The 64526-nt window shown below is 34.6% G+C and overlaps 7 protein-coding genes and 1 pseudogene across 23 annotated transcripts; 4 read left to right on the top strand and 4 right to left on the bottom strand.

Moving 5' to 3' along the window:
* Window positions 1–5245: 5245 nt before the first annotated feature.
* Window positions 5246–21947, top strand: UBC23 (ubiquitin-conjugating enzyme 23). Of its 8 annotated transcripts, none has more exons than XM_088206616.1 (9): window positions 5247–5539; window positions 6392–8434; window positions 8994–9134; window positions 9454–9939; window positions 10444–10513; window positions 10616–10755; window positions 10904–11215; window positions 20572–20867; window positions 21571–21947. In XM_088206616.1, the coding sequence occupies exons 2-8, from the start codon at window positions 6392–6394 to the stop codon at window positions 20818–20820; spliced, it is 3441 nt and encodes a 1146-aa protein (XP_088062742.1). In that variant the 5' UTR covers window positions 5247–5539; the 3' UTR covers window positions 20821–20867; window positions 21571–21947. The 8 variants fall into 8 exon arrangements, with proteins under 8 accessions (XP_088062745.1, XP_088062742.1, XP_088062740.1 ...); XM_088206614.1 differs by having other exon boundaries at window positions 21449–21947; XM_088206613.1 differs by having other exon boundaries at window positions 21441–21947.
* Window positions 21948–22795: 848 nt separating this feature from the next.
* On the bottom strand, window positions 22796–23603 carry LOC110818936 (transmembrane protein, putative (DUF1279)). The gene has a single exon (XM_022047975.2). It carries the CDS (start codon window positions 23468–23470, stop codon window positions 23009–23011), a length of 462 nt encoding a protein of 153 aa, XP_021903667.1. The 5' UTR covers window positions 23471–23603; the 3' UTR covers window positions 22796–23008.
* A 473-nt stretch (window positions 23604–24076) lies between these two features.
* On the top strand, window positions 24077–26706 carry LOC110819073 (stellacyanin pseudogene; annotated as a pseudogene). Its single transcript, XR_015812889.1, has 3 exons — window positions 24077–24089; window positions 24335–24445; window positions 24525–26706. The product of XR_015812889.1 is annotated as a stellacyanin pseudogene (transcript).
* Window positions 24963–28299, bottom strand: LOC110818935 (transcription factor ABORTED MICROSPORES). Of its 3 annotated transcripts, none has more exons than XM_022047974.2 (9): window positions 28172–28299; window positions 27663–27768; window positions 27354–27554; window positions 27170–27257; window positions 26986–27054; window positions 26022–26786; window positions 25587–25943; window positions 25295–25471; window positions 24963–25219 (listed from the first exon to the last, which is right to left on the bottom strand). In XM_022047974.2, the coding sequence occupies exons 2-9, from the start codon at window positions 27761–27763 to the stop codon at window positions 25034–25036; spliced, it is 1944 nt and encodes a 647-aa protein (XP_021903666.1). In that variant the 5' UTR covers window positions 27764–27768; window positions 28172–28299; the 3' UTR covers window positions 24963–25033. The 3 variants fall into 3 exon arrangements, with proteins under 3 accessions (XP_021903666.1, XP_088062746.1, XP_088062747.1); XM_088206620.1 differs by having other exon boundaries at window positions 27179–27257; XM_088206621.1 differs by having other exon boundaries at window positions 27354–27437.
* A 7496-nt stretch (window positions 28300–35795) lies between these two features.
* LOC148253274 (transcription factor ABORTED MICROSPORES-like) lies at window positions 35796–39280 on the bottom strand. 5 transcript variants are annotated; one of them, XM_088222477.1, is made up of 9 exons: window positions 39101–39279; window positions 38604–38762; window positions 38294–38491; window positions 38122–38206; window positions 37955–38023; window positions 37068–37841; window positions 36604–36945; window positions 36323–36508; window positions 35796–36216 (listed from the first exon to the last, which is right to left on the bottom strand). In XM_088222477.1, exons 2-9 carry the CDS (start codon window positions 38681–38683, stop codon window positions 36025–36027), a joined length of 1926 nt encoding a protein of 641 aa, XP_088078603.1. In that variant the 5' UTR covers window positions 38684–38762; window positions 39101–39279; the 3' UTR covers window positions 35796–36024. The 5 variants fall into 5 exon arrangements, with proteins under 5 accessions (XP_088078603.1, XP_088078604.1, XP_088078602.1 ...); XM_088222478.1 differs by having other exon boundaries at window positions 35796–36139; window positions 38604–39280; XM_088222476.1 differs by having other exon boundaries at window positions 38604–39279.
* Window positions 39281–39553: 273 nt separating this feature from the next.
* Window positions 39554–44674, top strand: LOC110818923 (GCIP-interacting family protein). Of its 3 annotated transcripts, XM_088222482.1 has the most exons (8): window positions 39561–39769; window positions 40565–40611; window positions 41616–41775; window positions 42141–42340; window positions 42481–42721; window positions 43330–43466; window positions 43554–43782; window positions 44331–44674. In XM_088222482.1, the coding sequence occupies exons 3-7, from the start codon at window positions 41652–41654 to the stop codon at window positions 43779–43781; spliced, it is 930 nt and encodes a 309-aa protein (XP_088078608.1). In that variant the 5' UTR covers window positions 39561–39769; window positions 40565–40611; window positions 41616–41651; the 3' UTR covers window position 43782; window positions 44331–44674. The 3 variants fall into 3 exon arrangements, with proteins under 3 accessions (XP_088078609.1, XP_088078608.1, XP_088078607.1); XM_088222483.1 differs by lacking the exon at window positions 40565–40611 and having other exon boundaries at window positions 39554–39769; window positions 42144–42340; XM_088222481.1 differs by lacking the exon at window positions 40565–40611 and having other exon boundaries at window positions 39564–39769.
* A 489-nt stretch (window positions 44675–45163) lies between these two features.
* PIP2;8 (plasma membrane intrinsic protein 2;8) lies at window positions 45164–46717 on the bottom strand. Its single transcript, XM_022047960.2, has 4 exons — window positions 46274–46717; window positions 45872–46167; window positions 45574–45714; window positions 45164–45466 (listed from the first exon to the last, which is right to left on the bottom strand). The coding sequence occupies exons 1-4, from the start codon at window positions 46554–46556 to the stop codon at window positions 45347–45349; spliced, it is 840 nt and encodes a 279-aa protein (XP_021903652.1). The 5' UTR covers window positions 46557–46717; the 3' UTR covers window positions 45164–45346.
* Window positions 46718–58395: 11678 nt separating this feature from the next.
* On the top strand, window positions 58396–60083 carry LOC110819017 (uncharacterized). The gene is made up of 3 exons (XM_022048096.2): window positions 58396–58803; window positions 58899–59099; window positions 59450–60083. Exons 1-3 carry the CDS (start codon window positions 58597–58599, stop codon window positions 59492–59494), a joined length of 453 nt encoding a protein of 150 aa, XP_021903788.2. The 5' UTR covers window positions 58396–58596; the 3' UTR covers window positions 59495–60083.
* Window positions 60084–64526: the final 4443 nt, after the last annotated feature.

Raw genomic sequence — 64526 nt, 5'->3', positions numbered from 1 at the left:
CAAATGAAAATTCTATGGGATGAGTTATTAAATTTGAGACTAGTACTTTCATATGACTATAGACTATTGTGTGCATGTAGTGCAATGAGTTTAACCAGAAAATATCAAGAGGATGATCGAATAATTAGATTCTTGAAAAGATTAAATGAATCTTTCAATGTGGTGAAGTCACAAATTTTACTCATAGAGCCATTACCTCCATTAAATAAGGTGTTTGCACTCGTGCTATAACACGAAAGAAGTTTTAATATAAAGATTTTTATGCATAATTTTGATTCAAATATATTATATGTTAATAAAACTTTCAATCATCAACAAAAAGACCAACCTTTTAGAACAAGTGTTGGCAATAATTTTAGAGGGAACATAAACTTTATTAGTGGAAATGGTGGAGTCACTATTAAGAGACCAACCTGATTATAATGTGGATTCACTGGCCATACAATAGATAAGTGTTACAAAAAATATGGTTGTCCACTTGGTTACAATCCTTGGTCTAAGAATATATCTAACATCTATCAAACAAGTACTCAGGTGGCTGAATCAGACAATGAGGTGATTGATACCTATGTGAGATTCAACACATAGTGCAATAATCCAGAAGTATTACCTATTCCTTTCATCAAAGATTATTATCATAAACTTTTAGCCATAGTTCAACTATCAATAACTATGAGTATTACAACAATTTTTCATATATCAACACACTTTTTGCTACTTTCCAACCTACAACTGAACCATGTAACATTTTTCCTTCTTTTATTCATTTTATAGTTGATGATTGGATTATTGATTTAGAGTTATTGATCATATAATGGGGTTTAATTGAACTGTTTGCTTTACATAAACTTGTTGCTAACATGTGCATTAAGCTACCAAATTATAAAATAATCAAAGTTACACACATTATAATGTGTATATTTCACCTAACCTTGTCATTCATAATGCCTTGTTTGTTCCATAATTTTCTCTTAACCTTATATCCATTAGCTAATTATTACGATACTCACAATATTATTTGATATTCAAAATAATTATTATATCATTTAGGATATTCAGAGCTAGAAGATGATTAATTTAGCTAAAGCAAGACATGAATTGTATCATATTAAAATGCTAAAGATCAAGAAATTATATATTGTAAACTTTACTGCAAAATTACATTCTTTTGACTATTCTATTGATAAACCACATTCTCTTAATTGTTCATCTATTATAATAATCACAACTTGTGGCACTTTTGTCTTGTTCATTATTCTTCACAAAGACTATAAGTATTTCATTAAATAGACAATTCTATAATCTTTATTCATCTTTTGATTATGATATATGTCATTTTGCTAAACAAAGAAAACCTTCATTTTGTATAAACAATTCCACAAGTTCTCATTCCTTTGATTTAATACAGCTTTTTATTTAGGGTTTAGTTTCTATTGCCTCCTTGTATGGTCATCATTATTTCTTTACTATTGTTGATGAAAAAAATAGATATACATGATTACATTTAATGAAGGCTAAAGGAGTAGCAAGAAATATTATAATTAACTTTTTTGCATATGCTAAAACATAATTTAATGCTAAAATTTTAATGTGTTAGATCATATAATGGCAAAGAATTTAGTATGTCTTAATTTTATGATAACAAATGAGTTATACATCAACTATTTGTCCCTATACACCACAACAGAATGGTTTGGTTGAAAGAAAAGACCAACATATTATGAATGTGACAAGATCATTATGCTTTCAAGTTAATCTACCCATGAGATTCTGGGTAGATTATGTATTGCATGCAGTAGATTTTATCAATCGTATACTTTCTCCGGTCATCAACACTTGAGCTCTTATTTCATGTTGTTCCAACATTTTTAGCATCTTAAGGTGTTTGGTTGCTAATGTCATGTGTCAATTGTAAAGTCCAATTGTTCAAAATTTTCTCATCGCACCATTAAATATATCTTTCTTTATTACATTTCTCATATTAAAGATTATCGAGTTTATGATCTTGAGTCTCACAAGATATTTGTTTCCAGAGACACTAAGTTTGTTGAACACATATTTCCATTTTATTCCACTTTGTACAAAAGTTCATATAATCATGTTCTACCTCAAAAGTTGATGATTTTATGGCAGAGTTAAACAATGACACATATAGGTCCTTGCCACATCAAGATGATTTAGGTCATGACAACCTATGTGAATAAATTAATTTTGGTAATACTTTTTTTTTCTCTCTGAAACTAGTCATAGTAATACTTTTGAGCATAATGATACTCTAATTAACACTTATGATCCAGCAAAGTCTATGCCCATTGAATCTCAAGCTATTTTGATTCCTAAAAAATCAATTATGTATGTAAAGCAATTAGCTCATCTACAAGAATATCATGTACGGTTTTAAGTCTAGAATCAATACCAGACATCATATCCCTATTGTTATCTCATATCCTATCCTATGACCATATGACCAATAAACATAAGTCATTCATACTTACTATAACCTAAAACTAAGATAAGAACCAAAAACCTATAACCAAAAAATTACCTTACCTTCTTGGAAAGAGGCAATGCTTGCTGAAATTAGTGCATTGGAAGATAATCAAACTTGAGAATTGGTCTCCTTAGCTTTTAATAAAAAGCCAGTTAGATAGAAATAAGTTTATAAAATAAAAAAGAGAATTGATGGATTCATTGAAAGATATAAACCATAGTTAGTAGCAAAGGGTTACACTTATATGTCTGGTATATATTATTTGGATACATTTTTTTTCGTTGCGAAGGTAACCACTATTTGCACTCTCTTAGTTATTGCTACAGCTAAAAGTTGGTTTCTTTACTAATTAGACATTAATAATGCTTTCTTACATGGTGATTTATACAAAGAAGTCTATATGACTCTTCCACCTAGCTTTAAAGTCATTCAAAATAACTAGGTATGTAGACTCAGAAAGAATTTATGTGGGCTAAAACAAGCGGGTAGGCAGTGAAATTTTAATATGATTGATGCCTTAAAGAAAAAAGGATTAGTGTAAGCATATCTAGATTCTTTCTTGTTTATTAAGCATGTTGATTTTTCATTAATTACTTTTATTATCTATGTGGATGATTGGATTATCGCAAGTGATAGTATACGGATGATTTGCATGGAGAATTCAAAATAAAAGACTTTGGAGAATTAAATTTTTTCTTAGTTCTTAAAATTAAAAGATCTAAGGAATGTATTAATATTTATCAATGCAAATACACCTTGGATTTTCTTCAAGACACTTGGTTTTTGAGTGTAAACCCCAACAACGCCCATAGTTTCTTTTATCAAGTTGACTGAAGAGGATGATTCTCCCAATGTTGATTCTACTGCATATAGACAACTCGTTGTTAAGCTATTATATCTTACTACCATGAGACCTGACATTTATTTTGTTAGTCAATAGCTGTCCCAATTTTTTAAATGCTCATCAATAACATCTATAAGCTGCTCATAAGTTCTTAAGATATTTGAAGACACACTTGGTCAATGTTTGTTTGACCTTACTCAGAATTCTTTACATTTGAAGCCTTTTTGTGACTCGAACTAAGCTACCTATATTAATTCCTTGAAGTCTATAGCCAATTTTTGTGTTTTTTTTGGGGATGCACTTGTATCATGAAAAACTAAAAAGTAACAAGCCATAACTAGATCCTCATATGAGGTTGAGTATAGAGTTCTTACAACAGTCACTTTTGATTATAATGCTTGCAATTTTTACTTGTCGATTTGTATATTGATTATCATAAATATATTATTTTTTGTACTAACCTTTCGACAATAAAAATTGTTGAGAATTTGGTCTTCTATGAATAGACAAAACATATTAAAATTAATTGCTACCTCATCCGGCACAAAGTTTATGATGGACTCGTTTGATAACTTCCAATTTCTTTTTCTCATCAGTTAACAAATAATTTTACTACGTTTATTCTTGTCTCCAAATTTAAGACTATTATAACCAATATGGTATATAATGTTTGTATACTTCAACTTAAAGGAAGACTATAATTTATTGTGAATAGATAGGTACTTATAATTTAGTTATAAGTTGCTAGATAGTTTCATAATTAGTTTTTTTTTCCCCTATGTATGAATACCCATTACTACCTCATTAATGAACAACATATGTAATCCAAAATTTTTCCAAAACTTCAACTCTCTTTTCTCTCTCTCCTTCTCGAACATTTTTCTTGCTTTACTTTGAATCTCTCTTAGTTTTCTCTTAATCTTTCATCATAAATGCTTGTAAATCTTTGTTAAATTTTCTTGTTTAATAATAATGATATTTTTCGATTATATATAAGAAAAAAAATATAAAAATATAATTCATATTATATTTTATACCGAATTTCATTTAAAATTTTTTAAATGTATCAATATGCACCTTAAACTTATTACAATATATCTACTTATTTTACTAATAATTTTTATTAAAATTAATAATTTTCTTCACAAATTAAATAAAATAAGATAAAAATATAAAAACATAATGCTCTAATTTCTCTTCTTTTACTTGCACCATTTTCTCTCTCTTTTTGATTCAATAATATTTTGTTTTTTTTTAATTTAAAAAAAATCTTTATTTATTTAGTAAAAATAAAGTTGTTTTAATTTTGAAAAATATTCTTAATTGAGGCAGTAATTAGATATATTTTGATAATTTAAGATGCACATGACTAATTTTTACTAATAAAAATGTAAATTGCAATTTGATAGAAAGTGTACAATTTAATTAGCTATTTACCCATAATATAATAGAATAAGAAAAATACACAAAACATATTTTGTGATTGAAAAGTCAACTTTTCTTTTAGTTGGAAAACTTCTCTCCATATCCATGTTGAAGAAAGAAAGCATCCATTTCTTTGCTTCCACTAGAGATAAACCTTTGATGAAATTAGATAGTCAATAATTCTTTAATTCTATAAAATGTTTTTTATTTATAATTAATGTATATACGTCTTATAATAAATTAATTATATATGTTTTCACAAAATAAATTATAATAATAGTTATATCATAAAAGTTTTAGTGAAAATAATATCTATAATTAATTTTGTTTTATTTGGACCAAAAAAAAAAAAAAGGGGAGGTGTCAAAGGAAGTATGTAAATCCAACGGTTGTGATGAATGTCTCAACTGTGGATCCCCAGTTTGTTGGTGTGTGACGGTCGTATAGTTAGAACCCAAACAACTACTAATTTGAGCTAATAATAATTATACAGAGAAGGAAGGAGCCGAAGCCAAGCAACAATGAAATGAGTTAGTGACGAAAATACCCTTATGCCGCTTCGAAGAATAGAATCCAGCTGCTTCCTTTCTTTTCTTTTCTTTTGATTATATTCTTCTTATTTTCATGATCAACATAAACACCCAGGAGCCGTTCCTTTCAAAACATTGAATCTCTCTTTCTCTTCCTCTCTGTCTATCTTCTTTTCTCAAGAATCGTCGATTTCAAGAGGTAACTCAATCGCAGATCCTCCTCAAACCGGCGATTAAATCCATCTCGAGGTTCTTTTTTCTTCAAAGAAACGTGTTTTTCGTGTATTGTTTTAATTTGTATTGCCTTACTATTCATCACCTCTTCAAGTTTGAAACACCGTGGTGTTATGCATTTAGCTGGAGAATGGATGGAATTAGTTTACTTTGTCTCTTTTTTTAATTATCGTTATTTCTTAATGTTCTTTTTGAATTTGTATTTTGTTTTTTAATGCAAAAGAAGTTTGGTTTCTTTGCTTAATGGATTGTGATTTTGTCCTCAATGATTCATTATATACTGGCTGAATAGAAATTTTGGTTTTAGATAATTGAGTACTGCTTTTGCAAATTGGTTTTGGCTACAATTTTGAGTCCGTCTATTGGCAGATGGAAAACGAGCTTCTGGGATAATTAATAACAATCAATCCTTAGTACTGATGCTTCTTTTTTTTTTTTTCCCCTTTACACTGATAGTCATTATATAGTTCTACCGAAGGTATATGAACGTGTTCCAGTAATTCAAAGATAATTCTCTTTTCCGCCCATTAGCAACATAGATAGACTGAGGAAAAGAAAAGTGCAATGACATAATCGGCTCAAGAAATATAGTAGTAAACCTTACAATGTATGGCAACAGGTTTAATTAGTTCTTTTTTTTTTTTTTTTTTCTAGAAAGAATAAATTGTGAGACATTGGAATTGATTCCTCTTAGTTTCAAGCTTCCCAAGCGATCAAGCAAAGAAAACTTTTGATAATAGGAAGATAAGAAACAAAAAAGAATGGGCTGCTGCGTGTAAAACTTGTCCTAGAGTGATGTTAATGACAGCATGCATAGGAATGTGGTGGATTCTGCTTGTATCTAATCATGATGTTTCATATTTTTAGATGGAAAACGAACAACATGACCTTGTCTCCATTGTTAATGGGCCTTCCACAACCTCATCCGGTAATGATGTCTCAAGACTAGGATTTATTTCGGATCCTAACGTAAATAGTGAAAGCGATGGAGTTGATGGGTCGAATGAAACTTTCAGGAAAGTGCATAATGTACCATATATATACAGACATGATGTTGTGAGAAGTAACATCAATGGTGTGATAGGGATTGTGGGTGAAGTGGCTGGTGACTCGGATTCAGACAGAAGCATCAGTGATGATGAAGATGACGATGAAGATGATGAGGATGACGATGGTGAGAATGGAGAAGGTGGTGGTGATGGGAATAGTAATGCTAATGGGAGTTGCGAAAGGAACCATAGTGCTGGTAACTATAAGTGTGGTGCTCTTGAGGCTGACCAGGTTAGAGTACTTTGGATGGATGACACTGAGCCAGTTCAACACATTAAGGATGTAACTGTCATTGACCGAGGGTTCTTACATGGGGATTTTGTTGCTTCTGCTTCAGACCCGACAGGGCAAGTGGGTGTTGTGGTGGATGTTAATATCTCTGTTGATTTATTGGCTCCTGATGGTTCCATCATAAAAGACATCTCATCCAGAGACTTGAAACGTGTGAGGGATTTCACTGTTGGAGATTATGTGGTACATGGTCCCTGGCTTGGTAGAATTGATGATATATTAGACAATGTAACTGTGTTGTTTGATGATGGTTCTGTGTGTAAGGTTGTCCGTGCTGAGCCCATGCGTCTCAGACCATGTCCCAAGAATACACTTGAAGATGATGGGCATTTTCCTTACTACCCTGGCCAGCGTGTAAAGGCGAGCTCTTCTTCTGTTTTCAAGAATTCTCGATGGTTATCTGGCTTGTGGAAAGCTAATCGGTTGGAAGGTACTGTTACTAAGGTTACAGCTGGATCTGCATTTGTTTACTGGATTGCATCTGCTGGCTATGGCCCAGATTCTTCTACTTCCCCAACTGAAGAGCAGAATCCCAAAAACCTAAAACTCTTGTCTTGTTTTGCTCATGCGAGTTGGCAAGTGGGTGACTGGTGCCTTCTTCCATCAACGGTTCAGTCTTCCTCCATATCCTTAGATAAGGGTATATCTAAATTGAGGCTTCGTGATTCCATTAAAAATGAGGCTGATAATAGTCAACTTGAAAGTGGGTGTGATTCAGAAGACACGCAAGATGAACCAAATGAAAATGGTGAATCTACAGACTTTGATCCAGACCCTGCACTCAACAGAGATAGTGAAGGTGTTCGAAGTAAAGCATCACATCAGTCTAGCTTTTGCAGTAGTTCATTGTCAGTTTCAAAGGAGCCTGTCCTTGAACCTTGGCCTCTTCATCGGAAGAAGATTCGTAAAGTTGTGCTTAGGAAGGATAAAAAGGCACGAAAGAAAGAGGAAAATTTCGAAAGAGCTCTTTTAATCGTCAATAGCCGGACAAAGGTCAATATAGCCTGGCAAGATGGAACAATGGAACATGGGCGGGATGCTACGACCCTGATTCCAATTGATAGTCCTGGTGACCACGAATTTGTCACAGAACAATATGTGGTTGAGAAGGCCTCTGATGATGTTGATGATACTAATGAAGCTAGGCGTGTTGGGGTTGTGAAATGTGTGAATGCAAAGGACCGTACTGCTTGTGTGAGGTGGTTAAAACCAGTTGTCAGGGCTGAAGATCCTCGAGAGTTTGACAAGGAGGAAGTTGTTAGTGTCTATGAGTTGGAGGCTCATCCAGATTATGATTATTGTTATGGGGATGTAGTAGTACGACTGTCTCCAGTTTCTGTTTCAAAGCAGACATTTTCTACCAGGGACTCTGTTGAGGAGCCAAAGCAGAATACTGATTTCAATGATGCTAAACGAGACGTGAAGAAGCATTCTGGATCCAAGAAAGTTGAAGGCCATTCAGCTCAAGAAGCTTCTGCAGAGTTTTCAGATCTCTCTTGGGTTGGGAATATTACTGGCCTTAAGGATGGAGATATTGAAGTAACCTGGGCAGATGGAATGGTCTCAACGGTATATTTAATCACTGATTCTTCATTTTAGTTTATTTTTTTTTGTCAATTGCTTCCAATTATCTAACTGCAAGAAAGTAGTAACTTGGCTTTTTAGGATACCATGTATTTATTTCTATTTTACTGTTTGTCCTAGTTTTTAATCCTTTGAATTAATAAAATATGTTGAGTAGAAAGTTTAGTGGCCATTTTATTTTCTGATGGACTTACATAGGGGCAAATGAATTTATTTTGGCTTCTATTCCTGACCGGTCTTGTTCCATTTGTTACATAGCTAGAATCTGTAAGACCTGATAGATAAGTGTAAAAATCTTTTTTAGGAGAAACCTGATGGTCACTCCCCCCCTGCCAGATAGATTGAGGTAAACTGGACAACAAGAGTGAGGAAGTTTGCATGTCGTATGAGGTTGACATTACTAAGCTTCATAACAATATATCATGGTTATAAATGTACTTCACCGCATTTTATAGACATGATCTTTTCCCGATTAAAAAAGTTCTTTCAAGTAATAAAGATGAAATAGTTACTGATCATAATATGATTGTTTTCCTTCTTTTAGGTTGGACCTCAAGCAATTTATGTTGTTGGACGAGATGATGATGATGAATCAATTGCTGCAGGAAGTGAAGGCAGTGATGGGGCTGCTAGTTGGGAAACGGTTAATGATGATGAAATGGATGCTCTTGAGAATGCTCAAGAGGTTTGTTTCTGTTTCATGCAAGAGCCATATATTTTTAATTCACATCCACTTGCATTCATATTCTAATTTTTCAGAGAAGCTTTGATACTCCAATTTGTTAAGTTGTGACCACTTTCATTCGTATTCTAAGTTTCGAGAGAAGCTGAATTAGTACTCCAATTTGTTAAGTTAGGAGATTTTGTTTTCCCCTCAAAGTGTAAAACCATCGAACATTAAGTTCCTCATTGTGATTAGTAAAACTGACTAATATATTCCTGATGTTCTTTGTTTATATATAATTTGGTACATTGACTGGATAGTGTGACTCCCTAATGTTTAGGATCTTGGGCTGCAAGATTCCACTGACATGAACTCTGACACAGAGGAGAGTCCTGAGAATAACTTTGGAAGGAATGCTGCACTGGCTCTCCCTTTAGCTGCACTTGGGTTTGTTACCAGACTGGCTTCTGGAATATTTTCACGAGGACAAAAAAATGCTGATTCAGATTCTAGAGGTGACAATGAACTTCAATCCCAGGGATCAGGGAATGTGTCTGAGGGAAGGGATTCTGTTGACGAGTCTAGTTCTCAGAAATCTAATTCCATTGAAAATTGTGGTGTGGAAAGCCCTCATGCGAAAGAAGAAGAACTGGTTAATGCAGAAGTCTCTATAACTTCAGATACAGAAGAAGCAGAAACGTTTCACTCCTTGAGAAGTGAAGAATCAGAATATCCTGCAGGTTGTGCTGGTGACACTAGCATTTTCAAACGGTTTGATATATCAAAAGATCCTCAGGACCACTATTTTCTTGGTGCAAATGGAAAGGTACGTTTTGGTTTATGTAATTAACATGGTAGTAGGTCACCCTGAAATTCTTTTTCTGGAAAACAATTAGTTCCAGGGGTTGTTTCAACTTGAGCTGAGACTGTTGTTCGAAATTTTACATGATTGGAAATAGAACTATTGTGGTATTGAAGTATGACTCGTCGCTCATGTATCTTGGTATCTTTGTCATGCAATGCACATACGTACCCTGATAGCTTGGGGAATAAGATATATTCAACAGCTTCTTCTGACTTTCTTATGTAATAAAAATTACATATTTTGTTTTTGAATTTATGGTATTTTCTTTTTTTTCATTGATATTTGTATGGAGGTTTCAACAAGCAATCGTCTAAAAAATTGTAACCTAAAAATTTTCATCATATTCTGGTCATGCTAATTGCCTGAGGCATTATTGTGACATTGCTATCCTAATTTTATTCGCTAAATAAAATAAAACACAAGGATCAGACGTGAACTTCGGAGCCTTTTTACATGAACTTGCAGAATAGCAATGGAAGAAAGTGGTTAAAGAAAGTTCACCAAGACTGGAACATTCTTCAAAACAATCTGCCTGGTAAGCATGTGTTGGTTTATAGTGCATATAACATTTTCTTACCTTGAGAAGAATGTCATATGTACAAACATTTGGGTTAACTAGTTTCAATATTCTTGTCAGATGGGATTTATGTGAGAGTTTATGAAGATCGAATGGATCTCCTCAGGGCAGTAATAGTTGGAGCGTATGGTTCACCTTACCAAGATGGCCTCTTCTTCTTTGATTTCCACCTTCCTCCGGAGTATCCTGATGTTCCACCGGTATGGAATACTTGCTATGTATTTTAGTGATGCTTTTTCAGAGGCTAAGTTTTTTCTTTCCTTTAACAATTTCATATAAATTGTCTTGACTCTGATGTGAAAATGAAATATCTTGTTTATTTGTGCCTAACTGGTCTGTGACATGCAGTCAGCATACTATCATTCCGGTGGTTGGAGGATCAATCCTAATCTGTACGAGGAAGGCAAGGTGTGTCTTAGCCTTCTAAATACATGGACTGGTAGAGGAAATGAAGTTTGGGATCCAGTGTCTTCTAGCATCCTTCAAGTCCTAGTTTCACTTCAGGGACTGGTGCTAAATTCAAAGCCATATTTTAATGAAGCTGGGTACGATAAGCAGATTGGAACAGCTGAAGGAGAGAAAAACTCACTGGCATACAATGAAAATACTTTCTTGCTTAACTGCAAGACGATGATGTATCTAATGCGGAGGCCTCCAAAGGTAGTATTCCCTTTCCAATTTTCTGCTTTTTTTCCAGTTCCCATTTCCCCCAGTTACATGTTAGCTTTTGGTGATTTCTACCTTATCTCCTGTGATTCCACAAGGCGAGGGGGAAGGGTTATAATGTTTACAAATAGTTGCTTGAACCTGGTAGATTTCATGTGTAGAAGCCCTTACAGATGCTATTTTGATATCCGTTTAGGCAAAATGTATGTAGTTTGTTTGTTTTTTTTTTCTTCATATGAAGCTGGTCATTTTTTTCTGAAAGATAAAACAAAGACAAAATGACTTAGAGGAGCTTTCATATCAAAAGGGTATACGAATAAGGTACAAAATTATTATTTGCCACTTATGTGAAAGTAATAATTTACATAAATTATTCTAATTTTATTACATAAAAAATAAACTATTCATAATATAAAACAAATAAAGGGCTAAAACGACTTAAAATTTTTGGGAATCAGCTACTTGCTGGTCGCATGATTGGCTGGCAGGCTGGCAGTCACCAGTTGCAACTGGATTCTGGTTGCCACTGCCCACTGGTAGTCTCATTGCAATTGGCCCCATCATCATTGGTAGGCAGTTGCAATCAGCTCTGGAAAGCAACTGGTTTATCGATTGTGCCTGACTTCCAAAAGCAATTGATTGACTGGTTGTGATCAAACAAAGTTACCAAGTTGCAACTGCAACCAGTCATGAGCCAGTTTGGTAGCAGTTGATCTCATGGCTAATCTGTTTATGACTATATCCAACTGAAAGTCATGAACATTCTGGTCCTACCAGTCATGGTTTTTCTCTTGTAGTGATGGGTGGCAATTGTGGTTACGGCTAGTTGAAGACTTGGGATTTTTGAGAACTTAGAGGAATGCTTTCATTGTTCGCAGCATGTACTGAAGTTATTCGTCTTCGATCAGGATAAAAGAAGGAAATTTCACTTGCCTCTATGTCCAACTTGTAAAATATATATATATTTTTTTTAAATAAAAAGTGTGAAATTATATTAACATGGTACAATCGGAGGTACTGTCCCTTTACAAAAACTTTACAATGTAGTTAGCGAATCAATAACATACCCAAAATTCACATCATTAATCATGTCATGCCCTAACAATAAAAATCCAAAATAATGCAATCACCCCTGTCAAACTATACAAATCATTCGTTTTACCCTCAAAAACTCTGGAATTTCTCTCTTTCCATAGAATCCAAAACAAGGATAAAAGAATTAGATTTTTCAACTTTCTTTCTAAGTGAATCTCTTCCCAAGCCCACAATTCCTCCCTAATAGATCCAGCCATCACCCAGCTAACTCCAATCATACTATAAATAGCAACCCAAAAGCCATAGGACACCGCAACAGAACATGCACACAGCTTTCCTCATTAGCCATACACAACTAGCACCGGTTGGGAATGACCAACCCCCCTAGCTTTTAGTTTATTAATTGTCAAGATGCATTCTCTACTTGCTTCCCATGCAAAAAAAAAAGCAACTCTTGGGGGTACTTTTGCCTTCCAAATCTGCCTTGCGGGAAAATTAAAACTCATCACATTTTTATTCTGTTAAGTGCTTGTAATAAGATTTGACAGAAAAAACACCACTTCTATCCAGCTTCCACTGCACCTTGTCCTCCCCAGTGGACACCTGTTGAGCAGTCAATAAAAGTAGCAGATTTTCGAACTCTCTGAATTCCCATTTCTGCAAATTTCTTGAAATATTGATCACCCATTCAACACAACCATTATTAATCTTGTAAGCATCTTGAACCAGCATATTTTGTGCCTGAGCAATGGAAAAAATTATGGGAAACCTCCTCATTAAACACATTATCTATCCAAATATCCTTTCAAAATCTGATTTTGTTACCCCTACCAACCTTCCACTGCAGATTTTTCAAAAAAATAGGCCACTGCATCAAGATTTTCCTCCATAAACTCGTTCCATGAGTTCTTCTAAGCCTTGTGACCCCACTGTTGTCCCACATGAAGTCACCCCAACAGATCCATTCAAGCTGCCTCCATAATCTGTTCTCCTCGTATAAATAACGCCACAAACATTTCCCTTACAATGCCACATTTAAATCAACAATAGATCTAATTCCCAACCCTCCATACCTAATCGGTTTTTTGATTTCCTCCCATTTAACCAGATGAAATTTATGATTCTCCTTGTCATCATCCCAAAGAAATCTACATTGTAGATTTTCCAGATTTTTTGCAATATGCACTGGGATCAAAATTGTAGACAAAATAATAGATTGGTAAGTTAGCCATGGTGTTTTTTATTAACGTAAGTCTCCCCCTTTTTGATAGAAATTGTCTCTTCCAACCAGTCAACCTATTCTCACACATTTCCAATACAGGGTCCCAAGAAGCACTGCTTTTATACTTAGCTCCCAATGGTAAGCCAAGATATTTGATCAGTAATGTGACTTCTCTGCACTCCAAAACAGCCGCTATAATCTCCCATTCCCTTCACCACCCATTTTAGTCAATTCAGATTTTTGGAGATTGATCTTTAAACCCGACACCCCTTGAAAGTATAGTAAAACACACCACTAATGGAGGAGGTTTCTCTCATCAGGATGACAAAAGATTAAAGTGTCATCCACCAATAAGAGATGGGATACATCAAGTGTACTGCTACCACGACCAACGCAAACATCTTTAAAAACAACAAAGGATGTCGTTGTATTGCATGTACGCATCCAAAATCTCTATTTTGGCACAAAACCAAAATTTTCAAGCATGTAATCAACAAAACTCCAACTAACATGGTCATATGCCTTCTCCATATCGAGCTTACAAATGATTCCTTCTTTCCTAATAGTTACAAGATCATCAACAATCTCATTAGCTGTGATTACAGCATCAAGGATTTGTCTGCCTCCACAAAAGTGTTTTGACTATCACTAATAATATCTCCAAGCACCTTAGAAAGTCTTCCAGACAAAACTTTGGCAATGATTTTGTATGCACAGGCAACCAAATTAATGGGTCTGAAATCACCAAATTCCTTAAGCTTTTCTTTTTGGGAACAAGAGCAATAAAGATAGAATTAAGAGCCCTAACGAATTTTTCAGTTTTGTGCAGCTCCCTAAATATCTCCATAACATCATCCTTGATCATATACCACAATTTCTGCATAAATTTTATATTGAAACCATTCGGACCTGGAGCTTTATCCCCATTACACAAGTCCAAGCTCTCCTTAATCTCCACCTCAGAGAATTCCATTTCCAGCATTGTTTTATTAGTCTCAGATAGTCTTTTGAAGTTAATACCATCCATGTTAGGCCTTCTCCAGTGTTCTTCTTGGTACAACTAGGCAAAATAATCTTTGGTAGCCTTTCTAATCTCTGAATTTCTAGTACTTTTGCTGCCATCAGCCCAGATTTCAGGTATATAATTGCTTCTTCTGCTATTGCTAATCATGATTGAAAGTACTTCGTGTTACAGTCTCCTTCTTTAACCCACCTCTCTCTAGACTTTTGTTTCTAAGAAATCTCCTCAGCCTTGCATAAGTTTGTTAAGTCTATTTTCAGATTATTTCTCTTCCCGGTCATAATCTCTTCCAGCACACCATCCCCATCCAACAGATCAATCTCACTAATTTCCTGCATGATACTAGTGAAAGCCTCCCCCTCCAATTTTTCTTCCTTGGTCCACACCTTGATCACATTCTTTACCTCTTTCAATTTTCTAACCAGTCTGAAACTTGCATTGCCTTGAATTACAGTATTCTTCCAGACCTCTTCAATCAACGAAACAAATCTCTTTTCCGATAACTATCTATTGTCAAGACGGAAAGGAATTGGCCCCCATTGGATCCCATCCGCATGAAGGCAGATAGGATAGTGATTAGACGTGGGCCTTTGAAGTTTCTTCTGAATAACTTCTGGTAATTGTGCCATAAAAACGGGGGTAACCAGGAATCCATCAATTCTAGAACACTCAGGTTGGATCTTCATATTTTTCCATGTCTATTTCCCTCCAGAGAAAGGGAGATCAACTAATTTCAGCTTATCCACTGGCTCCCTAAACTGGACAGCATCAGTCATCCTCATATTGCTGCTATTTTTTCATCTCCGCATAAATTCATGTTGAAATCCCCCCCAATGATCCAGAAATCACCCCATTTCCTCCTATTTGCTTCAAGTTCCCTCCTTAGCTTCTTTCTCTCCTTGTTGTTGCCCCGACAATACACACCACTGAAAGCCTACTCACAATTAGATTTACTACTCTTAAATAAATATGATATAGTAGTTTCTCTTTTGATCACCTCTAAACATTTCACATTTTCTTCATTCCACATGAGGATAATACCACCAGCTGTGCCAACCGGCAGGATACAATGCCAACCAACCTCTTTCACCCTCCACATACTGTGAATTGTCTTATCCAAACACTGTTCCAGTTTTGACTCCTGCAGACAAACAATATCCGGTTTCCATTTTGCCAAACATCCTCTAATAATGAGTCTCTTACTTCGGTTATTAACGCCCCTCACATTTCAAGAAATTATTTTACCAATCATAAAATTAGTAGATTGTTTTCCCTCCCAGACTCCTCTCCCTCATCCTCTTCCCTTCATAGTTTACTGTTGATTCAAGTCTTTTTAATTCTCTCGGAGTACCCTCAGCAGCCTTTTTCTTCCCCTTAGACAGTGTGATGCTCATTTTCTTTTTTTCATTTCTCCTCTTTTCTATTTCAGAAAAAAATAAAAAGGTTTGAGCTTCCATACTTCCATAGAGATCCCCATAGCTTTGCTAAACTTCTGAATATTTTGAGAAGCCTACTGCAAACACCCTGTCGAGAGTCTGTTCTCAATTTCAATTCCATCTAATCTCAAAGCAAGAATTTCTTCTACCTCTGGATCCGCCATTGGGACAATCTCCATGATTTGCTCTTCATCTTTGTACATAACCATCGCTTGACATTGACCTTTGATCTGCTCTTCCCTTTCAGGCTCCTCAGCATGGGATAGCACATCATCAAACTTCTCATCTTCATCTTCACTTGAATTCACGTTGCATTGCCTTGACGTTTGCACCTTTTCATCCTCGCTTCTGCTTTCTTCTTCGCTTCTGCTTTCTTTGTCAAATATGCTTTGTTTTATCCTCTGTAAACCATGTTTCTTTCCATGTGTTTAGTCGTTTGCTACCTGGGAGTATGGTTGACATGCTTGCTTGTTTGGGTTGTGGCATTTATTACAGAAGATGGCGAGCCTTGTATCAACTGTAAGTAAACTGAATTAGGTAAAAGCAGTCGATTGATTAATGTTTTCTGCTGTCTGTGAGGTGTTTGTTAAGTTGAATGCGCATCTGTACATCTCTAGTGCTAAGTGATGTGGGAAAAATTGAGATTTCTTTGCCTATTTAGGAAATTTGATAAACCTACAGATATTACACCTACAGTTTCTTGAATAACGGTGTTCTTAAGCATCAATTATGAGTTGATTGCATCGCACAAGACCAGAATATTGAAAAAATTCTCCCAGGATTGCTACTGAATTGATGGGTGCCTCTGAATTGAGATTACAAAGTTGTTTCTAATGCATTAAGTAATGCTAATCTAACGATGATTAAAATTCAGATAAAGAAACTTTAAAAGATTAAAGCATTAATAAGATCTCAATGTGACAGAAGTCGTAATCTTACCCATAGTATTAAGCAAATTAGTAGATTAGCGAAAAAAAAGCGGACAACAATTGCTAAATATATTTGAAAAACTCAAATTAAACTTTTTTTCTGTCATACTCTCCCTATTCAAAGTGTCAAAGTATCCAAAAAACATGATCTTGGGGCATCTGAACAAAATTGGCAAATGTAATTGCTTACATTACCCTTAGTCTGGTTAGAATGAGGCCCTCAGCACTGTGTTTCTAAAGGCAATTGCTCCCTCAAAGATGAAGGTTTCTTCCACTTTATTCTCAATAGACTCAAAACAAATAATTCTGCTTGAAGCGCACAGACCTAGTTGTGCTCTCTCCCTTGACTTATGTGTTGTCTCATTGTCACCTCTCTTTGCATCATAATGTCGTCTGGGGACTTTGGTCCAGGTTATTAGATATATTTGGTGTCATCTGGGTTTCTTCTTGTCTCTCGATTGTCTTGTTATTTTTTTCTCTTACCATAATCGGGGTGAAGAAGGAGGTTAGGGTGTTTTTTTCTTTTGAGGAGTTCTTTTTTTTGTAGGTTTATGGGTTTTCTGGTTGGTGAAAAATATGAGACTTTTAAAGATCTTTTTTTTACCTCCTTTTTTCTCAAGGTAGAAAGATCTTTTTGGCTTCTCTCTGGGCTAAGGCACGTGAATATTTTGTGGATGTCTCTTTGATTAATTTCTAGATGTGGTGTCTACATTATTTTTCATGTTGTTGCTTATGATTCTTTTTTTTCTTTGTTCAAGAGGATCTCTGTAGATTTTTGGAGAAAAAAAAAAATTTATTTTTCACTCTTAAGTTACATTTATGGTATTTATAGAATTCTTAATTTACAGATAATAAAATTCTTATTTTACTAGAATTCTAATAATATAAAATTGTCATTTTCATAAAATTCTAATTTCATAATACCAAATAATTAAATAATAAAATATTATATTCAACACTCCTTTTCAAGTTGGTGCAGTGATATCACATATGCTCAACTTGCAGACCAAGTTGCAAACTCAAGGAGTATGTGCGCGGAAGAACTGAAAAAGGAACATAAAAGATTGGTCGGAGTGGCTCGCATGCAAAAGAAGCGAATATGTGCTGGATTGCGAAACTAGAGGTGGACGCGCGCATAAGAGCTAGAAAAAGGAGCTGAAAAAGCTGGTCAAAAAGGGTTTGCGCATGAAGAAGGCCTGGTTGCGAAATTAAAGGCATCCGCACACAAAGAAGCCAAAAAAAGGACCAAAAAAGATTGGTCGGAGTGGCTCGTGTGCGGAGAAAGCAGATCTATCTGGCAAGGCAGCTCGGCTCGGCTCAAAAAGTGGCTCGAACTTGGCTAAGAAACGGCTCAAAATCGGCTCATAAAATGGCTTGAATTCGGCTCAAAACTCATAAACGGCTCAACATTTGCTCAAAACAGCTTGACCTCGACTCGACTTGGCTCGACAGCGGCTCGGAAGCGGACAGCTCGGCTCAGGTGCGGACAAACCAGATCTGAGTGGTCCGATGTGCAATATGGCTAGATTGGACGCCCCACGTGTGCGGAAAACTAGAATGGTGTGGCGGAGGAGATTTGTCCAATCAATGTAGCGCAATTTAGTGCGTGGCCGGATTAGGGTGGCGTGCGAGAGGAGCAGACGAGTCATCTCTAGGTGTGGATCGACCGGAACGGAGTGGCGGAGGGCGTAGAACGGCATATCTGCCGAATGTGCGCAGTTGCATGAAAAAAAAAGCCTGGAGATGTGCGATTCAAGCCGGATCTCGTGCGGGAAAGGCTAGATCTGCTTCGATCGGGCGTTTCTGGCGGTGTTCCAGAGATTTTTGGGCTGAATTGGATGATGTAGGTGGCGTGTGTGGCTTACGCGTGTGGAAAATGGTACGGTGTATTGGCTGGCGGTGAGCGGTGACTCCGTCTACGGTGGTGATGAGTTTAGTTTTTTGATAGTTAAGTATGAACTTAATGTATTTTGTTATTTTAGGATTTAGAAAAAATCCTAAAATTAAAACTCTAAAATAGGTTTATTTGGCTCTGATACTATGTTGTTTTTGGAGAAAAATACTAATTTTATTTATCACTTTTTAAATTATTACATTTAGGGTATTTATAAAATTTTTAACCTATAGATAGTAAAATTCTTATTTTAGTAAAATTCTAATAATATGAGATTATTATTTTTATAAAATTCTAATTACAAATATCAAATAGTTAAATAATAAATTAAAGAAATTAAATAATAAAATATTATATTCAACAATTTCTTATGTGCCATTATCTTTCCTCCTTTTCTTTCCTCTCTTCTAATGATATTTTCTTCTTTATCTAAAAAAAGCAGAAGCAAAATATAATGGAGACACAGTTGGTTAGGACTATGAGCCCTATAGGTGACATGAAATCTATAAATTGACAAGTTTGCGTCTCATACTCTTTATGGAGCCATCAGCAGACTTAATAGGTGACCTGGGTTCTCCTTTGAACCAAACATTTATAGAATTCTCTTTAAGTGAAAGATATTGAGAAATCTAAGGATCTTTCTTGTTATGTGCTACTTTTGGTGACTCTTCTTCCTACTCATTCAATATGCCTTCTTATTGAATTTGTCCATCTTTAGGTCCTAGTCCTCATTTAATTTTTGTTCCTTCCATTTCAACGGCCTGTTCAAAATCTGATACTGATGGTTCCAACTTTTCACGTGGCTTTCCATCTCTCTAGCCTTTTTTTCGGCTAGTGGTTATGGATCCCTGCTGGAGTCATCAGTTTCAAAGGAACATTCTTCTTACCAAACATAATTTTAAAAGTCTAGGTACTCCCATCATTCTGAATATGCTGATCATTCATGCATCTAACTAGAAGGTTATTTCTTCTTCAAAATTTTCTTATCTGCCTAGCATAATGTATCACAAACTTCATAGGAAATAAAATACATCACAAAGGATAGATTCACTTTAATCACATGATAGAACTGAGACATTGTTGAGTAATTGAAATACTTATTTAATCATATTATCTATCCATGTTATTCTAAATGATTGCTGATGCGGATGCATTGGAAGATTTAATCATTTGACTGAGGGGTTGAAACAAGGTTGATGCAACAATCCGCATAAATCATAAGTTTGGTACTTTCATTTCCACAACGAACTGAGGTTTGAAAATGAAAGAATGCTTCATATCGTTTTGTCTATTCATTTCATTTTATATAGTTGCATTGAAAGATTAAATTGTTCAACTGTAAAGGTTGAAACAAGATTCATGCAACAATACTCATGAATCACAAGGTTGTTACTTTCATTTCCGCATTGAACTAAGATTTAAAAAATGGGTGAATTCTTTCAATCATTTTTCACTTCAACAGCTCAGATGTTCTTAACACAGTCTAGAAAGAAGTATATAATTCCTGGTATATTCAGAAAACTTTTGTTAAACTTCTGCAACATGTCGTCTGCAGTCGGCAAAGTGAGTACTCATACTATTTATAGGAAGAGCCGGAATGCTTCCTCTTGTCCTGTTGTTTTATATGATGGATATAAACTAGTTATTTAGGAAAAGCAGTGACTGGTTCTTATGCATATTATCAATGCAAGATCTTTTTTTTCTTTTTTTTGGTGGGAATCCTTGTAAAATTGATTTATTAAATACTGTCTTTCCTTTGACTATAAGGGACTACCTTCTCTAATTATTGCAAGTTGATTACCATGATATTTAGGACTTTGAAGATCTTGTGAAAGAGCATTTCAGAAAGCGTGGCTACTACATCTTGAAGGCCTGTGATGCCCATATGAAAGGCTACTTAATAGGTTCTCTTAGTAAAGATGCTTCCATAAGTGAAGGCGACAATGCAAATTCAACTTCAGTTGGTTTCAAATTGATATTAGCTAAGATTATGCCAAGGCTTTTCTCAGCATTAACTGACGTTGGAGCCAACTGCCATGAGTTCAAGCATCTGCATCAATAATAGTATAGGCTTTGAGGGGCAAAGTTCCCGTTACTGAAACCCTCAAGGTTAGTGTTTTACTACCTGTGCTTTGAAATTTAGATGCTTGTCAATATAAAGGATTTTTGAGCCGCCCTATGCATGTTTTATTAATGATTCATGTTGGGAAACTTACTTTTCTGGTCAATATCTGAAAGCCTTATGAATTTTTGGGAGCTGGGCTTTCTTTTTTTGTCATGTGGAATTTTCCACCAGCTAAGAGCTTATTCGAACAAATTTTCTTCCCCTCTTTGCTTCCTTAACAATTGTGTTGGATCTGTTTTCACAACTTTCAGTTGGTATTGGGAAGGCAGTCATTTTTTCGGAGTAACTGTTAAGTTTGCTTTTTTTTTTTTTTTTTTTTTTTTTGTTTAGAATGACAAACAGTTATGATTACTGGAGTGCCCTCCAGATTCCCTCTCATGTTGGATATCTCTATGTGTAGTATACTATTATCTCCTATAATTTTTTCTTTCAATCATTCATTTATTGTTTATGATTTTGTTGTAAGACCACATGACATAAAAGAAATTTGATGTGGGATAGGGCTTTCACTATTTTTCCTTGATTTCCTGACATGTAAATGTTTATTTCCTCTTAAGTCTATCAGACGACTTGGTTGAGTCTTTAATTATCGTGAACACCTAAGTAGTTGGTTTAGCTCAAGAATGATACTATCTTCAAAATTTCACTTAACTTCACACGGCGTGTTCCTTCTACAAGTTCATTCAGCTTCATCGGAAGTAGAGTCAAGCCAAGGACTTGATATAAAGGTAGAGGCCCGCTGTAGATGTTGAACATGAACAGATTACTGGGGATTGTCGGACGCTGCTGATACATTAATCACACATTGCTTGTTGCTAAAATACAAAACAACTGTATAAAGTTTCTTTCTGAGAGGTGTTTGGTGAATTGAAAGTGTGAAGACTTGGAGTTACTTTGGGATTTTTCGTCATTTTAGGCTCGATGATTAAAAATCATAATATGTGAGTTTTGGTATGTCTGCGTTATCAGTAACTGTAGACAGAAAATGTTGTGATGGGGAAGATGTATGGGCAGAAACCCCTAATTATTTAAGTGGAAAAAAATACCCAACAGTAGTTGTTGAATTCCTGTAATGCTTCCAATCTTCCGCTACAATTTCTGTGAGGTGCCTCGTTAATTTTAAACTTATCCCTTCTTTTTTTTTTTTAATACAAATAAAAAATAGGAAGATATTAACATTTTTTGGAGGGCTTCTCGTAACTCCATGAAACTAGTGAGTCTACAGGTAAATAATATGTTTAACTCAATAACTCCAAATTTTACGAACTTAAATTTATGCACACATAATGTTTGATAATGTCAGATGAAGCTTTTGCCGTGAAAGATGGGAATCGGGAATATCTGGAGAAAGGTTAAAAAGGGTTTTATAGTATGGGTCTTATATATATATATATATATTGGAAAGTACGGATCTTATTTATTAAATTTCGTAATCCAGATCTGGACATCGATAATATAATTCATTAAAACAAATCTTCCAATTTTCATTTATCAAAATTTCCAGTTGCTGACAAAAGCTTTGATAATTTTTCATTTATCTAAGAATATAATAAACATTTTGATGCATTCGTAAATCATATTTCTTTCAGGCCCTCAAATCCGGTTCCAGTCTATTGTCTCTACCTCAGGAAGAAAGTCAAACATTGAAAAATCATGTTGATCTGTGTTTAGCCATTTATGTCTAGAACAAGTAAGCTGTTTATGGTAAATTAATTTGAAAAAACTGTTCTTTCTTTTAACACATTTTTTATGGGACTAAGTTTTAACACACAATTCTAATAAAACTATAGGAAGTAAGTTTATCCAAAATTCTGCAATGTCAATTTTAAAACATATTCTCTCTAATGAATTATAGAACACAATTTACATGTAGCTTTTTAACCATAACATAACGTATCAGCTACTCAAGCAATGAAGATCAAAATTCATAATGAACATATGAAAGAAAAAGTAGCTTGACATTTATCACTTGCCCTCTCTCCTTCTCTTAATCCATCAATATCAAGGAGCGTATGGGGGGGCAAAAAAAAAAAAGGAAAAACAGAGTAAAAACACTGAAGAAAAATATAAATGAAGAATAAATTTTGTTCTATGTTTAAGAAACATTGAAATAAATATTATTAAATTATACACCGTTCTTGGTAATCTTATGCCTAGCCAAAAACCTAGCCACCGGAGGTGTAAGTGCGATCGTGATAGGAATTCTAACCGGTAACAAAGCTTTATTACAAAGCACTGCCAGCGCGAGTGCTCCACCGGTCGATGCGGCGAGCTCGGCCGTCCGATTCCTCTTCTTTTGTTCCCCACTCATGGCTGACGGTCTCTCATGACCATTTGCTCGATCTTCCATCACGCACCCTCCTCCGTCTGGGGATTCGGAAAGTTCTGAGTTTGGGGTAGGCACTGGATGCGAGTTTTCCTCGGGGGAGACGCCGGGGAGGTGCCATTTCTCGAGGATGGATTCGACATCGACGTTGTTCTTGATGGCGATGTAGAGGCCGGTGATGGAGGCCGCGGAGACAGAGAAATGAACACCTAGTGCAACTTTTCCGTATTTCTTCAAGAGTTCCTTGAATCGGCCTGCCATTGACTGCACTTATTGAAGCAAGGGAGAGGGGTGCCAGTGTGGGAGGGAGTTGGGGTTTTTGAGTCTGGAGAATTAGGGTTTTTGAAATGAATTGGATGACCGACCGGCTTATCAGTCACACTGAAATGAAACGACAGCGCATTTGGTTTAGTTTTTATGTTTGACCGGTTAGTCGTGGGTCTCTGACTTCTGATGTCAAGAAATATATAAAATAGATATGTAAAAAAAAAGGAGAGTTAATTTTACCTCTAAGAATCTAATAATTATCCTAAAAGTTTGTATTTAAAATATTAAATACCCTGCCATATTCATATATGACATATCTCAGTATATTTAAATTATTAAATTCTTAAAATCATTGATAATATATTAAAATAAATAAAATAAAATTTTAAAATGAAAAAAATAATACTATATTTTTTTTAAATCTTAAATCATTCAAAATTGATGTAGTTGAGTAAAAATCTTATTATAAGCAATTTGTTTTACTAAATGTTATTTATTTATTTATTTTTCTCTCGGCCGGTCATAATGAGTAAATTGATTAATAGCAAGAGAACTCACTGAGGCCCATTAAATAAATAAAATTTTTTGGGTTGGTGCCTCCCGGAGTTTGCAGGTGACAATGGAGATTTCAATATAATTGTGTGTGTGTGTGTGTGTGTGTTCGTATTTGTTTGGTGTGTGAATGAGTTAGTTGACCTTTCCTTTTTCCCATGTCTTCTGATTGAAGTTTATTCTACAATCATTTCGTACATATATGTATATATATATTGCTTTTACTCCAAGCTATAGCTAATAAGGTGTTGATAATGTATTACTATAGCTTCCTGTTCATAATTATTCTGATGATGATCTTGTTAGAACCTGGCAAATCTGAAGTTTACACGGTTGGTGATGAAGAAGAATGGAACTCAGATGTCAACTACGGCTCCTGGTCACACAAATACAATTTTACTCTCGGCGATATTCTAGGTAATCAATAATTATCTTCATCTTCTCTTTCATGTCTGATTTTGATCAAATTTACTTTATCTGAAATTTGGTTTTCTAGTATTCAAATATTCAAAGAATGAACACAACGCATATGAAGTAACAGAGGCGAGTTACCAATCATGTGATGTAAGTAACGGTAATGGTGTCTTAGCAAAGTATGAGAGTGGAGAAGATGAAGTAGAATTAAGCAAGGTAAAAAAGTATTTCTTCATCTGCATTATAGCTGGGCACTGCTTTGGTGGGATGAGGTTCGCCATTAATGTCTCAAATGTTACTGCTGTGAAAATCCCTGAATCTGAACCAAACCCACCTTCAAAATCTTTAAGTTTTACTTTTGCAGGCTGTCAAAATTGGAACTTGCTCATCTGTCTTGTTGCTTCTGGAATCTTGTTCAAATTGTATTAGTTTATTCTTGAATCCAAAAAATTTTTCTGTTATTTTTCTACTGTTCATTATAGTCCATAAGCATAGAAAAAAAGGAGAAATTTTCAGGAAGTAACAAGAAAAGATCAAATATGTTAAACATGTTTTGACTAAATTAATGTTGCTACTGATCATACATAAGGACTAATTATGATAGTGGTGCAGATGGTGATTTTGAATTAGGAAATTGTTGTGGTGACTATGGTGATAATGGTGATGATGATCTCTAGCCTTGGCCATCTCAGGCATCCATCCTCTCCACTGGTTTCGTGTTACCTCGAGCAACGATTCCCTTACATCGTCTGCTTCAACCATCTCGCTCTCTCTTTTCTGCTTATCAATCATTTTACACTTACTTCAAAAACTTCAAATAAGCGTGATTAAAGAGATGAAGGATGTTTTTACCTTAACTTGGAAAACATTGGAGACAAGGCATCTAAAGCTTGTTACATTAGCATTTGTTACTTCAAGGCCTAAACAATCCAGAGCCTCCAACAATCTTGTAAACCCTCCATGTTTCTGCTCACAAAATACCTTCACAAAGAACTCATTCCTGTCTATTTGCGACACTTCTACTTGAGGCTACGGTTGATTAATCCGTATATTACATTATGTTCATAAGAGGAATTAAGAAATACAGAGAAGAATATATATATATATATATTTATATACTTATATGGGATCTGTATGAAAGTACCTCCATTTGTTGTCCCTTGTCACTGGTCATTTCAGAGTCTTGAAGACTTTCTTTTAACACATGAGATTCATTATTGATGCATGATGATGCACCCACATGAATTAGCCCATTTGGAGCCTTGACATGGTGATCAGGTTTAGATCCAATGTTCATAATTCCGTGTTGGTTGAAAATCTCTGACTCATTAATCATGTTATGGTTGCCATTTACCATGCCTGTCCGCTTGGAAGCGCCATCATCATCATCATCATCATCCGACTCATTCTGAGCTTCAAGCTCGTCTTGTAGTTCTTTTGCTTGTTTCTGCAACTCTTGCACATATTCAATTGCATCCCCAAGAATAGATGCCTTGTCCAGCTGCAAATAATACAAACCCTTAAGGCTTATATCCTCTTATTTACGTGTATAACACAGATATGATACTGAAAAACTAACCTTTGAAATTTTGGGAACCAACACGCGAAGAGCATACAGCCTATCATTGAGTTTCTTCCTTCTCTTCCTCTCTGCAACGAGGTTTTTGGCTTGATGCCCTTTTCCATTGCCTCTTCGATTCTTTGCATCGATATCTTCATCATCATTTTGGTCACTGCAATCAGAGATGGAATCAGACCGACCATTCTCTTGTTTGATCTCATTTCCTTGTTGGTGATGTTGGTGATGATGATGATGATGATGATCTTTAGTTGTTGAAGTGTCATGATGATCAAAATTGTCTTGAAGCTTATTATTGTCATCCAACTTAAAAGGGTGGATATTGATCATGGCCTTATCAGAAGCAAATGAGCTCTGATCATCATGTACTTCAAAAAATGCAGCAGCCGCATCACTCATTTTATGATCTGAATTAGAGTAATTGAATTGCTGCAAGAGGTCCATTGGATCAGGGCTGCATAAATGGAGTCTATCAATGGAGATATTCTCACAAGCTGCCAAACCGGTCAAGATACTGTTTTCAGTTGCAGAAGAAACTGGTTGTTGATGAACATGGTGATTCATGTCATTCGGATCATCATGATCGTTTTGATCATTTGGTAGAAAAGGTTTTGATTCAAGTTCATCCAATGAATACTGTAAATTACTAATTGTGACTTGGAAATTCGAATCCATGTTCCTTGAATTCATGATTAATGTTTCCTGCTCCGTTGAAATGTTGCATTGTGATATGATAAAGTCTATCACATTTTGATCTTCATATACCTGTAATATTTTTATTAATTAACAACATATATATACATGCATATTACACATGTATTAGGCGTTCCATCATGAAAATATCATTTTTTTTAAAGATTTAGGCAAGAAAATAAAAAAGGTAAGTTTAGAATGAAGGCCATACCAAATGCTTCTAGTGTAATTGAATTAACCATTCAAGGAAAAGTAATTAGAAAATGCATACTTGTTTGGTAACAAAAAGTTCAATTAGTCCTCCAATCACAGGGACAAATACCCTTGTCCCAACTGTTTCCTGCATAAATTGGAAAGCTAATTCAGAATTAGCTAATTAATCAGCAAATTACTACATTAAAAATTGTTGTAACTATGTATTAATTAGAAACGTTAATTAATTAGTTCTTTCTTACTTTGATCACCTCTATACTGTGATCTGAATCTGAATTATGGGAGAATAGCCAACTGGGTCGATTAGATATCAGAGTCTGTGCATGAATCCTGTTTAATCACAATTATATTTTTGTGATTAGTAATGACAAACATTATATATATATACACATATATAAAAGAAGAAATATATGTGAAGATGTATACCCAGAGTCAGTTAAGGGAATGGAAGAAGGAAGTTGGGAAAGAAGTTCACAGGATTTGGAATTTGGATGATCAACCATAACATCCCTGCAAGAAAGCACTTGAGATTGACCGTGACAATGGAGTAATCCTTCTTCTACACCATCTTCATTAATGTTAATCCTCTCACTTCCACCACAACAACAACCCACCCACTCTATAAACCTGAAACAAATATATATATATATATATATATATATGCATAATAAAACCAGATTATGATAGAGAGAAAAACAGAGAGAATACATGTGTATATTTGTTTTAATTTCTAACCTCTGATTTTCGCTTAATTTCCAAACAACACAGTAATCCCACGCTTTTGAGCCCACAAGGGGTCTCAGTCTTCTTACCAGATTCTCAAGTACAACATTCATGTTACCTGCAAAATCAATTAATACTAATTAATTAATTAATCAATTAAAAAACCCAATTGACCATTCTGGTTTCACTTAATATAAGCAATTAATTAATTAATCACACTACTGTAAAAGACCCAAGAAGCCATTATATGTATGAGACACATGTTTTGATTTCCCTGCTTATGTCAGAAAAGGGTAACTAAACTTCATCTGCAGAGAGACAAGAAAGAAACAAGCCTTCATTATACGCAGACATACACTATAGACACACACACACACACATATATGTATATATTGTATAACTACTTATAATGAGTGAAGAAAATAAAGGTAGACAAACAGATGAGAAGAGAAATTACGTAAGAAAATAAGGGGTAAGATATACACAGACGTGAGTTGATAGCAATTGCTAACTACACTCACCTCATCAGAATCAGTTAGTCCAAATTAAAAAGTAAGATCTCCTTTCTCTTCTGGGTTGGTTTTTTGAATGAACAAGAAAAATTTGAACCCTAATTATCCAACAATTTTGTTGCAGCTTATATATATATATATATATATGTATATATATGTGTGTATGTATGTGTTTGGAACTTGGGTTTGTTAGTGTGGTAGGTAAACTGCAGAGCTTGCATGAAACAAAGAGATAATACATGTTTATATGTGTGTGTAAATACTATTCTATATTTAGTAAAAGATATTGAGAGTTAAAATGAAAATTTTACGGACATTTACATGAAATAATTAATGTGTTCAGGTAAAAAGTTAGCCGTTAAATTTTGAACCTCTGTGAAATGTTTATGTAAATTAATTAATTAGTTAACAATGGATATAAGTTTATAATAAGTTTTAATGAACATATTGCATGAGCTAAGATGCGTTTTAACCCTAACGACTTTGTGATCTTCTTTTTCTTTTCTATATTATTTTAATTTTGTTGGTTACATATTATAGTATATCTTTGATCATATTGTGGTACTCTCAACTACCCTGCAAACTATGAGAAATCTAAACAGTATACGTCATTAACTCTCATATATATATATATATATATATATACACACATACATACATATATATAATATTGGCTTAAATTCTCATATGCCCTTTGTTTATTCTTGTTTCTCCATTTAAGTTCTTATTATTGTATCTTTTTTTTTTTTTCTTTGTTAACTTTACCATTGTACATTTTGAATTCTCTCGTTGTAATAAACATGGAGTATTTGTTAAATTAATTTCATATAACATCTGATATCATGTTCATTTAAGAGATAAATTTCTTTTTTCGAAATAGTATTTACATGGACATCACGTTAGACAACAAGACATGATCGCTGTATGAAACAAGCATGAACTCAACTAAAGCTTCAATCTCAATATAATTCATCTTTTTTATTATATGGTTGAACTATTTTATTATTATATCGAGTTATAGGGACGTATCTTAATTTATATTCTTAAATTTATTTAATATTTTTTGTAATACTCGATCACAAAAAATAATTCAAGATAAATTTTTTATTATTTAATTATTAATTTAAAATAATTTATTTATTTATTTTATTTTTATTTAAGTGAAATTTTGAAAAAAAATGAATTAGGAACGAGATTGAAAACAATTTTGAGAAAAATTGTTGAAAATTTGAATTCGTTAAGTGTTTTTGAAAGAAAAATTAGAAATAGAGAGTTAAAGTACAAATAGAAAAAATTTGGCCACGTAGGACCACTCAGTCAGCAGTCTCGACAAATCAAAACGCGCCGCGTGGTAAGGCACGCTGACGTCGGTGCCACGCGGGAGGCCACACTGGCGATCTGCGTACCCCGCGATTGGACAGCCCATGAACGATCTCGCACACTTAGATGGTCCGAATTCATTTTCTACTTAGGCACAATCGACGGTCGAGATCAATCACGATAAACGGTTCAGATTTGTTTCCTTCGTAGGCGCAATCAGATGGAAGAGATCGGTCGTGATGGACAGTCTAGATCAACGCGAGATGGTTATAAATACTTCGCATCACACGGGAACCTAAAACATATCTGCCAGCCCTCGCCAGATAAGAAGGACCAGACGTCAGAGAAGGAGGCTGACCGTTGACCGCCGCCGCACCGGAGCCACCGCACCGGAGCCACCGCTGACCGCTAACAAAGGTAAAAATTCTCTCTTCCCGCTCGAAATTCGATTTCGAGTACCCCTGTGACAAAATCGGTGCAAGAGAGATGACGAGTGAGCTAGAAACCGCGGGCAAAGCCCGGTGGAGCCACCATGGCTAAAACCCCAAAATTCCTTTAATGAGCCCCTTTCCGATTTCTGTTTCACATAATTTTTCGATCATTATATTCACCATCCTTTTCTGTGCAGACTAGACGAAGAAAGAACCTCAACCGTGAAGGAGGACTGGCGGAGCCGCTACACCCTGAGATCCCCCCGTTGATAGGTTCATTTTTTTGTGATTTTTCGGCCAACCGAGGCCCTTAACATATTTTTCTGTAGGGATATAACTAAAATCAACCAAAACCAGCCAAACTGAGGTAAACCACCGCCGTGAGCGGCAGAACTAGCATCAGAAGACAGCGGTGGCGCTGTGCCAAAACTCAAAAATTAGCCTGAATGAGTTTTACAAACTGATTTTAAATTTTTTAGGGTATTTTTAGGTATATGACGAGTGTTTTGAATTTCATAAAAAAATTCAAAGAACTCGGTATCCATTAGGAGGTGTAGTAGACAGCTCAACGTCTCGAAATACCAATCTAGGTAAGGATCTCTTACCCTATTCTCCGTTAATGTCAATTGAGGTTTAACAATATATAATTTTGTATTTTTGTAAAAAAATAGAAAATTCTAAAAATAATTATAGGTTATTAGTGGAGCTGGAATCGATTAATTCACAATTATCTTGATTTCCTGTCTATTTTCTTGTACTGTCCTACTTGCTTGATTTTCATATAGCACATGTTCTTAATTTATAGTTCAATCGTCTTGTCAACTTATCTGGTTATTTTAGTTATATATCATCAGCATAAATGTAGTTTAATTGATCTATGAGTGTGATATGAGACATTGATATAAGTTTGTTGGTTGTTTGTTGATAAAAATTTGTATGTGAAAGATTTGTTGGTTATCCAAGGAAAGGGCAGACGGACCCGGTACATAGGGAACCCTATCATGAACGTTATCTCAGTCGGATAGGGTTAGAAAGTCCCTTACTAGAAAGGTTTGAGAGATATAGTTTACCCTTTTATTAGACAGGGTATCGAGGCGATGGAATGTTTGACACTCATTACCGAACGAGGTATTAGGACGGTTAATCAATTATAAAATTGGATATTGAGTTGACGAGTAGGAGAAACACCCCTATGGACCCCCAAGGGTACTAGCAAGTAGGTAAGAAAAGAAAGCTATTGTTTCTCGTTCTATTATGTGTGAAAGTGAAAAGTGATATGGATATGAATCTTTATAGGTTGTCTTTGAAAAACTCGTTATGGTAAGTATTAAACAAATATCTTCAAGTTTAAATGTATTTAAATAAAATTAGGACTCTATTAGTTGTTTTTCTGATTTTTTTACTAATCTTTAGTTTTTCGTATATGTAAGTAGTGTGATATTTTTACTGAGTTAGTGTATCTCACCCTTTTATTAACTATTTCATATCAAAAGAATCAAGATCTAGATTCTGATCAGCAAGAGGGTTGTCAGTAGTTCACTATTCGGACCCCCTTCAAGTTCTAGTGAAGGTTGTCCTACGATACTTAGTTATTGGCTTTTTATTTTATTTCTTTTAATTTCTATTTGTCTTTTAGATGAACCATTCCCGTAGCCCTATTGAGCATTCAAAATTATTGTGTAAGAAATGTAAATCCTAAATCCATTAATCGCTTCCGCATTCCTTTAAGTTTCGGGCCTCTATAGTTGGTATTAAAGCCGCGTTTTTCAGAACTATTCATTACATAAACACTTAAAAATACCAAAATACAAACTATCACTCTTAAGCCTTCGTTGTGAAAAGTAAGTACAAGGACATGAGGAGAGGAAGACCCCTACTGAACAAGGTAGCCCAAGATGGGTCATTTTGAGAGGATGTCGATGGCTCTTCGGGATGTTAGAGAGACTCATCTCTACCCAGCATGTCAGGAAAGAAATGAGGGAGCTGTCTAACCCTCTACTACTACCATAATATGAGCCACTCCTACAACGAAAGGATTTAGTGCCATCTCGATACAACCCTGCCCCTCCACCATATCATGTGGCACTGCCACAGTACAACCCAACATCTTCATCGAATCATCCGACACCACCACAGAGCCACCCGATCCCTCTCCAGCACAATTCAGGTCCTCTTAAACAGGACTTGCAAGCACTGCGGTAAGGACCACGGGGATCAACCCTGTTATCACCTCAACAACACCTACCTCATCTGCAGAAGTATGCAACACTACGCGAGAGATGGTCTATGAATAAAAAATCAGGCCAGACCTCCAGTCTTGGGTATAATCTATACCCTCACCCAGCAAGATACTGAAGTCAACCCGGACGTGATACAAAACAAGCAATTCTTGTGGTATGAGATTCTTCGAACATGTTTCTTGATGAAATATCAGGATTGCTTATGGATAGAAAAATTGAATTTACTGTAGATCTTTAACCCAACACCCAGCCAAGTCTCAGTGCCTTACCGCATGAGCCATGTTGGGATGAAAGAATTGAGGAAATATCAATGAATTGTAGGATAGTTGGTTCATTTGACATAATATGTCTTTTTGGGGTGCTGGAGTCATATTTGTAAGGAAAAGGAATTGGACATTAAGATTATGTATTGATTATAGGGGATTGAACATGGTCACCATCAAGAACAAGTACTCCCTCCCCAGAATTGATGACTTTTTTGACCAGTTGCAAGGTGCCCAAGTCTTCTCCAAAATAAATTTGCGTTCGGGCTACCACTAGGTAAGGATCATGGCATAGGATATTTCTAAGATAGCTTTTAGAACCAAGTATGGACATTAGGAGTTCCTAGTCATGCCCTTTGAACTAATTAAGCATCAACCATTTTTATGGACTTGATGAACAGAGTTTTTCAGATAATTCTTGAATTAGTTCGTCATTGTGTTTATCGATGATATCCTGATATATTCAAAGAGCAGAGAGGAACACGCTCACTACATGACTCAAGTTCTTAGGGAGAAGAAACTGTATGCAAAATTGAATAAGTATGAGTTCTGACTCGAGTAGACTAACTTTCTAGGACACATCATATCAAGGGATGAAGTATCAGTGAATCCTGAAAAAGTTAAGGCAGTGCTTGGATGAGAGAAATTGACCTTAGTTAAGGAGATTCGTAGCTTTCTAAGAATGACAGGTTATTACCGTAAGTTTGTAAAAGAATTTTTCATCCAAGCTGTTCTTTTGACTTGACTCATAAAAAAGAACGCTAAGTTTAAATGGAACATGGACTGTGAAAGGAGCTTTATAGAACTCAAGAAGTGGTGGACTACTGCACTCGTGTTGGCCTTACTAAGTGGGACAGGTGGATGTACAATGTACAGTGATGCCTCCTATTTAGGGTTGGGTTGTGTTCTGATGCAACATGACAAGGTTATATCATATGGGTTCGGACAATTGAAGAGTCATGAGAAAAATTACCTCATCCACGACTTAGAACTTGCCGCCATTATCTACGCCTTGAAGACTTTGTGCCACTACCTGTGTAAAGAGACTTTTAAGATTTTTAGTGACCATAAGAGCTTGAAGTACATATTCACTCAAAATGATCTAAACATGCTTCAGAAGTATTGGATAGAGTTCCTTAAGGATTATGATTCCAATATCTTGTATCACCTGAGTAAGGGCAATGTAGTAGCTGATGCGCTCAGCAAAAAAAGTGCAGATATATTAGCTCACATAATAGTTTCTAAATATAGGGTAATAAGGGCTGCATAACATATATAACTTCAGGACTTAAAAAGAGTTACATATTTGGCCCACTTAGATGTCCAATCCGAATTGATTCAGAGAATAAGAGAAGTCCAATTAACCGATTCCACCATAGCCACCCTCAAGAAAGATGCAGAATAAGGAGTATATCTAGAATTTCAAGTATCTACTGATAGATTGCTCAGGTTTCAGGACATAATGTGTGTTTTAGATAACAGTGAACTAAAAAGAGATATCATGACAGAGACTCACAGCTCCAAGTTCGCAATACATCCCAAAAGTATTAAAATATATCAAAGTATGCGACCCCGGTTTTAGTGGAACAGGATGAAAAAAGAGATAGCCGACTTTGTTTCCAAATATCTAGTATGTCAACAAGTTAAGACAAAGCATCAACGTTTAGATGAGTTACTTCAGTCATTACCGATCCCGAATTGGAAGTGGGAACATATCACAATAAATTTCATAACAGGGTTGCCTCATGCACGCTCAAGACATGATGTTATTTGGGTAATTGTTAACCGATTCACCAAGTCTTTTCACTTCTTGGCTATCAAATGACCGATCCCTTGAACATATAACTAAATCTAGCAAGAATGTATATCCGAAAGATAGTTAGGTTACATGGAGTTCTAGTGTCAATAGTATTCGACAGAGACTCTAGATTCACTTCTCGATTTTAAGTCATAGGAATAAAACTGTCTCTTAGCACTGCATTCCACTCTCAAACCGATAGATAATTAGAGAGGACGATTCGCACACTAGAGAATATACTCCGAGCTTGTATTTTAGACTTCAGAGGTCATTGAGATGATCACCTACATATGATAGAGTTTGCTTACAATAACAGCTATCAAACAAGTATCAGCATGGCTCCGTACGAGACATTGTATAGTTGTCCAAACATATCACCGATATATTGGAAAGATATGGGTGATAGAAAATTATTCGACCCAAATCTTGTGGAGAGACTACAATCAAGATAATTAAGATCAGGAAGAATATCTAGACAGCTCAGAGTAGATAAAGCGAGATTGTACTTCACCATTGCTTATCATCCCTAGACAATGGCAATTTTGAACGTACTATCCAGACACTAGAAGACATGTTGCGCACTTGTATCCTCCATTTTGGCGATAATTGTATGAATATCTTCCCTTGTGTGAATTTACTTTTAATAATAGTTATCATTTCAGTATTGGCATGGCTCTGTATGAAACCCTATTGGTAGGCCCTACCGTTCTCCCACTTATTGGAATGAAGTCGAGAACCAGCCTCGTTTGGGACCTAATATCATCCAGTACAAATAAAAAAAGTTGCTATCATTTGAAGGAACTTAGCCACCACCCAGAATCACCAGAAAAGCTACCACAAAAATTGTAGAAGAGCCTTGGAATTTGTAGCTAGGGATCAAGTCTTCCTTAACAGCTTCCCTTATAAGGAAAAAATACAGTTCGGGAATAAGGAAAAGTTAGGCCCCTGTTATGTGGGACCCTTTCAGATTATGGGATGTGTTAGACCCATAGCGTACTGCCTTGCTCTACCCCGAGAGCTTGCAAGTCTACATGATGTTTTCCATGTCTACATATGATAAATATTTAATTACAAAATAAATTTAATATTATATCATTAGTTGCTATTTGATATAATATTGTTACATATTGTTTTAAGAAAAAGAAAAAAAGAAAAAAGAAAACTTAGTATTATTCAACTTAAAATTCAATATTAATTCCAAATTACTTTATAAGCTAAATCTGTCCATTGTCACACATGACCTGTTAATGATCAAACAACAAAACATTTAAATATAAGATCGAGAACTAAAAGAAATAACGTGAAAAATTTATAATCAGATATAAATATTATACTACAATTCAACCCTATATTGTTATTCTAAATTATATGTACTCTATCACAAGCTTTATTTTATCAAATTACTTGAGTTCAAAAGTTTCTTAATCTTTCTGTTAAGAATATAAAGACAAACTATATGAGTATATGGATATTAACTTGATAAATTTTATCAAATTTACGCTTGACTCGCTTGTGTAAAAAGTAAAACTGAATCTATTTTATTTTTTTTTTAATTCTTTCAGTAACAGTTATAGCATAAGAGACTATCAAAATATTTTTTATACTATGTTAATTACATAAAAGAATATGACAAACTATGGTGTGTGTGTGTATATATATATATATATATATATAGGCTTAATTTATGGGAAGAAATCAAATCCATTTGCAAGTGTTTTAAACTTGTGTACCAAAAAGTGTTCTTCACGATCATGATTATGTAGAAGGTAGAAGGTGATCATCAAAAGTAGTAATATTATGGAACTAATCGTTATGTATGTTGATTTTGAAGATGGTGAAGATGATGGTAGTCGATGGTGTAATTGTTGCTCTCTCCATCATCATCATCATCATCCACAGCCTCTGCCATCTCAGGAGGCCACCCTCTGCTACATAGATTTCTGATTAGCTCAAGCAGTGACTTCTTTACATCATCAGATTCAACTGTCCCACTCTCTCTTTTCTGCCAACATTGTAATATATAAAACTAATATGTATACATGTGTCTGTGTGTATATATATTATATATATATATTAAAAAGATCGAGTTAATGAATCAAGGATGTTACCTTGTGCACTTCAAAAACAATGGAGACAAGGCATCTAAAGCTGGTTACATTGGCATTGGTTACTTCAAGGCCCAGAGAATCCAGAACCTCCAATAATCTTGTAAACCCTCCAGCTTTATGCTTGCAAAATACATTTATAAGCAACTTATCCGCATCTATTTCTGCCACTTCCACTTGAGCTTCACCCTACATGAACTTAACCCATACTGTATTCTTATTTTTCTTTTTGACAAGTTAATAATAGAATCTTATAGGTATGTATATACAATATATTAATGTACCTCACTTTGTCCCTTGTCATTACTAATCTCCTGCTGATAATATTTGCTTGATGAAGTGATATCATAACCGGACGATGCACCCACATGATTAAACCCATGTGTTGGAGCTTTGTGACGATCATGATCTTGTCTGTGCCCAACTATCATGATGGTTCCGGTTTGACCCAAATTCTGATTGAATTGAGAGTTGTTTTGATCATCAAAAATAGTAACGTTGTTCATCTTCTTGGTGCCATCATCATCTGAAGTATGTTCTCCAAGCTCGTCTTGCAGGTCTTTTGCTTGTATCTGCAACTCCTTCACAAATTCAATTGCATCCCCAAGAATCGAAGCCCTATCCAACTGATCAGAATATATACATACAGGTCAATGATCAGTACTCATATTGATGTGACAATTCATCCATTTGATTATCAGTACTCAAAACTCAAGTTCAATCATTAGTAGTGATTGGTAAATATCACCTTTGAAATTTTTGGAACCAAAGCGCGAAGCGCATAGAGCCTCTCGTTAAGTTTCTTCCTCCTCCTCCTTTCAGCAACAAGGTTTTTGGATTGAGGCTCCTTCCCAGTTCTTTTCCTGTACTTTGCATCATCTTCTTCGTCATTCTGATCACTGCAATCTGAATCAGATCGACCATTGATCTCCTTTTTAACACAGTCCTTCTCATGATAATTATTTCCTTGCTGATCCATAATCCCAGAAGCATCCATGTATTGCATGTGCATGTTTGACTCTGAATTGGGTATCATTGAGTTTTGCAATGTGTCCATTTCTTGAATCTCATTATGGTTGTCTGAATGTCTAAATGAGTCCATTAATGGGTTATCCACTGCAAAGAAATGATGATCATGTGATGGTTCTTCAAAGAAGCCGACATGGCGATGATGATGATGATTTTTATAATCTTGTCTGATTTTATTATCTGAGCTGCCAGCGTAATTGAATTGGTGAAAGTTCATTGGAGAGGGGCTGCATAAAGAGATTCGATCAACGCAGATGTCATTTGGCAGACCCAGATTGTTTTGATCTACTTCTATTTCTAGAGGTACTTGATCATCAGCCAAGATCAAAGACTCTGACCCAAGTTCAGTGTTCATAGAATGTTGTACAATATTATTAACTGCAAAGTTACTGGGATCCATATTGCTTGAGTATTTGATAACTGGTTCATGCTCCATTGACATATTGTTGTATTGATCTGTGATGAAATCTATAATATTTTGATCTTCACTTACCTGCAGATATATATATATATATATATATGAATAGATGTGTGTTTGTATCTTTTTATAGAAGATATATAGAAGAATAAGTTGTAAGGGGGAAATTAAAGATGAAACAACTATACTTGTTTTGTAGCAAAGAGCTCAATTAGTCCTCCCAGTACTGGAATCAAAACCCTAGTGCCAACTGTTTCCTGCATATATAATTGTTTTAAGTTATTTAAACAGAATTAATAATGTTAATTAACTCAATGCTTAAATCATTAAACTGTAAGGATTAACAAATGATCACCTCCAAAGCACCTGAGTCTGAATTAATAATATTGGAGGATTTAAACCAACTGGGTTGGTTTGATATCAAAGTTTGCGCATGAATCCTGTTTATGTAATAAGAAATAATTAGATGTACGATCTTGGAGAGTAGATATATACACATATATATTGAATTAAATATATAATTGTACCCAGGAGAGTGGAGAGAAATGGAAGAAGGAAGTTGGGCAAGCAGTGGACAGGAGATGGTAACTGGATGTTGAATCATCATATCTTTGCAGGGAAGATGAGATTCAGATCCAGCAAATTTGTTCACTTCTTCTCCACCATCTTCACTACTGCTTATATGATCAGCTCCACCACAACAACAATCTACCCACTCAAGAAACCTATATATTTAATCACTATGTAAAATCCCACACAAAATAAATACCAAATACACGTATATAATCGATTTTCTCTGGTGTGTGTGCATGTATATATATGTGTATAATTTATAACCTGTGATCTTCACTCAATTTCCAAAGAACACAGTAATCCCAAGCTTTGGATCCCACGAGACGTCTCAGTCTTCCCATCATCGTGATCTCAGGTTTTTATCAATAGCAAAATTCATACGGATCATACACACATATAGATAGATATATGCGAATTTGTTGCCTGTAAAATATACATATAAGAGATTCCATTAGAACAAACTGCCAACTGCCAAACGTGGATGGAATTTGACTTGCTATATATATGTCACTTAATCCTAAGTCAATGTGATCTGACAGAGAAATGAAAAGAGATTCCAGAAAATTACATATATATATATATATGTGTGTGTGTGTGAGTGTGTATTGAATAAGCATCAGAAGGAAGACAAGTCAGAACCATAATATATAGCTTAAGATGATACTAAAAAATCCAATCAAGCAACCAAACCAAAAAGGAAAAAATAAAAGACCCTCCAATAAATCTATCTCATCAAATAAAATTAAGAACAAAAAACAAACTGTTGTATCTTTTTTTGGGGGCTTTCTTAATTTCCATTAATAACAAGAAAGTGAGATATTAATTCCAGCTCCTCACAACTACAAAAGGTTTCTCTTTATCTATATATTATATACATATGTATATTATAAATTATAATATGGTAGGTCAACTGCAGTGCTTGCATGAGAAAAATAAACAAATAATATTGCATTCGCATCACACACACACACACATATATATATAATTTTTAGGGAAAATGTGAGGAATTTTTAAAAAAAAAAAAAAAATTGTTAATTAATTGGGAAGATATAGTTGTGTGAGCTGTAATGGTGGAATAGGAGAACGTTATTTGCATGAGCTAAGATGGCGTATAAAATTAATATCGTTCCGTTTTCAGTTGATTAATATAAATTACAAATGAAATTTCAGAACCAAAATTAAAATATGCAGATACATTCAATTACTTGATGATTTTGGTCAGGAAATAAAAAAATGATATATATATATATATCGTTCCTATTTTGTGAAGTTTTATTGACACACAATTTTTGTTTCCTTCACCTTCTCCTTTTCTCGACTAACATTCACAATCATTCAAGTCAATAGGAACTATATAAAACCCTTCTCTGTTTTTCTTTTCCTCATTCACTCCAAACCCTATCGACAGAAGTTCAATTTCCTTCTCACAGGTTCCTTTCTCTAATCTCCTTTTGCTTCTCTTTTAAACTAGCTCTGATTTCCTAGGGTTTATTAGCGGTTCTCTTGTTACTCTTCATTTGGGTGCTGATGAGCAGAAGCGAAAACGATAATCTTTTTTGCTGTTATACGAACTTGTTTACCCTTTATATCGTTTTGGGTTCTTTATCGTTGTTTTTGAATTATGGTAATTGAGAACTGAGTGGCGAAAAATTGTTGGAATTTGAATCATAATCTGTGTTTGTATTTTTGCTTCATGAGATGGAACATGGCATTTTTTTGCTAGATCTTTATGTCTTTGAGCCAATAATCAATCCAAATCACTATTCATGATGGCTTTTTCACTAGCACCTCCTTCTCTCTCCATCTTTCTGCCTTCTTTTCTCCCAGCTTTCAGTTCCTCGCTCTAATTTTGCAAGTTCCTTCCACAACATCCCGGTCGGTAAATTTCCTGTTTTCTTTTAGGTTCTTATGGGTTTTCATCGTGTTTGTATCTTTGCGGTCAGTACCTTGTATGGAGCATTGGTTCATGGTCTTGGCCAATTTGAGTGGATCTTACTACTTTTTTTTAATGGTAGATTTGATTAGGGGCTTCTCTTTTTGGTTGCCTGCGTTGTTTTGATCTATGGTGTTTGCTTATCTTCTGTACCTACAAACTGTTTGTTTAAATGTCTAAACTGCATATTAGTATAAGAGGTAGGTTTTAGTTGAATTTGATGTAGTATATCTGGTATCACATGAATGATTAACTTTTAGCAGCTTTGATGCATATATGTTTACATTTTCAGGCACACATGTAGGTGCCCCTGTTGGTGTGCGGGGACATTGTGTGCAGGTGAATGAGTTTAGGCGCAATTGTGTATATACATCATTACTAGCTCTTGTAACTAGTCTGGTCATTTTCTTGGAACTGGGCTTGGGGTCTTTTCTATTGGAAGATCCTAGCTCGGGGCTGTTTCCGATGTTAGTTTGAGTTACATATCAAACGCATATCAAGAAAATCCAAACTGTAACATTGTGTTTCAAATTCTCTCCCTTTTCATTTTCTTTTTTTGATGAGTGTAGAATTAAGTTCTAATATTTAATCTGATTGACAAAGGATGGGTTAAGCTTTGATTTCTCCACATTTTTAGATGAGATATTGCGACAATAAAATATCGTGGGTTTATTGATACCAATAATTAAACTATAGGTTTCAGAATGGTGTGGTTATTATTCTCTGCTTTATGAATGTATTTAACATTCTCTAAAATGATGATTGGGGTTGCCACTATATGGGTGAATCAGAGAATCAGGACTCTAGGAGTCGGTTTGTGGGTTTAAAGAGGGATTTATTGAGTTTTCAGGATCATGATTACAAGATATTAAGAGAGGTTATGAAAGATAGAAAATAAATTGTTAGTGAGGGGTCAGGTTGTCCGTGTAAGAATTTTTTTTCCCACTGAGCTGTCAATTTGCCTCAGTGAATTCAGTGGAAGTTAACTAGCTATGGATTAGAACGACGTTTTTGTCATGTTCGAAATTATGAGGAAGGCAAGGTGTGTTTTTGAATATTTCCAAAATGCAGGTTTCTTTTTGTATTGAACTCTAAACCCCATTAATATTTCTGTAATTTCTCCTTTTTTGGTCTTCAGGTATCATATGTTCTTCTGCTTAGCGTTTATGACTTTAATTGCTTCTTATCAAACTATTGTTAGTAGCTTCTGCAGGCAGTGAAAGGAATTTTTGTTTCGTTGAATAAAGGACCTTAGTTGCTTTCTCGTCTTTTATGTCATGGAGATCGAGATATGGGACATTTTCTTGTTTGATCTTACTCTATTGTTGGATTTTGTTGTTCAGGGAGGTGCTATTGGAAGGAGGGAAATTAGCCAAAAGATGGATGAAAATAGAAGAGTACACCCAGATTGCATAAATGCTTCTAATCCTTACCATGAATGTGTTGAGTATTGCTTTAGAAAAATCGCTGAAGCCAAGGCACAAATGGAGCAAAAGGAAGCAGGTAATTTTCTTTATAATCAATAGCCTCATCTTGATTTTTTAATTTTTCTTTTGTTCCCTTCTTAATATTAGTCTTCTTTTTCTATAAATTTTTTTGGGCTTTTGGTGTTTTTTTATATGGTGAGATGATTATATTACTTTCTTGTTTCTTGTCTCAGGTCAGAAGGATTTGTTATTAAAATTATATTCCTGTTTTGATTTTATGTTATTTGATAGAAGGGAGGAAGCCCCAATAATATGAATATGACCTTGTTTAGAACTTGTCTTCCTCCACAGAGCTCATGTTTGTCTAAACAGCTTTTCATATTATCATATCCTGTGTAGTGTGCTCAGATATATCTGATAAATGCTACATGCCCATGACAGAAGTTTTGCAAGGTAGTGGTGGCAATAGTCAGCCTGATGAACATGCTGTTAAACAGCACATAGATCTGCATGATGAAAGACCAGATTCAGAAGAGGATTCAGATGGGGATAATAAAACTCATGTTGAGGAGAACATTGAAGGAGACATTACAAAACTTACAGGGAGGCAGAAAAAATTGTTTGAGTTAAGACTTAAGATGGTAAGTGTTAGTTGACTTCTTGTCATGGGATTCATTCCTGGAGTCTGATTAGATTTCGAAATTAAGATATTCCATCATGTTAGTAATCAATTCTGTTGCCTCCTCCCAAACCAATTATGTTTGTTGATTATTGGATGCAGAATGAGGCAAGAAAAGCCAATCAAACAGCAATGGTAGCAGAAAAGAAAAGGATGGAAGCTCCACCAGAGTCTAGAGGCATTTCCAAACAGAAATGGCTGGAGGAGAGGAAGAAAAAAATAGGCAAACTTCTAGATGCCAATGGTTTGGATATGTCAAAAGCATACATGCTAGATACACAGGAGGCAGCAGAGGAGAAATATAAAAAGTGGGAAAAGGATCCTGCTCCATTTGGCTGGGATGGTGTGTTTAATATCTCAGTAGTAATTTAAGCTTATCGTATTATACTTATCAAGTGCTAATTATTTCCTGGATAACACACGTCAATTCTGTTGTTGTTCTCTTGGATGCCTACAAAATGTGTTTATTTAGAGCTTCTTGAAAACCACACGATTTTTGAGAAAACATGTCCGTCTCTCTTAGTGAATCATAAAATTGTCTGTATTTTCTTGAAACTGTAGCATAAGAAGTATAAATATGTATCTACTTACAATATATGGGTTTCTAGTGAAATGTTGTTGCTAACTTCCCTATCCTTAATCTGCCACACATCTTATCACTTTATGTCCAAGCTGCTACTTGTCTGCATTAAATTGAGCTTGCACATTCATGACTACTATGGTGCTGATACAAGAAGTCATTCCAAAGAATTGACTGTTATGCTAGGAGTACTCACTACTAATTTTTCATTTAAAAAGAATGTTGCATTACTTTCTGAATATAAAGTATGATATGTCCTGTTTTATTTATTTACGTGGTTCAAAAATTTTCATCTTCTTCACCTTTTTGCTCTGAGAGATTTGAACATGGAGTTGAACCTAAATTATTTTCTTTGGTTTAAATATGACCAGTCTTTAATCAGAAGACACTTTACAATGCATATAAGAAGCGTACAAAGAATATTGAGGTTGATGTAGAAGAGTATAACAAAATGAAAGAGGCTGATCCTGAGTTCTACAGGGAAGCGTCGAGCCTCCAGTATGGAAAGGTATAGTTTTGTTATGAGACTAATGTGCTTCCTGATGAATCTGGCTTAAAGGATTACCCACACCATGGGTGTGCTTTCATTATGCAGGCACCAAAAATTTCGGAGGATAAGATTGACAAGATGGTGAAAGAGCTCAAAGACCGAGATGAGAAGCGTAAATCATTTAGCAGGAGAAGAAAGTTCCATGAAGAGAAGGACATTGACTCAATTAATGACCGCAATGAGCATTTCAACAAGAAGATTGAACGAGCTTTTGGTAGATACACGCTGGAGATCAAAAACAATCTTGAGCGAGGAACTGCATTGCCTGATTAGTGTAAGATTACAAAATGCATTTTTTTCCTCTACATTTTGGTCATTGCATTTCCAATGTAATTGAAGATATTTTATTTTGCAACGCATTACCCAAGTCTCAAATTGTCAACATTGGAACTCATTATGCTACAATAAGATCTGAACTCCAAACTGTCATTTGAATTTTCCTATTCTATTCGTAGCTACCAATTCGGATCATTCGACATTTGATTTGGCTGTAGTTCATTTAATCATCTCTCAGATTGAAAAATGTCGAACTGCTTACACTAAAACTTTTGGAACTTGAGAGAAAAAGTTGAGGTGATGACCCTGCAACTTCATTAACCCAGAGTATAGTACTTGCAAGAAGATACTAGTATGTAAATATTTATTTAAGCTTTGTCTTCTGCTCCTGCCTCAGTATCTTGATGTACATAAAAATAAAATAAGAAGCACATTGTGCCGGGTGATTGATGGTCATCCATTAAAGTGAGAATGGGAATTGCAATCATTACTGATGAAGCAAGCATCAAGGTCGTTCTTAACAATGATTTTTGTTTGGTTGTGCAGTGTATATTTTATAGAAATCCTCAACGCATGGAGCTTTGGTATATGCTGTGAGCATCTCTCTCTCTCCTTGGGGACCATCATAGCATAGCAGAGTTCTTCTCGCCTGGAGAAAATGCCATCATGTTAGCAAGCCGAAGAAACTCTTATTAAAGGTGGCTGGCTATATACAGATGTCTGGATCCTACTTATTATCAAGTTTGGGGTTATATTATAGCTGTCATTTGGTCAAAAAGGAGGGTGTTGCAGTCGATGTGTGATGTTTTTCATTTTCTCGGAAAGGAAAACAACAGTGTGGAAACTTTTGAGAAATCTATCTAACAAGAGGGCATATTTTACAGACTCAACTAGTTTTTAAGCGTGGCTTTCTAATTTGTTTGGGGAAAAAAGAAACAAAAAAAGGTTGTGGGAGATGGGAGTTCTCTGTGATTGAAAAGAAGAGAGAGATTATTTCTCATCCATTTTTCCCTTGGGTCATTCATTTTGAAGGAAATAAAGGTTTTTTATTTATTCCAAAACTCTGGCCAAGAAAAGTCCACGGAAAAACAGTAAGTAAAGAAGAAATGCGTAGGGTTTTTGGCCCATGTGATCCCCCTGTGACAATTTGACACGTAGCATGACCTAACGGTGTCCCGTTCGCCTTTGGACCTTACATGTCCGAACACCATTCAACACGCAGTAAACACCATTAATAATTGAGCATTTTTGTCATTTAGCCACCCAGATTATATAATTTATTAAAATACAAATATGGTAGAAGTGATAATGATGGGAAAACATGATATTACACCACCCACTGAGCTGCACAAAAGATTTTGGCTACTAATCAATTAAGATTCTTCTTTAATAAAATAAAAAAGAAGGCACCATTTTACTACTGAAGAACAATGATACAGAAAAAGGCCAAACTAATCAACAAAAGATTAAATCATAAATAAAGAAAGAAAGATGAAAGGAAGAAGATGGGTCATCATCAACTCATACACACAAAAGAACAAATAGATTGAAGAAGAGAGACTTTAGTTGGTGGGGTTGCTGCGGAAAGATCCCAAAGCTTTAATGGCTGCTGCTCTCAGTATGTACTGGTGGTATGCGGCTGCTGCAAGTGCTCCCACAAATGGTCCGACCCAGAAAATCCACTGCACCATTTTCGTCCAAATCTTACTAGTTAATATATCAATCACTACCCTAGAATTTTTCATCAAACTCATATATACATACGTGTTTAGATATATGGTACACTTACATGGTCATCCCAGCCTTTCTTGTTGTTCCAGATAACTGCAGCGCCGAAGCTCCTAGCTGGGTTAATACCAGTACCTGTTATAGGGATGGTTGCCAAGTGCACCATGAACACAGCGAACCCAATGGGGAGTGGCGCCAAAACCTGAAAGGTTCAAACACTCTCTAAGCGACAAACAGACAACCACACCCATGCCCTAAAAGCTAACATGGTTCGTCTTTTGACACTACACGACACCATACGGCGTCGCATACGGACAGATTTAACAAACGGAAGAGAGGAAAAGGAAGGAAGAACATACAGGGACGTGGGAGTCACGCGCACTTCTCTTAGGGTCAGTGGCGGAGAAGACGGTGTAGACAAGGACGAAGGTGCCAATTATCTCAGCACCCAAAGCGGTGCCGGTGTTGTAGCCGGTAGCCACAGTGTTGGCGCCACCACCGAGACGGTTGTAGTAGTTTTTCATGAAAGCCTTAACCAAACCAACACCGCAGATGGCGCCCAAGCACTGAGCCACCATGTAGGCCACAGCCCTGATCAGAGACACCTTACGAGCCAAGAACAGTCCGAAAGTAACAGCAGGGTTTATGTGACCACCTGGAACAAGAACACACAAGATTTAACACCCATGAGGATAATTCCTTAAAAAATCAACTGGGTTTCTCTAATTTTCGAAGCTTTTTACTAGGGAGTTATTTTTTACCTGAGATACCGGCAGTGCAGTAGACAAGAATGAAGATCATGCCACCGAAAGCCCATGCAATACCCAGAATCCCAACACCATCGCAGGGTCCGGCTTGCTTTTTGTGGCCGATGACGGTGGCTATGGTGACGTAGAGGAAGAGGAGAGTGGCAATGAACTCGGCTATGAGAGCTCTGTAAAAGGACCATAACTTGATCTCAGCCAAGTCAATGAGCGGAGCTGGTGGTGGGTCCACATAGTCCTTTCCATGGCTCTGCCCTTCTTCACTCACTTCCTTCGACATCTCCTCTTTCCCGGACCTTAATTTCTATCTCTCTCTCTCTCTCTCTCTCTGTGCAAAGTTTCTGTTGGTGGAGGGAGGATGATTATGAGGAGGTAGGCAGTGTTTCTGTGCGTGTTTAAGAAACAAGGTCACACACTGAGCGTCTTTTTAAGAGGGAGAGGGAGGGCAGGCAAATGATGGGATTATATGGATAAGCCAAGGGCATTTCGGGAATAAGAAAAAGTTTTTGTTGGTGAGGTAGTTTAGAGAGAGAAAGTGGAAGGTGGGGCCCTAACGAAGGGTACAGCGAGACCATGTGAGACCTAATCATCTCTCCTCTGGGTAGGCCTAAATCGTCAGCCTGGCACCCAACCAAAACCAAGCCTGCAACGGTTACATATTGTCTCTCTTTTTTCTTCTTTTTTCTTCTCTATATTTAAATTTTATTATAAATTTCCTTGAATGGAAATTCCTTGTGAATTTTTTTATGTATGTATTTTAAATTTTAGTTCCCCACGGCAACCTGTCTTCATTTAAGGGCACCCTTTGGGACCCTTCCCTTATTCGCCACACACTTTTCTTAATGTCTGTTTGGTAATCATGCAATTTTAAAGCCTGAATTTGTTTTTCCTTTTTCTTTTTTTTTTTTTTTGTGGGGGGGTGTTTTGGCATTGAAACAAAATGAAGAACCCACCCAATTGTTGCCCACTCATTCTCTCATTGAAAACCCAGAATCTTTAAAAATGAATCCAAAATTAAAAGAAATGCGGCGTCGTTTTTGCTTCCAATTGTTTCGTAATTTAAAGTTTAAAAAACTAAATGAGTGGAAAATGGTATTAATCCCCCAAACATTCTTGTTAATTATTTTTTGGTTCGTTGGACAAGGAATCGTCGTCAAACATGTCTTTTTCTCATCGCCTTGTCCTTATCCGCAACGGCACTCTATTTATAACCCTAGCATACATGGACTTGATCCGGTGCACAACACACCCATGGAGTACGATGTTCCTTCATTATTATTTTTTTTTTCAAATAGTGAAAATAAAGAAATTTTTGTGGGGGCTTTTGATTATCAAATGGAGAAATGGCGGTAAGGAGGATCACGTGGCACACAGCTGGCAAAGATGCCGAGGCACATTCCCGGGGTGGGAGGGGTCCCACTAATGTCTTCATCTTTATCTAAAACCTGTCCACGTCAGGGTCCCACCCACTCAAATCAGTCCAGGTCACCCACTGTTCACATGTGGCCTCCGATTTCTCTATTTAATGCAATTTTTCAAAAATTTCTCTTCAAATAAATTTATTTTTTTCTTAAATTAATTTACTTACTAATTTAACCTTAATTTTATTTATACATAATTTTATATCAAAATTCAATATAAAACCTATGTTTTTATGCATAATACTAAAAATTTCAATTACACTATTAAAAACAACAATACTTTCAAATAATTTTTACTTTTAAAACATTTATTTAATTTAATAATTATAAACCAATCTCAAAATCCACAATTTTAAAAAACTGTAGTAATCATTATCTTATTTTATCAATAATAATAACAAATAATATACACTATTCATGATATGACCAGTGAGTAATGTGCAGGAGACTGATCACCAGCACCAGATGGTGCCACGTGTTGGGTATCCTAAAACGGCTAGAAGATTGTTCCAGAGCCTTCTCCCCTTTGGCTTTTGCAACGGTTAAGAAGCAACTGGATAAAGCGAGAGAGAAAAAGACACCTTACCAATTACCACGCTTTGAAATTCCCACCAACGGTCACATCCTTTTTTTTTTTTTTTTTTTTTTTTTTTTATTAATTCAGTTATTACGTGCCTTTTTTTGTGTGGCTGTGATGGAAGCTGGGTACCCGTCGGTGCACGCTAGATGCGGACCACATGAGAAAGGAGATTCCATAATCACCAAAATTATCACTGTTTTCTGATACCAATGCATCAGGTTTTTTTTTTTTGAAAAGAAGAAATAAATTTTCATATGAAGAAGATGAAGCCATCTTTATCCCATTTGCCGCAAATCTCTTTGCCTGTGTCTTTTATTTAATGGAGAATTTTTCTTTGGATTTTTTCTTGACTCTACGTTTTTGTTTGGATGCTGAGAAAAGGAAAGAAAATTATTAGAATCTGCCTTCTTCTCTTCGCATATAAGTTCCGGAGGCAAACCCCTGAAACTATCTAACCTTATATGATTTATTTTCAACAGGATAGATAAATATGTTAATTAATTTTGAAGTAGGGATAGATTTATTTATATACATATATATATGGTTTAAAAAAAAAAAAAAAAAAAAAAAAGGGTTAGATATATTGTATAAGGCAAAATTGCAACATCATTATACACGAGGATGATCATATTCAACCAGCATTACAAAATTTCCAAACAAAAGTACAGACATGGCATGGCATGGCAGGCAGCTATTTTTAGTACTTATACTTGATACTTGTGTTTTCACCTCACCTCACCTCTAAAAATCAATTAAAATAAAAAAAAAAACTATTTTACAACTGCCCATATATATATATATATATATATATTTCCTATAAATTGAAATATTTGTTTAATTTTCTAATTTTGTAATTTATTTATAAAAAAAAAATAGAGATATATATATCAATTAATAGTGTGTTTCACGGAAGACATTTACTTTTTACCATATGAGTAACTAATTCTTAAGTAGAGAGAGAGTGCGATCATGTTGACAATAAAACAAACAATCTGAAAGGCTACGGGTTTTCTTTTTAACACCTTTCCTTTTTCGCCTTTTTTGCCTCCACTTGATGACTGTCCGTGTCTTTCTTAATCCATTATATATATATATATATATATATATATATACTTGTTGTTAATACAATTATTTTTATCTCATCTAATAATAATTATTGCTAACAAGTTGTTTTAAGTACATTATATTACATCTTGTTCGTGAAATCAAGGGGTAATAACAATTATTGTTTTATAAAATTTTTTCAAATTATTTATTATATTTTCTTATAATTTTAATTATTTATTATTTATTATTACATTAAAATGAACCGATTTTTAACAAATAAATTTGAAGAAATCGACAATTAATTTCACAACAGCTAAATAAAACATACCAAATACTTGGAACTTCAACCAATGGTTGCTAGGATTTTAGGCATGAAGTGATGTTGAAGCCCGTGGTTTTGGCAATTTCACTTACTATATGAGTAATTTCTTTCACCAAAATTTATTTGCACACGACTAAACAAAATTGTTTATATATTTTGACACTGGAGGTAGGAAGGAAATAGGAAGATTAATTAATTAAACGAACAAAGTCGAAATTGCGTTCGACTAAAGCATATGGGCAATGAGATTTCGAGATTTACAATAGTTAATTCATAATAGTTATATCTGTAATGCCCCGTCCTAAACATGGAAGCGTTATTATAACACGTCAACCCGTCTCTAGATAAACACGTATCACACATCGAATCTAAATCAGTTTTTTTTTTTTTTTTTTTTTTTTTTTTTTTTTAACCAAAAATGTATGAAATCCCTTTACATCAAATTCGCAAAAAATCCAAGTTCAACCTCATGAATCCAACATTTCAAATTAAAATCTTATAATACCCGAAGCCGAAATTTGACATGAGATTAATTTTAAAATTAAAAATATAAATTTTAAATTTATAAATATTTATTTGATGTAAAATTAGAAAAAAAAAATAAGTAGATAATGAAACTGAAAATAATTTTGGAAAAAAAATGGTGAAAATTTGGGTTTGAGAGATATTTTTGAAAGAAAAATCGAAAACTAAGTGTCAAAAAGTAATTAAGAAAAACTGCGCTACACAGGACCACTCAGTCAGCATCCCCGACAAATCGGAGCACGCTGCATGGCAAGACACGCTGACTCGGTGCCACGCGAGAGGCCATGCTGGCAATTCGCGTACCAGCGATCAGACGGACCGGATGCGTTTTCGCGCGCGTTGACGGTCCGAATTCGTTCCCTCCTCAGGTGCAATCAGACGATCGTGATTAAACGCGATGAACGGTTCAGATTCGTTCCCTATTTAAATGCGATCATACCATCCAGATTCATTATTTCTTTAAATGCGAACGAACGGTCAATATCAAACGCAATGAATAGCCCAGATTTAAGGAAGAAGAGTATAAATATCTCACTTCACACCGAATCTAAAATCTAGTCGCCAGCCCTCCATCGGAAAAGGGAGCCAACCGCATCCCGCCACCGCGGCGAAGCCACCTCCGACCGCTAAAAAAGGTAAAAATCCTCTTATTCGCTCGAAATTTGATTTTGAATACCCCATAGCCAAATCGGAGCAAAAGGAGCAATGGATGAGCCGAAAATCACAGGTAAAGTCCAGCGGCGCCATCGGGGAAAAAACAAAAAATTGCCTCCGATTAGTCCCTTTCTATTTCCTGTTTCGTGCGATTTTTCCACAACTATATTCACCATTATGTTTTTTATAGGCTGACATATGAAAAACACCCAACCGCGAAGGTGAGTCGGTGGAGCTGCCGCACCGAAAAATTTCTCCGTCAGAAAGTTCTTAATTTTCAATTTTTTCGGCCAACCGAAACTCCTTAACGTGTTTTCTCGCAGGGATGGGTATAAAACCGGTCGAAACTAGCTGACAATCCTCATGACCTCGATCGGACAGTTTAGATTCGTTCCCTCCTCAGGCGCGATCGGACGGTCGCTGGAGAAGGGAGCCAATTGCCGCCCCAAGCCACGCTGAAGCCACCTCTGACACCTAAAAAATGTGAAAATTCTCCTATTTACTCAAAATTTGATTTTGAAAACCCTCATGGTCAAATCGAGACAAAAGAAATGGCGGATGAGTCAGAAACCACGGATAAAACCTGGCGGTGACGCTGCGAGAAAAATAAAAAATCGCCTCCGATGAGCCCCTTCTTATTTTTCGTTTCGTGCGATTTTTCCATCATTGTGTTCACTATTCTATTTTCTACAAGTTAACCGAAGAAAAATGTCCAGCCGCGAAGGTTAGTCGGCGGAGGGGCCACACCAAAAATTTCTGCTGCTGGTAAATTTTTATTTTTTGACTTTTTCGGCCAACCGAGGCCCTTAACGTGTTTTCTTACAGAGATGGGTGTAAAATCGGCCGAAATCGGCCAAAACTGGCCAAAAAGGGCTAGTCTGAGGCAAACTGCCGCCACGGGCGGCGGTGCTGTCGTCGGAGCACAATGGTGCTATCGTGGCGGAATTTTGAAATTAGCCGAAAAAGGTTTTTAAATTCTAATGTTAAATTTTTTTGGGTATTTTTAGATACGTGAAGTATGTTTTTACCTCCGCATGAAAATTCAAGAAACTCAGGAACCGCCAGTAGGCGCAGTAGAAAGTTCAGTATTTTGAACACCGATTTGGGTAAGAATTCATCACCTTATTTTTGGTTATAGAATTGAAGTCTAATTATAAATAATACGGTATTTTGCATAATTTAGAAAAGTTTGATAATTAATTACATGTTACCAATGGAGTCATAACCGATTGTTTATTACTGTTTGTCATATTTTAACTAATTGTTTGATTTTACAGTTTTAAATGTATGATAATACACTGGAATTAGTAAAATAATTTAGTTGTGTTTCCTTGATGCATGTATAAGCGTCTTGCATGATTTACATTTAAATTGTAAAACTAAAAATTAAATGTAAACGAGAAATTATATGGTTAAGTGAATTAATGAAATGGTTATCTTACTTACATATCTTGGGAGATGATAGATGGACCGAGTACATAGGAAACTCTACCGTGAACGTTACCTCATACTGGACGGGGTATCGAGAAATGATATTTTTGGTGCTCATACCGGACGGGGTATGGGAACGGCCCGATTCACCCTCATACCAGATTGGGTATCAAGGGATGATATTTTTGACGATCATACCGGACAGGGTATGAGACAGTCCGATTCACCCTCATACTGGACGATGTATCGAATGATTGTACTTTTTGTGCTCATACCGGACCGGGTATGGGGACGGCTGGTTAGTTGATAAATTTTGTTATGGGTTCATGCGTAGTGGAACATCCCTATGAACCTCCAAGAATACCAGTAAATAAATAAAAATGAAAAGTTATTGTTTTGGCAATTTGAATATGAGATTATAATATTGTTTGTATTATTGACTCTGTATGGAAGTTTTAGAAATCTCGCTACAGTAAGTATGCAATAAATGTTTTATTTATGATAAATGAATTTACTTAATTTAAGAGCTCTATTAGTTATTTTTATGATTTTTACCAATGTTCATTTCTGTATCGGTGAGTAGTGTGATATTCTTACTGGGCTAGTGTAGCTCACTATTTTATTAACCATTTCAAATCAAGAAGATCAAGATGTGTAGCTCACTATTTTATTAACCATTTCAAATCAAGAAGACCAAGATGCAGATCCTGATCAATAGGGGGGTTGTAAATAGTTCACCACCCGGACTCCCATCAAAGACTAGTGAAGGTCATCCTATGATACCTAATTATTTACTTTTCATTTATTTATTAATTTTTTATTTGTTTTTTTAAAAGGGTCATTCCTATACTCCTATTGGGTATTCTAAATTATTGCGTAAGGAATGTAAACCTTAACTCTATTATTTCACTTCCACATTCAATTCATGTCTTTATCTCCTTTTAAGTTTCAGGTCGTTACAAATCTAATTATAATCGTATATGGTTCACAAGACATGCCACTGTTCATCGAACATAGTCTTTAAGTTGATTTGTCGAATGGGCAAATATTAAATATTCAATTACTTAGAAATCTATTATAACACTCAAAATTAATTTTAATATATTTAAAATTAATGAATAAATATAATTTTTAAATTTTTAATTAATGTAAAAATGAAGAAAAATAGGTGGAGGAAGAAATTAAAAATAATTTTAGGAAAAAATGGTAAAAATTTGGATTCTGAGGTGTTTTTGACAGAAAAATTAGAAATTGGAGGTCAAAACACAATTTAGGAAAAATATATCATGTAGGACGCCCAATCAGCAGCCTCGACGAAGCAGAGCGTGTCGTGTGGTAAGACACTCTGACGTAGTGCCACGTGGGAGGCCACGCTGGCAATCTGCGTGCCCACGATCGGACGGTTTGGATTTGTTCCCGTGCGTGTAAACAGTTCAGATCTGTTCCCTCTTTAAATGCGATCGTATGGTTCAGATCAAATCGTGATGAACAGTTCAAATTCAATTTCTATTTAAACGCGATTAGACTGTCCAGATCAAATTACGATGAATGGTCCAAATTCACTTTCTATTTAAATGCAATGGACGATCCAGATCAAACGCAATGGACGGCACATATTAAAAGGAGACGGATATAAATACCTCACTTCACACCAAACCCTAACCCTAGCCGCTAGGCCCCCCCTTCCCCCCCCCTGCAAGAGAAAAAGAACCAGTCGCCGAGAAGAGAGTCGACTGCCACCAGTTGCCATGCCGAAGCCACCTTTAACCACTAAAAGAGGTAAAAAAAAATTTTATTCGCTTGAAATTTGATTTTGAACATCCCCATGGCCAAATCAGAGCAAAATGACTGGTGGATGAGGTGAAAACTGCGAGTAAAGCCCAACACCGCCGCCACGAGAAAAATCCAAAATCGCCTCCGATAAGGTCCTTCCCTATTTTCATTTTTTGCAATTTTTCCACCATTGTATTCAACTTTTATTTTTTCATAGGTTGACTGAAGAAAAATGTCTGACTGTGAAGGTGAGTAGGCAGAGCTGCCGCACTGAAAAATTCTGCTGCCGGTAAGCTTCTGTTTTTTAATTTTTTTCTTGCCAACCGATGCCTCTTAACGTGTTTTCTCACAGTAATGAGCACAAAACCGACCGAAATCAGTCGAAATTAGCCGAAAACGGCCAAGCCGAGGCAAATCACCACTGCGGATGGCGGTGCCGTCCTCGGAGCATGGTGACGCCGTCTTGCCGAAATCCCGAGAGTGACCGAAAAGGATTTTTAACATTGATTTTAGATTTTTTGGAGTATTTCTAAGTACTTGGAGCGTGTTTTAATCTTCAAAGAAAAATTTAGGGAACTCGGGGACTGCCAATAGGCACGACTGAAAGTTTAGCATTCAAAGACCGATTCGAGTAAGAATCTCTCACCCTATTTCTTGTTATATAATTGAAGTTTAATTATAAATAATGTGGTATTTTATACGATTTAGAAAATATCGATAATTAACCACATATTACTAATGGAGGCGGAATCGGTTATTATTCACTGTTTATCCTGTTTGTTTAATTTTATAGTTTTTCTTGCATGATAATACGCTGGAGTTGGTAAGATGATTTAATGGTGTTTCCTTAATGCATGTATTACTTATTTTGGGTGATTTACAATTAAATTGTGAAACTGAAAATTAAATGTAAACGAAAAATTGTTTGATTAAGTGAGTGAATGAATGGTAGCCATACTGGATATCTTGAGAGATGATGGACGGACCGGGTACATAGGGAACCTTACCGTGAACGTTGTATCATACCGAACGGGGTATGGAGAATTGGTACTTTGGCGCTCAAACCGGACAGGTTATGGGGACAGCTAGTTAATTGAAAATGTTGAATAATGGTTCACATGTAGTGGAGACATCTCTATGAACCTTCATGGATACCAGTAAGCAGGTAAAATGGAAAAGGTTGCTGTTCTGGTTAATTATATATGATATTATGAGATTGTTTGTGTAACTGGCTCCATAGGTCAGTTTTGAAAAATTTACTACAGTAAATGTACAATAAATTATTTTACTTATGATAAATGAATTTACTTAAATTAAGAGCTCCATTAGTTATTTTCATGATTTTTACTAACATTTATTTCTATATTGGTGAGTAGTGTGATATTCTTACTGGGCTAGTGTAGCTCACTTTTTCATTAACCATTTCAGATTAAGAGCACTAAGATACAGATTTCGATCTACAATAGGGTTGCGAATAGGATGTTTAGTTTGTTTACTTTTCATTTATTTATTTGTTATTAGTTGTTCTTTTAGAATGATCATTCCCGTAACCTATTGGGTATTCTAAATTATTGTGTAAGGAATATAAACACTAACGCTATTATTTCGTTTTCGCATTTAATTTAGAATTTATTTCATTTCAAGTTTCGGGTTGCTACATCTATTCTTGCTATTTTAAATTGAAAAAACTATTAATATTTGTATGAGTTATAAAAGGTATATGACAAGCTCATTTAGACATATTCCAAATATGGATAGTACACAGTGAATCAAAATATTCTCAAGCTTGACATGATGGATACTTAATTCTAATATTTTTATTTTGAGGGAATATCATTTACCTTGGAAGAATATATGACATAATCCCATTTTTCTTTAGGTAAAACACCTAAGAAGGAGGATATTTTGCGTCTAAACAACACATTGTCTTATTTGAATTAATTTGACGAGCTAATTGTCTATCTTTTTAAGGAGTGTGCTTTTGCAAGTATGGATCTTTAATCCATTTCGACATGACCTTAACACTAAGTTCTTTTTTCACTAATGATTGTCAATGAGATTATTAGTCTCTGAGAAAGATTATAATACTTGATTTATATTGAATTTATAGAGAATTTGTTAAGATAAGAATTCTTCAATTTTTTAGGAACAATGAGTCTGACCATTCATGGTGGTTCAAAAACTGAAGTTTATTTTTTGAGTTTCACGTATTATATGATAACTCAGTGACACAAAATCTAATTTTCTCATAAAATAATATGCATATATTATCTCCATCTACACCAAGGTTTTATAAAGGTAAATTTATTCATTAGTTATGGTCGATAATATATGAATCCAGATATAGTGTGTACAGATTGGAATGTTTGTAGCTGAGATTCTTACACTTCCATGTAGTTTGCAGATTTCAAAGGTAATGGGTATCCAATGCTACTTCCTCCTCCAAGGTTTTCATGGTTGAGTTGGTGTTCTTGTATTGATGTTTTATCTTTTGAAGATTATTTTGTTCATTTTGTTTTTGAATTTCTAGTAATTGTTACCAAAAAAATATATATGAAGTAATAATATATTTAAAAAATTAGAGATTCTATAAAATGACTTGTAGTGACTAAATATTTTTTATTTTAGTTTCATTCCTATATAAACACAAGTTGCCACCCCACAAAAGTAAAAATAAGAAATGAAGTGGGTTTTACTTATAAAAATTAAATATGAACTATTATATTTCTTTGTTAAATTAAATATATGAGCTTTATGAAAAAAAAAAAAGAATTTTGAGTTACTATAATATTTCACCAATATTTTTTAGAAGAAAAAATGCAATTCATTTATTACATTATGAAAAATAATTATCTGTAAAAATAAAAAAACCAAATATTCAGTAGACTGCTGATGATATAGATAATTACTGAGTAATATTATAACTTCCCTTGCAAGTATAAGCGTAATTTCATTATAATAATATTATTTGTATATATAAGTACTTATATTCTATTGAAATTTGTATTTGTTTGTGCATTATTTATATGACTTATGTTGATTAAAAATGACATCAAGGCTCTCTTTGTGTGTGTGTGTGTTTGTTATTTGTTGAGTAAATTGAAAATTGGCCATTACCCACACAAGGAAAGTCCATTGCTAATTCGAATCTCAAAATTAACTTTATTGAGTATAAATATATATATATATTTTTCTTATACTAATTATGATACATCATTTTAATAAAGATATATACTTAAGCACACATGGCATGAATGGAATTTACAATTTTAATAGTAAATACAAAAATTAATAACTTAGAAAAAAATGAAAGTATGTTAAATTATTAAACTAGTATTGCTTTTGCTTTGGATGTAGTATAAAGCTTGACGAAACCAGAATTTTCTACTTGTCCTTTTTTATATAATCAAATAGTGGATGAAGTTAAAAGCAACCATTGATAAAATGTTAGTTGAAAAAGAAAGGTTAATTAATATAATTATATTCTCTTTTTTGTCTTGAACAATAACACAAAATTATTTAATATAATTTTATAATGGGTGGGCTAATAATTTTAACAAGGTTAAGTGGGATTTGTCTGTTGGCCAACTTCCACAAATTGTTTAATATAATATGGGTTACAAATTTTGAAGATTTCACTTGTATAACGTATGAAATACTAACAAAGTAATTATAATTTATACATTTAACGGTGATTAAGCTATATATTCAATTTTACAAATGATAAATTTGCATTTTATTTGTTAGTTCTATAAATAAATAAATAAATAAATAAAAAATATATATATTATATTAAATTAACTTAAAATTAGAATATCATTTCTGTCTTAAATATTTTGTAAAAATTTAAAATTCAATTAAATATCTTTTTTTTTTAAAAAAAAAAAGAAAATAAAATAAAAGAAAAAGGAATGAATTAAAAAAGCCCAGCCCAATTATTTTGAAGCAGGGCCTTGCCAATATCACAGTAATCCTGTCCAGGACAAACCTAAAACCCTCTCCTTCAAGCCTTCTTCGTCTTCAATCTTCATCAGCTACTTCCCCGTGGCTCTCGTGCCAGTCCATTCTCAGTGGTGATTTGATTTTATATATTAAAAAATAAATGATTGTAATTATATATTATTATATTAAATTTAAAATTATTTTAAAAAATAAAAACTTAAAATGGGTTTGAAAGGATAATTTATTTAGAAGGGTATATTGAGATAAAAAATATAATTATTTATCTGCCGCGATTCGGTAATTTTTAAAATTCATTCAAAATATACCATTTGCTACTATTTTATCAGATTTTAAATTGAAACAAATAGAATTTTATCACGACTACTAACTATTTATCACTTTTCGTTATTTTTCAAAGGTAAGTAGATAAATCCTAAATCGAGTTTGGAACAAATAACAATTTCAATCAAGTCTGTCTTCCTGTATCCTAAACCGAATACAATTCCTTTAAAATTTTAATAAAGTTTTCCTACTTATAACCGAGCTCGGCTTATTATACTCGTCAGAAACATATCATTCACGAACCTTCCACTTTACTCTTTTTTGTTATTAATTAATTTCAACAATGGTAACCGACAGGGATGCAAAGAAATTGGCTCACATCAGTAACGCAGATGCTATCTTATTTTGGATGGAGAGGCCGGCTATCATATTGCTCTTCATCTTGTCTGGGTTTGGAATTGTTTTGCCGTCTCTAGTCTTGTTGCTTACCAATTTAGCTTATTTCTTAAACTTGATGGAAAGGCGAAGAATCGACCCTAATCATCCCACTGTAAGTGATTTTATTAATCATTATCTCAAATTGTCTGTTCTTGTTTAGAATAATAATGATATTATTGAATTTACTCCTTGCTTTGGATGTTTTAGGATGGTGATTTAGTGTGGTTTTGTGAAGAAAGGGTAGGAATAGTACTTGCAGCTGTGTCTTGGTTGGGATATCCTGTGCTGGAGTCAGTGGCGATCTCTCTGTTTTTCACCACAAATTTGATGTACATGTTTATACTACCAGTCTTTCAATACTATCAACACATGGCTGCTTCACCAACTCAACGCACTAACTTCAAAAGAGTGAGTAACCATCTTTGCTAATTATATATATATATATATATATAGAGAGAGAGAGAGAGAGAGAGAGAGAGAGAGAGGTTTCTTGTCTGTTTTTTTATTCAAGCGTAGATCTCAGAGATAAAGTACTTCATAATTTAAATGATTTAGTGGGTTTTTTTTTTTTTTTCTTATTCTTTCAATTCACAATTTCTCCTTGTAATTTAAGCTAACATTTAGATTTGCAACAACGCTATTTTTATTATTTTAAACCGTGAGCAGGTAGATTTATGAAACTGAAAAAGATACCGCAAAAATCTATGTCAATGTGAATCAAACTCTTGACTACTTATTTCGGGTGCATATATGAACAGGGACAGACTATCCAAATGGAAGAACTGAATGTAGATATAGATTAAAGTGATGACGAGCACCAAAATCAGGATACTGTTTGCAGTGACGACCAAGAATTCTTTCTGACAGGTCCTGTGAATCTGTTAGTCAGAACTTAGAAGAGAACAATGTTGAGTTAAGGAGAGGGTTACGATGAGATACGTCTAATCATTTGGAGAATTGTGACGAAGAAGATTTTGAAAATAAATTAAAAGAGGGTCTTGATCAAGAAGGCTACTTCTGGGATTACCTCAACAAAGTGAGCAGCGAAAGCAGCAATGACAAAAGTGACAGTCTCCAAGTATTGCTGATTGCTAATAGAATACTGGAGTCTGAGTGTCAAGTCAACCTAGGATTAGCTTAATTAATTATAATTATAGTTAATAATTTGTAATTAGCCTAATTAATTTTCTTTTTCACTAATGAACACTCACTCACTCTGACATTTTTCCAATTTCCGAGTCCCCCTCCCCCCCCTCTCTCTCACACACACACACACATGTTTTCTTGTTCTCAAGAGTTTTGCAATCTTGATCTTGTCTCACAATTTCATAACAATTTCGTGCAATCTTTGGTGGTGAAATTATTTCATATGGTATCAGTGCTTGATTAATCTATCTAACCGAGCAATTTTGTTTTATCGATCAAAAGAAAAAACTCTTAATTTTTTAAAATCATTTATTTATCTTATTTATTTTTTTAATTTTGTCAAGAGATTCGAAAGAAGGTAAAAGACAAAAATCTTATTTCCTGCTTGACAATCGATGCTTTTGATTCATCAAAATCGGAAGAAATTTTCGTGAACCCGTTCTACCTACATCTAAATGAGAGTCCATCACTCCAACCCACATTTACGATTCTCAATGGTAATAATTTGTATTTGTGGTCCAGAACAATGAGAATAATGTTAATGTCAAATAATGAGTTAAAATTTGTAGACAACTCACATAAATCCTGAGAAAAAACGATGTAATGTATAGAGTTTGAAAATGGTGTAATACCATTATGTTTTCTTGGATAATTAAGTCTCTATTACTGTCAATAGCTCAATGTGTATTGTGAATTGATTATGCAAATGATTTTTGAAAGAATTTACATGATCGATTCACACAAGGTGATATAATGAAGATTTCTAACTTCTAGAAAAAAAGATATTCTCTAAAGTATGGTATCTATTCTATCACAAAATATTTTACTATATTGACAATTTTGTAGGATGGGTTAATAAACTTGATACATGTACCTGCATACACATGTCAAATAGAACGTAGGTACAATAATATGTTATTATTAAAAAGTATCAAGAACAAGATCAAGTCATTCGATTCTTGAAAGACTTAAATGAAATATTTAGTGTTGTTAAATCATAAATACTTTCTATATATCTACTGTCATAAATAAATAAAGTATTCACATTAGTAATACAATATAAAAGAAGCATGAACGTGAAAACATGTGCACAAGAGTGTGAATTAAATGTGTTATATACAATTAGGAGAACCTTTGGTCAAATGTCTAAATGTATAAATGTATATAACAATATGGGAAGCACAAGAAAGGTTTATGGAAACAAAAATGGTAAGGTTTTGTTTAGATGGTGGTATGTTAATGTATGATATGATTTTTTCATAATTTTGTCTAGTTTGTTTGCATTTATAAACATATAGTATAATTTTTTTACGGTTATTGTATAGTTCAAAAATCACAATTTTTTCTATTTTTTTAAACTACCGAATCGGTGATTTAATATGGTCTGGATGATTTTGTTTCTATTTATACTCTTAATCTTTTTTCTTATTTACATTTATGCCTGTTTTTCTTTTTCTTCAATTTTTTTTTATCTAATTATATATATATACATACATACATATAGCCACTTGATCTTCTGTGACTTGATTTTTTTTATAAAATTTATTTATTTTATTATATATACATATATATATTTAGTTATATATATACATATATATAATATATTTATTATATATATACATATACATAATATATTTAATTAGATATACATACATCTGTATATTTAATTATATATATACATGTTTATAATATATTTAAGTACATATATACATGTATATATTTAATTATATACATATATATAACTGTATATTTAATTATATATATACATATATAATATATTTAATTACGTATATACATATATATAATATATTTAATTATATGTATACATATATATAATATATTTAATTACATATATACATGTATATTTAATTATATTATTTTACCTTTAATTTTTTTATTTTTTAATTTATTATTACATACAATAAAGTATGAACAAAATATATAATTGGATCAAATATATAATTATATCATCCTATCAATACAAACAAAAATAATTATCGTTATCATATATTGATATACAATATTTCTAAACATGGTATAATTTAAACATTATCGTATTCTGCACTTAATATATAATACCGTACATTAGTAAATCATCATAGAAATCATTCAAACAAGATCTAAATGATCAACTTATACATTTTGTAGTTTTCTTGACCATACAATATATAGATGTTATCTACCATGATATAAACCCAAATGGAGAAATAATTCAATTCCTAATTAAGTATTTTTGCATCTAAATTAGACACAAATAAAAGTTGTAATAGTAATGATCTTTATAAAAAATTTTAAAGCCAATGTAATATTTTAGAAGCTATGCCTCTCTCATTTACTAAGGATTAATATAATAAAATCCTTACCTTGACTCTACCATCATCATCCACAATCAATTCGACCTATAATATTGTTGTCTCACCACAAATCAATAATCTCTCAGTAGTAAATTTTAAACTTTCAACAAAATAAGTTAACATTCTTTCTTCATTTTCTCAGTTACCTATAAGTAAAATAAATGATTAGATAATTAATTTTGGGATAACAAACCATAGAGTAAGTTCATTTGAGTTGTTATTTTTTCATAGATTTATAAATAATATGTCTATCGAATTACCAAATTCTCAAATAGTACATGTTACAAATATTGGTGATGTGTTTCTCTCACCAACTTTTATCCTTCATAATGCCCTTTATGTTTTCATTTTTCATTGAATCTCATATTTGTTAGTCCTTATTATAGAAATCTCCTTATTGCTTGACATTCAATAGCAATTGTTGCATGATTCAAGAATTTCAGAGTTATGAAGATGATTGGTTTGGCTAAAAAAAATATGGTGATGTGAAATCCAATATCAATAATGCAATCTAGAACTCACAATTCTCAATTAGCCTCAAAGACTCAAATCTCTAAGTAAATCTTCCATATTTAACACGGTATATAACACCCAAAACTTTTATTTTATTTTATTTTAATTTTTATTAGAATTTTATTTTATTTTATTTTATTTTAATAATTAATTTATAAGGTTTTAATTTAATTTAATTTAATTTAATAGAAATAATAATAATAAAATAGGGTAAAATTATTTTTTGGATTTAATTGAAATTGATTTTGGAAAAAAGGGGTAAAAATTTGGATTATGTGGGTGTTTTTGAAAAGAAAATCGAAAACCGGAGGTCAAAACGCAATTTAAAAAAATAGCACCACATCAGCAGCCCGGTCAGAGCCCCAACCAACCAGGACACGCCGCGTGGCAGGAACGTTGACGCAGGACGGAGCCACGTGGGCTATTCGCATGTGTACGATCGGACGGCCCAGATCCATTCCCGCGCGTACGGACGGCCCAAATCTCACGCGTGCGGACGGTCCAGATTGAATCACGCACGGACGGCCCAGATCGCATCGCGATGAACAGCCCATATTTATTCCCAATTTAATTGTGATCAGACATCGCAGATTAAATCATGATAGACAGCTTAGATTAAAAGGAGAATGTTATAAATAACCTCACTCACACCCAACCCCAAACCCTAGCCGCCAGAGCCCTCGCTGGAGAAGACGACCCAGCCACCAGAGGAACCAGCCGCCAAACGAGGTAAAATTTCTCTCATTGGCTCGGTTTTCGATGCTGAATCCACCTGTGGCCAAATCGGAGCCAAACCACTGGCCAATTGGCCAAAAAACACTGTCGAAGCCCAGCAGCGCCACCGCGGGTTTCCTCAATTTTTGCCTCTGATGAGGCCCTTTTCGGTTCCCGTTCGATGTAATTTTTATACCACCGTGACCACCGTCCATTTCTCTACAAGTTGACTGGATCAAAACACCAAATCGCAACTCACACCGGAGGAGCCGCCGCACCCGAGAGCCCCACCGCCGGTAAGTCTCAGTTTTCTGTAATTTTTTGGCCCACTGAGGGCCCTAGGGGTGTTTTATCACAGGAACCAATGCAAGTTTGGCCGAATTCGGCCAGAAACAACCAACCCAAGGCGGATTGCTGCCGCGGGTGACGGTGCCATCGCTGGAGCACGGCGGAGCTGCCGTACCAGAATTTCAAAATTGGTCGAAAAGGCCGTAGGTCTGATTTGGAGTTTTTTGGGGACATGTGCAGGTACTGGAAGTGTGTTTCAGTTTCTGGAAAAAAAAATTCAAGAAATCTAGGGACTGCCCTTAGGCGTAGTGAGAACCCGATTTCAGACTCCGAAATAAGTAAGAATCCCTCACCTTATTTTCTATCACAGCATTAAAGCTTAATAAATGATAAAACGGTATTTTATGAATTAATATATATGTATAGTTAATTAAGACTACTAATGAAGTCCGAATCTGATGTATTTTTCGATCAGATGTTGTTTAATTTATTTTACAGTTTTGAATGCAGTATGATGCTTGATGTGTTTATTTTATGGTTTCGTATGCATGAATCACGATTTCATTTATTATGGTTTGAATTATTGTGAACCCAATGTTGTGTTGCCTTGTTTGGTGTCCATTACTAGTTTACATGTTTATGTTTGATTGGATAATTGAGACTAAGAAAAATAGAAAAAGGTATATGAATTGATAAATGGATAATGTCGACAGCCTAACTAGATATCTTGGGAGATTGTGGACGGATCGGATCTATAGGGAACCCTACCGGGAACGTGGTCTCTCATATCGAACGGGGGATGGAGACTTTATGTATTTTG

This window comes from Carica papaya, chromosome 6 (assembly GCF_054855325.1).
Source record: "Carica papaya isolate Zhongbai chromosome 6, ASM5485532v1, whole genome shotgun sequence".
Taxonomy (NCBI): Eukaryota; Viridiplantae; Streptophyta; class Magnoliopsida; order Brassicales; family Caricaceae; genus Carica; species Carica papaya.
Note: the sequence above shows the minus strand (reverse complement) of the source record. Positions and strands in the feature narration are given on the sequence as shown.

Bases quoted from the DNA above. Each gene is read 5' to 3' on its own strand.
- UBC23 (XM_088206616.1), top strand. From the start codon at position 6,392: ATGGAAAACGAACAACATGACCTTGTCTCCATTGTTAATGGGCCTTCC. The intron at 8,435-8,993 runs GTATATTTAATC...TCCTTCTTTTAG, and splicing joins CAGATGGAATGGTCTCAACG to GTTGGACCTCAAGCAATTTA. The intron at 9,135-9,453 runs GTTTGTTTCTGT...CCTAATGTTTAG, and splicing joins CTCTTGAGAATGCTCAAGAG to GATCTTGGGCTGCAAGATTC.
- LOC110818936 (XM_022047975.2), bottom strand. From the start codon at position 23,470: ATGGCAGGCCGATTCAAGGAACTCTTGAAGAAATACGGAAAAGTTGCA.
- LOC110818935 (XM_022047974.2), bottom strand. From the start codon at position 27,763: ATGAATGTTGTACTTGAGAATCTGGTAAGAAGACTGAGACCCCTTGTG. The intron at 27,258-27,353 runs GTATACATCTTC...GTGATTAAACAG, and splicing joins ATTCCCTTAACTGACTCTGG to GATTCATGCACAGACTCTGA. The intron at 25,944-26,021 runs GTTAGTTTTTCA...TATTATTTGCAG, and splicing joins TGGTTCCCAAAATTTCAAAG to CTGGACAAGGCATCTATTCT.
- LOC148253274 (XM_088222476.1), bottom strand. From the start codon at position 38,683: ATGATGGGAAGACTGAGACGTCTCGTGGGATCCAAAGCTTGGGATTAC. The intron at 38,492-38,603 runs GTTATAAATTAT...TTAAATATATAG, and splicing joins AAATTGAGTGAAGATCACAG to GTTTCTTGAGTGGGTAGATT. The intron at 36,509-36,603 runs GTACATTAATAT...AAGTTCATGTAG, and splicing joins ATGACAAGGGACAAAGTGAG to GGTGAAGCTCAAGTGGAAGT.
- LOC110818923 (XM_088222482.1), top strand. From the start codon at position 41,652: ATGGATGAAAATAGAAGAGTACACCCAGATTGCATAAATGCTTCTAAT. The intron at 42,341-42,480 runs GTAAGTGTTAGT...TATTGGATGCAG, and splicing joins TTGAGTTAAGACTTAAGATG to AATGAGGCAAGAAAAGCCAA. The intron at 42,722-43,329 runs GTGTGTTTAATA...AAATATGACCAG, and splicing joins TGCTCCATTTGGCTGGGATG to TCTTTAATCAGAAGACACTT.
- LOC110819017 (XM_022048096.2), top strand. From the start codon at position 58,597: ATGGTAACCGACAGGGATGCAAAGAAATTGGCTCACATCAGTAACGCA. The intron at 58,804-58,898 runs GTAAGTGATTTT...TGGATGTTTTAG, and splicing joins TCGACCCTAATCATCCCACT to GATGGTGATTTAGTGTGGTT. The intron at 59,100-59,449 runs GTGAGTAACCAT...ATATATGAACAG, and splicing joins AACGCACTAACTTCAAAAGA to GGACAGACTATCCAAATGGA.